At 41.2% G+C, this 72,089-nt stretch overlaps 2 protein-coding genes across 2 annotated transcripts; one reads left to right on the plus strand and one right to left on the minus strand.

Annotated features, from left to right (window-relative positions):
* Window positions 1-13,209: 13,209 nt before the first annotated feature.
* EXOC5 (exocyst complex component 5) lies at window positions 13,210-43,018 on the minus strand. The gene is made up of 18 exons (XM_056345976.1): window positions 42,886-43,018; window positions 37,880-37,971; window positions 33,434-33,581; window positions 32,836-33,030; window positions 28,674-28,738; window positions 28,221-28,249; window positions 27,958-28,067; window positions 27,433-27,477; window positions 27,193-27,333; window positions 26,039-26,121; window positions 25,382-25,591; window positions 24,045-24,192; window positions 21,758-21,866; window positions 20,874-20,994; window positions 20,019-20,105; window positions 17,187-17,295; window positions 15,945-16,160; window positions 13,210-15,495 (listed from the first exon to the last, which is right to left on the minus strand). The coding sequence occupies exons 1-18, from the start codon at window positions 42,910-42,912 to the stop codon at window positions 15,307-15,309; spliced, it is 2,124 nt and encodes a 707-aa protein (XP_056201951.1). The 5' UTR covers window positions 42,913-43,018; the 3' UTR covers window positions 13,210-15,306.
* A 54-nt stretch (window positions 43,019-43,072) lies between these two features.
* Window positions 43,073-52,646, plus strand: AP5M1 (adaptor related protein complex 5 subunit mu 1). The gene is made up of 8 exons (XM_056345977.1): window positions 43,073-43,205; window positions 46,964-47,609; window positions 49,133-49,360; window positions 49,804-49,943; window positions 50,699-50,784; window positions 50,888-51,003; window positions 51,270-51,366; window positions 52,473-52,646. The coding sequence occupies exons 1-8, from the start codon at window positions 43,138-43,140 to the stop codon at window positions 52,553-52,555; spliced, it is 1,464 nt and encodes a 487-aa protein (XP_056201952.1). The 5' UTR covers window positions 43,073-43,137; the 3' UTR covers window positions 52,556-52,646.
* Window positions 52,647-72,089: the final 19,443 nt, after the last annotated feature.

Below are 72,089 nucleotides of genomic sequence, written 5' to 3' on the forward strand. Positions count from 1 at the left end.
TTCACCAACCAGTGTTAGTGTTGAATGTGTATGCCAGTTCAGTGAACTGAGCTCAGGACTGGGTCATAAACTGGGAATAATTTATGGAAACAGTTAACAGACTGGCTGCTCTGTTTGGCTCCTAACTCATCACTTAGTACCTGATTTTCCAGTCAAACAGGTATGTGGTTTTCCGTATTTGATGTAAAGTTGAGGTCATTCTTGGGCTTTTGGTTATTTCTGCTCAACAACTGTCACGTTGTAGAGAATGTACCACTGAGGTACCTGCACGTGCAAGTTATAGGGACAGCTGGACACAGATGAGCAGCTGTGGGACTCAAGCGTGCCTGAATCCATGTAGAAGAGAAGGTACACAAGGAGTTGGGCAGAGGGAGTAGATGCCTACACAAACAGGACCCATCTGCTCTGTTTGAAGGCATTTTCATCTGTGGTTCTGTGCTCCCCTTTCTTTGGCTACTACCAGAGACAACAATATACACCCCGTCATTCACATCCATCCTCATGGACTCAGCTAATGCTTGCGGAGCACTAAGTTATGAGACCCATTACAGTTATTCAGGCACGTAAAGCCTCTTCAAAACCGTGGGATTTAGATACCTCAAAGCTTTTATGGATCTGAGCTTCTAAACTGGACACTGTAGTGTTGAGTCTACTCAGCTTCCCATTGCAGATACCCCAAACATCCTAGGAGGTGAAAATCCACAAGCAAAGGTTTCTTGCTGCATCTGTTTATGAGTGTGTGTGTCTCCCCTTCTCTCTCTGTACATATGATATGTTTAAAAGTGTTATACACACATGTACATATAAATTTATAAATATATGTAATATAGTCGTTATAAGAAAAAGACAAACTAAAAGAGAATAAAGGATCATCGCTGCTACCCTATTCCATAAAAATAGGATTAGATCAACTTCCACAGCTAATCAAAATCTTTTCAAAAATCAATACTTTTGGAATATCTTTAAAATTAAGATGCTCACCAGAATCTGGGGACAAGGGTCATATCCTCAGATGGTATAAACTGTCACAGCTGCACTGACTTCATCTGTACTTCCACAATCTAAATGAGTCAATGATCTTACCCCTAAGGTACAGCTTATGGCTGCATACTGATTAAAGAAAATATACACTGGTTCTTTAAGCATGAAGGGAAAAAAATACTCAGCTAAGGCTAATCTTATCAACATATAACCTTTTAATCAGATTATTGAAACATGTTAATTTATGAAAAGTTCAGCGTTCTATTAAATTGCAAACAACACAGAGAATTGCAACCCAACAGGCTGCTTCATTGAATTCATGCAGCCACTCCTGGCAAAGGCATTCCGAATTTGAACTTAATTAATATTCCTACTCCTGGTTTCCATAGTTTCTTTTTAAACATGAGTACCAGCAGAAACTGGCAGTAACTTTACCCATATTCTCAATAATAACCCCCCTATGGCTGTCAATATGTATGAAAGGAAAAATTTTTTGCATACCCCAAACTGCCTGTCATTTTCCTGTCTTTTTTCAAAAATACGTTAGCAACTTTTTGCCTACCCCCCCCTCTATTTTGCTTACACAGCTTAAGATACTTAACTGTTTCTCTCCTTGGGTTACGAGCAAGGTACCTTCCCTCCTTTTCTGTATTGGAAAAAGAGATCAGTAGCCACATTCCTCCAACCTCAGATGACAGCCACACTGCAAAAAAACGTATTTCACAGAGGTATGGAGCGGGGTGGGGGGAAGGTTTCCTTAAAGAATCAGGAACTGAAGTGGCTAAAATGCTTGGGGAAGTGTTTCGTATTTTCCTTCCTTGCCTAGGAACTTCAAAAATAACGAGTGTCCATCTTGGACCAAGAACTTACTATTCCAAATATGCCTTAAAGCTATTTTTCTATTCCTATATAAAAGGGCACCGCCCTTCCTACAAGCAATACCTGAGCTAGCCTGAATACCAGAAACACAGACCAGCAAAGTGCCTGTCTCACCACCTGGACTGAAAGCAGGACAGAAACTCAGCACTGGACCACACTTGCGCAAAGAGGAGGAGGGAATAGACATTTCCACCAGTGCCCCACTCCCATGGGAATCATCCTAGAGGCACAACTACTCTGCAGCTTAACAACAATTCCCCTTCTGCATGATGTGGCCCCAAAACGCATCTTTCACTGTCACGTGAGCCTGTTCACCAAGCAAACCCAGTATCCCCTGACTTTTGGGAGTATTGTTTATCTTCTGTGCTAGGACATGAAGAACATAAATACCACTGGGAAGGTACCCATAGAGCAGAAGGGCCCCATGAAGAATTTCAGGTAAAAATCTGCATAACAAATCCACCCTGAGCTCTATGCTGCTAAAGGACACCACAATAAAGATTAAGATCTCAAGCCTGGGAACCGGTTACTTCAGATTTATGCCTTTGGACTGCTGCACAGGAATAACGCCATTTCACTTGCCATGGGGAGTTCAGAGTCTCTGTTTTATCCGGCCAAGAAACCCCCAATTATTTCAGTCACTGTCTGACTGAACCTACTTACAAACGGAGCTGACCAACTAAGCTTTAAACCAGGTGCAACTGAGGTGATGTTAGCGGGCAGGTGAAAAACCTGGAGAGAACTGGGGATGGGTTGTTACCTTAGGATTCGCGATTTATTCCAGCTCATAAACCAATAGCCCTACAGACTGTGTTTTTTCTAGACTGCTTAATGGCAGCAGTTAACGCACTTTTCAGCAGTTACCTGCTAAAGGTGTAGTGGTTTGCTTAAATATACCTAAAGCTTTGTCCTAAATGGAAACTGGCATGTAAGCACAGGGTCCCACCATGGATATATCCAAACTAATTCTTCTCTCTGATTTTCTAGGGGTGGGGTTTTTTTAGCTCATTGGTCCATTTCAACCAAATGTGGCGGAGGCATAGAAGATTAAAAAAAATTATGCCCCAATAAATTTTGTGCAAAACATTCAATGCAAAGCTCAGAAATACAAATTAGTGCCTCACTATAACAAAGGCTACAGAGCAAGCTCAGCAGTAGTTTGCTGTTTATCCCATCTGTTGACTGGTCAAAATGTGTGAATTGGAGTCAGGTTCACACGTATGTCAGTATCTGAGAAATGTGTGAGATGTTAATGTATATCTCATAAGGATCCACAACACAAATGGCCACTCACCCACCCAGAAGCTGGGGGACACAGCACAGCACTGAAGGTACTCCATAGTGATTTAAGGGAGTCTTAGGAGTCTTTTGGGGGAGGAACCTGCTGGACATCATTCCCCAGGAAACCAGACTTGGTTTATTCTGCTGTTCAAAGAGCAACCCTTACATTAAAAAAAAACAATTAACATCCCCCTGACAAAAGAGGACTTAGATACACACAATACAGCAGATCAAGCTTCTGCACCTCCTTTCCAACAATGCTGCTAAAACCATCATTCTTTATGGCCCAAATTCAATGATGACCCTACTTTAAAAGCAGGGGGGGTAGACCAGATGACCTTCTGAGATCTCTTTCAACCTGAATTATCCCATGTCTGTCATACACCTAGGAATACAAGCAGTGAGACCTATACTTGCCATGCAGCTAAGTACAGCCATAGTTGAATTGGCCAGCTGTAAAGTTTAGACTACAGAAAATCCACGTTAACAAAGATTAAGCTCATATATGATAAACTGGCACAACGAGTCTATGGCATACTCTCAATGAGTACAGGAGACAGATAGTGATGCCATGAACCAACTAATCAAACATTAAACACAACAAGGCAACCTTGGGCTGGATGGGACCCATATTTCATTCCATCAAGGCCGATGACAACCACAATTTCCAAGATTTTGCAAAATATGAAGTCTGCCTTCAGGGTACCACAATGCAAAAATGTGATCTTTCATCCTGTCATTCCAAATTCTTCTGTTTTATTGAGTTGAATTGACTAGGTTCTGTTAGCAGTTGCCTCCTGTGTTGCCAGACGGGGAAGCTCAAAGCCACCTGTGAATCAGGAGGGGACAAGATGACAAGCAACTGCTTGACTGATAAAGATCCTATTCTTGGAATAGTTCCTGTCTATTCTGCCAAATATGCCTTGGCTGAAGAGTGCGTGGTGGCTTGGGAGGAGGGATGAAGAGAAGGGAGGGAGTGCTGAGGATCAAAACTGCCTCCAGGTAAGGTAGGCCCAAGGCAGAGTCATAAGAGAACGGCAGGTCAGATGGAAGCACCCTAGGAGAGACTGGGCATCTGAGAGGATGTCCAGCCAAACCCAGGATTTTCTTCAGAAGGAGATAAAAAATTTCTCCTTGATGTTGGTGGTAGCCTTCAGCTTTAGGGACTTTCAAAGTCCTCATCTGAAAAAACTGGTTTAAAAAAAAAAAAAAAAAAAGAAATAAATTGACCAGGAAGCCCAAGTGGTCCTTTGAGGAGACAAAAAGATGATTTGTGGTTCACAGTTCGTAACAGAGAAGGGCAAATATGATGGCTATAAAATACCATTCATTGTTACACATGAAAAAAATTCTCTAATTCTTCAGCTCCTGGGAAGGACAGCAGACATTGTTTCCGGTTACAACCGGACAAGCGTTAGCTAGAAGATGGATCCTGGAAAACAAGGTGAAAATAGTGAGGACATATGAGGGCAGCTCATAAACAGAGCCCTGCAGGAAGCAGACAGACATGAGGTGCACCCCAACAGACTGTCAGAGTAGCTCTGAAATGTCAAAAAGCCTGAAAGTCACTCAGACCTGGACCAGCACTGCAGCACTCCACCTATGAAGGAAAGTTCAGTGTGTTCAGTGTGGAAGAACAGATCCAGAAAAACCTTCGAGGACAACAGAAGAAAGTCCAAAAGTCCATTTCTATAAGAAGCCATTGATGGAACAGATGGATGGCATCTGTAAATTGTCTAACTTACATTGTACCTCATTGTGCCATCTTAGACAAATGCACAATCATCAGTCGACCAAACAGTCAGACAGCAGCTGTCACTCATGCAGGCAGAGCTGGGATCCAAGGGGGAGCAAAATGAGAGGGCCTGTTCTTCTCTGCCAAGGACCAGCAGGTGTGGAAGGAGAGAGATGCCAAGCAGAAGGGAACCAAGCTAGAAGAAAACTCATTTTGTTTGAAGTTAGCCAGTGTCAGATTAAAGAAATCAAAGACTTGTTTAGAGTAAAGCAAAGAGAAATAAAGGAAGCATTCTTCAGATTTCAGTCCAAGCCTTTTGTCCAGTTTAACCTCTTTTCTCTTGTTACTTCATTTGCTTGTTTTCTTCATCAGTCACAACAGAATGGCTCCTCCAGAAGAGACTCATCTCTTGGCTTTGAGATCACCAAAGAGACCAATATCAAAGCAATTCATGAAGCAGTTTTCATGCCTGCATTGTCATGTATACTAATGTCCTTCTTCACACAACACTGTCACTGGAGATAAATCCATATACAGTGCTGTGCCATAGCAGCCAGAGTTACTGTGCAGCCTTCATACTAGACACTGAAAGGCAGTATTTGCCCGCTATCAAATTCTCTGTAGTCTACCACTAGACTTCTAAATGAAAGTCAGCTCCAGATTCTTCTGTTTCCCAGTGAAACTGAAATCCAATGAGCCAAGCAAGCTGAAAGGGCTGAAATTACAGTCAGCCTTCAGTGGTCAAAATAAGAAGTATCAGTGGGCTTGCTTGGCCTCTACAAATAGGTGAGGCCATCTTACTCTTTAGGCATCTCAATTTAGCTAGTCTAAACAAGTGGCTTGCGCCCCTTCAAAACTGACGAAGCAACCGAGACTCTTCTTGGAAGCACATAATCTGTCCTACTTTAGTTCTATGCCAAGATGAATCAGACTTTGGAATAGCTCCCTTCCCTCTTAGTCCACGATATAGGAAGCCTACACAACTAGCACAGTACATATTTAAATTCACAGAATGGGAATTTGGTGCTATCAGTCCCCCACGATGTTACCATGCCTTAAGAACTGCTCTACTTTTGCCTCTTTTGGCTCCAGTTACATCTTGCCTGGCAGTCCAGAGTGTTGTGTTGCCTTCTACAATCTTGTTTCATTGCAGAATTGGCTCTGCTCCATTTCCCCCTTGGAATGCACATAGTTTTGACATCCAAGAATAACATCCCACTAAATTAAAATAAAAAAAAATTAAAAAAAATTACGTCACTCTCCCCTAGCTTCCTTGGCACATCTAGTTCTTAGTTCTTTCTACATCTATTATATATAGAGCAAGTTCTGCTCAAGAATGAGTGCCATTTCTCATCTTCTATGGCATGAAGCAATTTGCTGGCACTTAATTAAAGGAAAGTACACTTCACTTCAAAGTTCGAGACAAGTGTAAGACTGTATCTGACAGCACACTATATAACTCATGCAATTTTTAAAACCAAGTTGACAGATTCTTGCAAGTTTCTAAGAGTAAAGGGCAGGCATTTCCTGAGCCCGATTACCACCTTATTCAATCCTGGAAATAAAGAATCAAGATGAACTCTCTTCTTTAACTGATATTGCTGTTGATTTCTGCCCTCGCAACATGACTGAACAGTTGAACACTAAGCACTCCCATTGAATCATTATTTTCTGCCTTCTCTTTTTAAGCTAGGCCCCTAACGTTGCTAAATGTACCATTTTTACACGAAACAAAACAGAAAACTGCCCACCTTCCCGTTCGTTACCTCATACAGTGGGTCTGAATTAAAAACACCAACATGGAGAGAATTACGCGTTGCACAAAGAATAGCTTGGGTTTTCTCAACGCGCGCAGTGTCTTAAATGGGAAACAAACCACGTTTTGGATCATATCACTGCCACACGAGGCATTCTCCCTCTGGTGGTCTGATCTGAGGGTACATTTTGGAATAATTTCCTAGAGGGAAGCTGACAGCTCTTTCACACCCTTCCCCTGCTCCCTGCACACAAGCGGCAGTATTATTCTTACAAGATTGTTATTTATCAAGATCAAATAAAGCAGTTTCCTTTAAAGCAAAGTGCCTTCATAGTGTAAAGGCTTCAAAGGGATCTTTGCCCATCTTTGTAGGGACTACCACCACCTTGGACATACGTATTTTTGTCCCCCAAAAGCCACTTTAATCTACTTTTCAATTTTTAGAAAAAAAACATTCTTTGTTGCTACCAAAAGCACCACCTTCGCACCTTACTCACCAAAAAATGAAGTGCTATCAGCTAAACACGCTCCACTGTCTGCTCCGAGTTATACACCAGTCATGGTAGGTTTTAATTTGATTAGTGACTGGGCTAAAAGCAGCTAAATAAAAATTATAATGCCCAAGAGCCACTTAGACTTGTTCAGACACTTTAAATACCAAATCCCTTCAGCAATATAATACTATCTTTATAGACAAAACTGAGTTTAAAAGTACAAATCTAATTGATCTCAAGTGCATTGGAATTACTATATTTAGGCACTGAATTATGTACTACAGAAAGCCTCATGCTATGTAAGCAACAAAACTAATTGTGGAAAGACAAAGGTGTGCGTCTAACGTGCTTATGGACTTTTAAAAATTTGTATTTTCATTGAAGCTGGCAAAGTTACAGCTGCTCACACCAGCAGTGAATTTGGCACAGTGCCCTGTATGTAGAATGAACATAAGCTGGATTTCTGGTCTCCTCCAGAAGACCTGCACTTCGAGCCCTACCTCAAAATTATATTTAAGGCTCTCACTGTTGCAGGAAGAAAAAGGTAAATTAAAAATCAGCAAGTTGATTCTCAACAGCTAAGCAAGACTTTCTTTTCTTTAGTCTCAACTGTTCATGCAGGCATTTACGGCAGCTGCTCAGACACCACAGAAGGATGCCAATGCACTTTTAAAGAAGCTTTATATATGTAAAATGCTATTTCAGAATAAACAAGTTACCTAGACGAGAGGAAGGAGCAATCCATCCCCACAGCCACTTCTGCATGTCCTGAAAAAAGGACACAAAAATGGAGAGATTCACTAGTTGAACTGAACTTGTGTCTGGCTGGACAGGGAAGTACTTTTAAAGTCTTCAGATGGATGCAAGGATTCGGGCTGCTTTGAACTCTGCTGCTGCATGCAACTCGGTCGCCTGCCTGCAGACAGACGTGCCTGGGAGGGAAAAGCAAAAAAATCCATTTTTTCCTGGAGTACAAACCCATACTTGCACCTCAGAACAAAACAACCATCAAGAAAGACTCGCAGACAACATGATTCAAAACATCCCTCTAAAACTTAGTGGCACACCCGACGCTGTGCTTTCTGCTTAACACAGGATTTTCCAGCAACAAGGCCCAGAAAGGAGTCTTCTCTCTTGATCCTCTTTTATAAGAGGAGATACATTCACTGGTTAAACAGACTAATTCGACTGTCAGAGGCTTCCAGAAAAATGCATTAAGAGGGGAAGAGCCAACATAGCAGAAGCTAAAATAGGTCTTAAAAATAAATAAAATAACAGTGATCATCAATTAATTCAGAAAAATCTATAGAAGGAATCCACCTACTAAGCAACTAAACCAAGGCTCTAACCTAGGTATTAATACAAGGGGCTGGGCTGGGTCTTGGAGGTCTTGTTTCAAGAAGTTTCCTAACAGGCTAGGAAGAGCAGGAGTGGATTTGGATCAGAAATTCCACAGAAGAGCAAAAATCTTTCTAGATTGAAGGGTGTTGTTATTTTTAGTTTTAATGAGAAGTTAGAACACACACACTGGGAAACAAAGTTAAGTTAAATCTAGCTCAGCTTTACACATTTTAACAATTCACTCTGCTGTCTGTAGAACACAGCAATATAAATATTGCTATCTCTGTTAAAATGAATTATTGACAATTTTAATACATGTTGCACAGTACATATTAATATAGAAAAATACATGTTATCAGCAGTGCAATGTTGACCATGTACTAATCCATTCCACCTGCTCAAATATTAGTGCAAATAATTATATATTTGTAATGCATCATTGCTGTCTAGTTTGAATCTCTGTCTCCAGAATAAATGTCTCTTCTGTGAAGTTGTTTGCTATTATGAGTAAAATGTTATATATTCATACTCAAATTGACTTTGGGTGGATAAGTAAAATGAGCAACCTTCAAAAATCCACTTGTCTAAGACTTAGCAAGTCATTTTAATGAATTGTTTACAGTAAAATGAATGTTATAAAAATGTTTCAAACACAAGCTCATGTTAGCTGGCTTCTCTACAACACTCAATACCACACATCAAAACAGCGTAGAGTTCAAAATGACCATCTTCAACTGGCAGCATCAACTGAGGTGCACCTTAACCATGTCTTTTAGCAGGAGCTGTCTACCCCGATACCATACAGTTTATCTACCTATGAATTGATTCTGGGGACATCTCTCCACAATCTCACCTATCTCTTCAAGGAAAGAGGTGGCCTTGATGAGGCTGGACACTTGGTAGAACAACAGCTTCTGTCTCCCACAGACTGGTGATCAAAGTGGGAAAAGCAAATGTACAACCAAGACATCGCAAGGGCTCGTTTGTGCCAGGATATATTCTTGGCTCAAAGTGACATTGGGATGAGGTTGAGAAGGACATGGGCAGCCCTGAGAACAGACGAGGTGGGGTTAAGGTGGATAAATTGCACGGGAAGACTGTGGTGCAACAGCCAGCTGACAAAGAGGCGGGGGTCAAAAACAGTCCCAAAAACTGACAGAGCCCCGTTTTACATGCAAAGGAGAGGGATAAGAAGGACTGACATCTTAGTCCATTCTCTCCTCCATTCTTTCCAAATCCAGGTTTGAGAACAACAAAACACAGTGTGCAGAAGCTTTCAGCAACAGCTGCCGCTGCCATGATGCCTGTTTCCCAAAAAAGCGTTTATTTCTTCACATTCTGGCTCCAGCAGCCTTATGGACAATTTTGGGTTTCAGTGAAAGAAGAGAAACTTTAATACTTCAAGAAGAAAAATTTTAAAATACCAACTTTCAAAGAATAGCGCATATTAGAAGATCAGCTGAACAAGCCAGCACTTGACAGCTACGGGTCTCATGAAACATCACACACGCTCCAAAATTACATGACTAGGGTGGAACAGTTCTGCCCCTCCCAGGATGACAAACTGTAGCTCAGAACTACTGGACCCTTTTGGGCAGACCACACATGACAAGCAAAGACATCCTCTGCAGCTCAAAGGTGATGCAAAAGCCTCACGCTATCCTATGTGGAGGCTACACAACCACGGGAGAGTAAGTGAGAGAACACGTATGCTGACCCCTCACAGCAGCCGGAGGCAGCTGCTCAGCTGGAACCAGGGTAGGAACTGCCACAGCCTGCAGCTCAGCCAGCACTGCTGCCTCAGCTCCAAGGTTCCCTCGCTTCACAGAGGGGAAACAGCAGCGCAGATGAGCAGGATTTGGGACCACTATAAGGAAATCTCAAGTTTATTTTCATCCCATACGATGAGGATAAACTTAAGTTACAGGCAAATAAAATTTCAAGATATCTTGACCCTCAAGTGTCAAAACAATTCATTTTGGTTTGTTAAGCTGTTCTCAAAGATACTATTCAGAGATGGCTCCACTTTACATTTCACGTTACTATCCTGGCACATCACCCAAAGGATGCTGAAGCTGAGAGAACTGACGCTCTTCCCCCCATGGCTGGTCCCTTGTATGAAGTTGCAACAATGTACCTTACAGTCAGGTCACGGGAGAGTGTGTGGAAACAGACCTACAAAGATTAGACAATATGGGGAAAGTAGAGGAATAAAGGGGAAGGGAGCTAAACTCCTCCTCCTACCAGGCTACATGTGGATGAAGAACTACTAGATAATATGTAAAGCTCTCATAGAAGCCATGCTGCAAAGTTAAAGGTTTCTTTCTCTGGTAGTGTGGTAACAGAGGGGAAGGGATAGTGCAATCCTGAGATTTGGAAAGGACAACAGGGCATAGGGATGTAAAGCTAATAGAATAAAAGTAGAAACCAAGGCTTCCCCATGCACTAAGGGTTGTATTGACACAGAGTAAGCAGTGCCCCACACAAGAGAAAAGACGACAGGCAAACACAGCTGCTTCCCCACTCTAAGATAAGCAGAAGACATGGTATAGAAATCTCCTACCACCAAAAGAAATTAGAATGGAGGAAAAAAAAGGCAAGCAAAGCAGTGAACACGACTGGGCAGATCTGGCTCCCTCCGTGCCTTAAAACAGGTGTGGAAACACCAGGAAAGAATAAAAAAGTGCCAGCCTTGATGTCCAGAATGAAAACACCCCAATTGCAGATAGATTTCTGTTTTGCTATCTCTACTTTCAACTAGCACAGAAGTGCTGGAAATAATGCCTGGAAGCCAATATCCAGCAGAACATCAGGACAGGAAAGGTGCTCCTACCTTTCGGTTGTCTTCTAAAAAAAGAGTAAATTTTGGTGCTGATGGCTGACTTACCCTCCCTACAGCTCCTGGGACAAGAAGCGTAAAGAAGAGCTCCTACCTGCATCTAAAATTAGACAAGCAATTATTTAGGTATCTACTTTCTTAATAAAGGAAAAATCATCGCTTCAGCCCGGTTTCCCTATCTGCAACTGGTTCAGCTCAAGTGCTAATCCAAACTAAGATAGTTATTGCCATGGAAATTTAATACAAAGAGCACCCCTCTGGTTTGGAATTTGTCATGACATCTAAAACTGAGTACATCAGGCTTACTGTCACACACACACTGGATTGAGAAACCTGGAGCAACAGGCTTCTGAAGAACAGGCCAACACATACCCAGCCTGTGAAGGAACCCAGCAGGCCTCACCCTCTTCAGGGCACTTTGTAAAATGCAGCATTTTTGCCACATTTCCTAGAGAAATGGAGCAATCTATTCAAACAACACTCAATCACAACACTGCAGCACCAGCTATATGGTGGAGGATTCCTCCTCAGGCAACTGAAATTGTGAGTTATCTGTGGCAGTTACACGCTGAAGCAACCAGTGATTTAAAATGACTGTGAAAGCTAAGAGGGGAAAAAAACCCCCAAACCCCAACCCAAATTTTCTTATTGTGATATAAACTGACCGGCCGCCTGTCAATACCATGCCATTCTCAAATCAAGCAGTCACTTACCATTATCCAGATCACTGCAGGCTTAAAAATAAATAAATAAATAAATAAATCAACTCAGCTCTGGTAAATTCTCCTTCCCTCCGATCAGACTGCATATTGTTGATGCACTTCTACTCCTCACAGTGGAAATAAGCAGCGGTCACATCCACAGCATTGCTACCTATCCTTCACAGCAGACATACTCATGTACGGATAGTCTCTTCCTGTTGAATCCAACGGTTTCAAGATGAATAAACAGCTCCATGGAAAAGTATTTTAGCCAGCTCCCCTTCTCTAGAGCTCACTTCATTTCAGGGTGGGAGACGTAGCTGTGGAGATTTTAATTCCTATCCTGCTGTGATGTGTACGTCGGGTTTCTATTAATCACATTTTAACCTCCTTCTATGTGTTATGCTACTTGAAAACTGCTTGTTCTCCATATCCTTTTAGTTCATGTCTTTACTCCTTACCCTCTATTTCTAAATATCTAGATTTAGTTTTTCCAAGCACTTCCATTTCCCAATTTTTTATATTTTTGTGTTGAGAGAAGTATTCTTACAGAACACCGACTCCTTCCTGCCCTCTGTGCAGATGCAAACAGAATACAATACCAAATCACGTTAATAAATTATAGGACTTGTAAAAACACAGCTTATTTTCCAGCCTACAGCAGTTTACTGCAAAGCCATTTTCAACAATTGTAGACAACATAATTACACACACATATATACACCTCCTCTCAGGCATTCATTTGGCTGCCAGCCTGTTAAATGCCTATGTTCTAGGAGTGAACATTAGAAAAGCAATACTTTAACTCAGTACATGAACATTAAAAGGTGTATTTGTATTTTGGATAGTACTCTATTGTACTCAAAAGCCACTGGAAGTATTTTCCCAGATTACATGCTATAAGAACTCTAAACTTACAAATGTATGAAAATTATAGTTCCCCAGCCCATCCCATTCCAACTTGCAAAGTAAAGTTATGACAACATAGTCTTCTCTAGAAATAGTAACTATTTCAGTGTGCACATGGGGAGGTTTTGTAAAGGAAAGGGAAAGCTCACACCAGTTATAAATTTGGTCAGTAAAATTACATTTTATTCTTTTTTCTTCCCCCACCCCCCACCCGCCACCCCCCCCAGAAGGGCTTATACAATTGAGTATAAAGGTATTTGAAAAACATGGAAATGAAATAAAAAAAAAGTGTCTAGAGGGAATTCTTTTTATTGAGGAAGAGTTTACATATCTAAGTTTAAGTATTCACCTACTTTTTGCTGCCTCCTGTTAACAGGCATAATGAAAATATTGCACTGAGCATATGCATGGAAAACACAGCTAATAAAGCAAGAAATATGGTAAATACACATTTCATACAACCTTAAAAAATTCCAGCAATCATACAACAAGTTCTGAAGCACTTTTGTGATCTGCAATCTTAAGACGATGTTCACTGTTCTGAAGTGTTTACAAATTGACACTTTTTTGTAGAAAGATTTTGTATTAATAAAACCACAGCCTTAAAATTGTTGGCTTTCAGTTACAGAGGTAACAGAGAGGTATCATCTGAATTCACACCAGAGCTTTTGAAAAACAATGGCAGCAGTACAGCCATGTGCCTCCTCCAGTGTCCAAAACTCTTTGTGGCTTTGCCATGGCCAAGGCATAGAGCTACGCAGCTCAGCAAAGCAGCCAGTCTTCCCAAATACTTTGAGACAGTCTGGCATCTGTTCTCTTTGTTTGCTGATGTAATGCTCTGCTAAATATAAAATGAAGCAGAAGAACATCAACTAACCAAGAGAAGTTCTGCACAAGCCTGTCAATATTGACTACACCTGTGAATTGATTTTAACAAAAGCAGAAAGTAGTTTGATTTGATCAACCCATAAAGTAAATTTATAGAAATGCTGCTCTGAAGATGGGAGTGAAAGAAGTTTCCATAACATATGCTGAGCTCAGAGTAGAAATAAAGTGGTACAGATGATTTGTTCAGGCATGATGTAAGTCAGATTGAAGACACAAACCACAGCAGTTCCAACCTGTTTTCCACAACAGCTCACCCTGAACAAAAGTCTATTTACAGAAATTTCCAACTGCTTGTGGAAAAGCTACCCCAAATATTTCAAACATCACTGTTGCTTCAATTCACTATATGCACACTATGGGTCCATCTCAGAAACACCTTGAAAAAACACTGGAGCGTAATGGACAAAAATAGCCTGTCTCCAATATTAAAATTATGATCGGTCAAAGAGCAGCATTTGCACACTTCAACATTTTATATTGCTCAGGCACTGAGGATCAATTATCTTCAGCACAGGAATTTTCAGCTCTAGGTTTTGGCTAGAGCTGCTGTCCATTCCTTTCATATATGAAACACTGGGCTGCATTTTATCCTTTCACTTTGTTATAATTTGAATTTATTTACATACAAAACAGAGACAGAAGAAAGTTCTCATATTAATCCAACAATGGGCACCTTCACCTTGTTATACAAATGCCTTAGGCAAGGCCGCTGCATTTACTTTAGGAGTATATATAAAATTCAGTGTGCCAGTATCAAACAGAAACAATAATGTCAAGTCATACAATGCCAGTATGTTCTGGTAGGCCCTTGACTATTAGGTACGAAAAAAACCCCAAAGCCAAAAGAACCAAAAAAACCCCAAAACTTTTCACCACTTAGTCCTGTTTAGAATGCTACACAATGAATAAATTACATCTTTCTGGGATAATGTTGCTTTTACTCCTACATCTGAAAGAAATTCCAAGCTAATTAATTAGAGCAAGAAATTACATTGAGCAGGATAATGTTTTAAATGAAAGAAATTACTTAGAAACACCAATCAAAGATAATTTGATTATGATTAGCTGTGCTGAAGTCTAAGTCATTGAAATTGATGAAGAATGTTTCTACGCCGGTCTATTCTACGTAATCCATTACCTATGCTATGCTCTGTAGTTCAAGTCTAACAAATGGTATCTGATAATTCAATATTGAAGACTAAAATAATTTCGATGCACCACTTGCTTTCCTATGCCGACATGGTTCCAATAAAAAAAGGAAAAAAAATCAGTAGCAAGTAGACTTGCAAAATTCTTCACTTTGAGAACTTCAGCTTACATGAAATATCATCCAGATTTTTACCTGCTTGCCTTCTACGTAGTCATGTTTAAATATGGCTGCTGCTTTATTCTGAACAGTCATTATCCCATGAAAGTTACAACCACAGTTTGTTAAGAAATCATTCCCTGTGCTTTCCAACAACTGAGGCCTACCCAAAGGTACAACATTTCTTTCCATGCTCTCAACTGAAGTGACGAGCAAGACGAGCAGACCTATAATCAACACGCAGCTGAACAAAGGAGTGAAGGATGTTCTTGTCCAGATTAGCAAGTTGTTCTCCTGAGCAAACCTGCTTTAAATTATCCGGGGCTACAACCAAAAGATTGCAAAGTGCATGCAAGGTATCAAAGAGTTGTAACACCAGCGCAATCTGTGGTTAAGAGAAAAGAAAGAAAAAAACCCAAATATTAAAGAGTTAAGAGTTGCTTGAAGTCTTAATAACACAATGTCAATCTAGATCTTCAAAATACTTCCCGACAGAGGATTCACATCCATCATTCTCTCCTTGTGTGCATAACTATACACACATATAGACACACGCACATATGCATCTGTTGGGAGATATGCACGCACACACACACAGTGCTACATAGAACACATAATAACGCAAACTCAACACTTCTTCAGTATACGTACCTGGCAGGAAACTGCTCTTTAGGACATGATAAAGAACTGCTGGTATAGTAACAGATTATATAACAAAGGTATACAAAATGGTGATGTTAAAACAGAAACAAGAAGAAAAGACATCCAATTAAAAATAAGAGTCTGGCTACCAATTTCAACATGGCTGTACACTACCAACCTGTACAAGCTTACCTTGAAGTCTTTGGCACACTTCCTATACTCAGCCACATCACAAATAGCTAACATGCCTCCCATGCAACTATAGGAGTATTGCTGTAGGTGTTCATAGATAAGTCGATGAAAACGAACTCCAAGCTCCATCAAAACTGTGTCCACGTTTTTGCCATCCATAGAACTTCTAATCTTCTCCACCTGCTTTCTAACATAGCCACAGACCTTAACACAAGCCTAAATAAAATTAAGAAAAGTAATTATGTAACTTACTTTCTAGAAATCTGTTCTCAAAGTGACTTCCACATCAGTCACTGTCTTTAAAATTCTCACATCACTGAAATTATTCATCCTCCAATTTATTAATTTTCCAACAGGTTTTTTATTTGCTATATAAAGATTCAAAAACATGAGTAGAAAGATGGATTCGAGACAATATTCGATTAAGTTATAGTTCTTATCAGTTCAGAATAGAACAGTTTAATTCTGGCTTTTAATTCAAACAACAATCAACCAAGGGGAGGGAGTGGGGGGACAACGATGACACACAGTGTTTAAAAGCCTCTTGTGAGCTGCAGTTATAAACCCAAATTAACAGCTATACAGGCACCTTCACCCTTCCCACATAGTACCAGAGTGTACATGCTACTGCACCAACTCTCCCATTCCCACCCGGCTGTAGGCATTCAGGCAATGCTCTCACTTCTTCCCATTGACTGTAGTTCTCCGCTCCTCTCTGCATTTTTCCCTGACAAGAGCCTAATGTAACCCAGCACTACAGCTTCTCAGCAGCCACTAAGGCTGGGATTTGGACAGATGTGGTGGTAGAGACAATGTTCTGCAGCAAAGAACGTTCATGCCAAACCTGTGATGCTTCGTCGTGCTCCTGCCATTCCAAGGGGGAAAAGCACCCAGCAACTAGACAGTACCTGATAATTGGTTTTCTGAAACTGATAGCTTAAACCTAATTGTCAGCTAAAACCCCTGTTTCAACTCTGGACCTCCTAGCAAGAACGTGACAGTTCGTCCAGCACCTACTGATTTGTGTCTGACACTAGATACTAAACTGCTAATGTTCCTTTTCAGCTTGAGAAAACACGCCACAACAGAGTTTGGAGGTGCTTAGTGCAAAATGGAATAGCTAAAGTAAATTAATCAGATACACATGTTGTCTAACACAAGTCTGGTAAGGAACATCTTGAACCTGAAAAGACTCATGAGCATTTGAACCTATACTGATGAGCTGGGACTCAGTTTACTTACATTAGTATACTGAATCAAAACATTGTTTTCATCTTCTGGTTTAAAATCTGTCTTCTTTTGCTCTGCAGTCAAGATGTGCTTCATCTGTCCAATCATACAATTCAGCGTCCTTTAAAGTTACAAATACAGATTGGGTTTTGAAGCAAACATTTTAATTTCCTTCATTTTTATATTTCCATATACTAATTGATTCTCTACAAAAGCAAGCAGCATAAAGCAGTGAGGAAAACCCCTGCTACCTAACACTCGAGTAATCTATGAAGATGCACTAAAAGCAAACATTTATTACAAGAAGCAAGCAGTGCTAGGACATGTCAAAGGCAGTACTTCATTTAACAGACATGCACACTCTTTGGAAGTTGCAATGCAATTCTATAGAGAAGATATGCTTGATTTTACATAGTCAGTTAGAAAAAGAACAATCAGTGAAAAAAAAAAAAAAAAAAAAGACAACCAACAACCCTAAAAACTCTTTCCTCCAAGTTCCGTGTCCTGGGGCACAGCACACAGCATGCTGGCCAGCTAGTTTTAAAGGGGACACATTAATTGTAAGGTAACCCATTCAAATCCAGCTATTCAAGAGAAACTGGATAGCATTCCTCAATGCAGAGGGAACTGGATAGCTGAAGGAAGCATTTCAAAGAGTTTAGTAGCATAGAGCACGTTACTCACGAGGAAGCATCAGAAAACACTCAAACTGAAGGGGTGAGGGGGGAAAAAAAAAAAAAAAAAAAGGAAAACCCTCTTCCTCTGCCAAAGCTTGGTATTTCTCTTGTTCTCAGAAATCTAATAGTGTTTTACAGTGTCATTTACTTCTCCTTTACAGGATTTATCTTTTCAGAACACTATCTAAGGTCAAGGCCCTGCTTTGCTTCAAGTCCAAACTAAAGGTCAAACAGCAAAGTAGCAGAGAGAGGCTGCACAGCTCTCTCAATGCCTACCTTCACCAGGAACCTCCCTATCTCTCTTTTTTTTTCCGCCCCCCCCCCCCCTTCCCCTCCTGTTTTCTTTACTTCCCTCACCTCTCCAACCTCCCTGAAGAAAACATGGTCAAGGCAATTACAGGCCTTGAAGGATTCAAGCTGGGGTGAAGGGGAGAAGAAAGTATGTATCCGAAGAGGGAATAAACTCTTTTTCTACACATAGAGCTCAGACTTCCATTTTAGTTGTACTTCATTCAACAATCCACATACCAATAGAAATTTAAAGAAATTCTATCTTGCATTCTCCTGCATTTCCATTTTCAATAAATACTCCTAGAAGGCTGTTTACACATAATACATACTGAAAGAAAACCAGTTGAACTAATTTGTTTGACTAATACTGCCTTCTGCAGAGGTAGACAACTGCTATGAATGGCATTCAAGAAACTGCTATCGGACTTTCTCAGATCTGATAACTGTCAACAGTTAGACATTTGCTTTTTTTTTTTAAAAAAAAAAAAAACCTCAATCATTCCTTTAAGCAAGACAAGTGATGCTCAGCAGCACCAGTGGCACCACAAAGCAGCATGGAATCAGGCACACAAACACATTTAACATGTAACATTTATCTCAAAACTCATCTCTTATTTGTGCCAAAGCACAAATTTGTTTGAAGTCTCCATTCACAAACCTTTGAACATTCCATTTTCCAACAGGGACATGCTCTCTTATGTCTTACTGTCATTTTTAAGGTATTATTTACAAAAACAAACTATTCTGATGCTGATAACTGATCTGTGTCTGTCTAGATCTGAGCTTATGGCCTTTATGGTTCAAGTATTTCAAACTTTGTGTTTAAACCTCTATGGTCACTTCCAGCACAAGCAGCTAAAATCTCAGTTGCCACCTACACATCCCCTACCTCCACCTTTCTTTTTGCACCTACCGAAAACACAGGTGCAAAACAATATAGCAAATCTCTTCCCCTCCCTCTCTCTGCAGAAAATGCTCACTAGGACACAATTGCAATGCCACCTTTTCCTACACAGTGCTCTCTTCATCCCTCTCCAGTACGGTGTGATCCTTACAAAAACCTCAATAATAGTTTAGAGTAGCTCCCATTACTTGCAGGATGGCTTATTTCCGTTACTGCAGAGAGAAACAGGCACAGAATGCTTAGGTAACATGTGCTTGGTTGAATAATGCCACCTTGAAGTACAGGAACACTACATGCTTCCTGGTTCAATGTCAAGCATTGCACAACAGATCAATTTCCTAATATTAAGCATATTAGTTTGTTATTTTCCTCTACTGCAAACCAGTTATGATTTTAATTTATAATCTTTGTAGCTATCGCCTCATTTTTATTTGGAGAAACAGAGGAAAAAAATAAGATTAAATGAGTTAGTCAACCTCAAAGCAAGTAAATGTCAGAATCAAAATTATTCCAGGTCTACAGATTTCTATGGCTAGGTCTAATCCATAGCACTGCAGAGATTCAAGCAAATCACCTAACCTATTTTTGTCAAACTTTGCTCCTAATGGAAATCCTGCAAGTTTTCCATCTATTTCAATCATCATTCCTCCCTCCTTTACAGTAGAAAAAAGTAGTTTGAGACAATAAGGTAACACTGAATTATTGCACTCTTTCAATGTAACCAAATCCTTTTATGTCCTTCCAGAAGTATTTATGGGTCAGAAATCTGCCATGAAAAATACGACCCTCTAAACAAACAAAATCTACATTTCCTATGCACCACAATGTGTATTTATGGGTTAAAAAAAAGTTAAAAAATATAATCAATTTTGTGTTCAGAAATAATTAATCCTTAAAAGAAAGAGCTAACATACATCACAAAGGAGTTTTGAAAGAATTTGTGATTAACAGAAAGTTTAAATCTCTACTTGCCTATCAATGCCCATATCCAGCTTCACTTCCATTTGTTCTATGATATCCTTTTTCTTCTGAAGGCATTCAGATAATTTAGGAGAAGAACTGCAACAGTATAGAGGGTTGGGTGTGTGACAGAGTGTTAATACAGCAGAACAAATCTGTCTACAGGGTCTGCTTCTTACACCAGGAGTGTGTGAAGATTTCCCATCCCATCAGAAAGGACTAGTTTAGGTGGAGTTCAGCCAACTCGAGAACAACAAATCAACAGCCATCTGGCCCTGAGGAGGACACACCGCGCGCTGATGGGCAGTGCTGTGATGCACTCCGGGCAGCACTGTGCCCACTAAGCAGTGCCTCTCAGCTGCTGCCAGCCCCTGGGCGTGAGCGAGCAAACTCAGCTTTTCACGCACACTAACACACAGCACAGCAGTGTGCTCTGCTTCGCACGTATCCAACCTGTGGCTCCCAACAACATGCAGCTTTCGCGTAGTTCATGTGTGGCTCCCAAGGCATGGCCAGCTGCTCCCTCTGCAGAACCTGTGGGGTCCTCCCAGGAGTCTCAGCAGCCCTGATATTGCCAGCTCACCCCAAGGAGCAGCCGCAACCCCCTCTAGTCCTGGCCTGTAATGCAGCAGTGAGGCCTCTAAGGACCGATACCCTTGGAACTCCCTCTCTCCCCTAAGTTCTCCAAGGAAACAATTTGTTTAACAGCCCTTCTCCTGTCCATTACAGTGTTCTGTCTTCCCACAAGATCAAACTGAACCACTCCAAGAATAAACTCCTCTTAATAGAGATGAGGAATGAAAAAAATTGCTTTCTTCACCAAAAGTGACCATTCACAAAAGGAAATGCTACTCAAAATAAAGGTACCTGATCAATGGCATCAGATGATCATTGAACTGCTTGTCAAATAAATGGAAAATAGTATTGGCCTGGTGGACAACATCCAAGAAATAAAGATTTGCATTCTTTGAATCAGAAGAGGGAATGCCTAAAGCAAAGAAGGTTTCATTAGGATTCTAACGATATGCAGTTCCTATAATTAGCATGATTTTTTTTAAATATGCAGAGTTTTTCCATGAATGCTTAAATCACAGGCTTAGAGTTTCAAAAATTTACCATGGTGCCACATATAGAATAGTTCTCATAGCTTAAATCACAGGCTTAGAGTTTCAAAAATTTACTATGGTGCCACATATAGAAGACTTCTCATAGCTATATCAAATAACCATAAGCACAGAAATATATTGCTTTTAAAATTTCTAAAAGCAAAATGGAACAGCCAATTTAAGTATTTCTTCAGAGCATGAGTTTTATGCTTTCATGTAAGAAACATAGGTTCTCACTGTCAAGATTTCAACTTCTTTAATACAAGCAGTTTTATTTACTGTCTAAAATGCATGAGTATACAAACACACACAGAATTCTCATAAAATGTAAGACACTAAACCTCAATATATGAATATTCTCCTGCTATGGCACAGAGAACAATTAAAAGAGCCTGGGAGCACTAATGGCCCAATTTCTGTGATACAGTTTTTGAAGACAGTAGTGTCCATCTGTGCATCAATTCCCCAAATAGAAAGTACTCTTTAGAAGACATTAAATGCCACCCCCCATATACACAAAACAAATTTCATTTAACCAATACATTCTGAACAAGGCCAATCAATAAGACACAGCAAGGACCTGCAAAGATCATCTGCACAAAAAGGCCAATGGGATGAAACGCTCAGAAAAAAAACTATACTCACCAGCAAGGCCTGTTTCTAATGCATAATCGATGTGTTCAGTACATAAGAACTCTACAAGCATAGAAAAAATTCTGAAAGCATTCTTTGGTAAGTCAGATGGATCAGAGAGCTTTAAAGAAAAAGAAAAAAACACCTATCTTAAAGGTCAGTTCTACATACAGTTGAAAGTTTATCCAATATTGCATAGGGAATAGCTTAAAATGCAACAAGTGTTCCAGAATAACTGGAATTTTATTCTAAATGAAAAGTATCCATAGAGAAAACTATCCAGGAACAGCCTTTAGTATCAATAAACCCTTCAGCATTAATGAGTAAACTGAAGCTAGCGTGCCAAAGGATGCTACAAAAAGCAAAAATATAAACAGTTTATAGTAATAATAAAGATATTAATTAGTAGTCCTTAAAACACAGTTGTCCAGATGTAACCCCACAAATTACCTAAATTGCATACCACTGGATCCTGGGAAAACATATACAGAAAAGGTGACTCTACCCATACCCTGCCTTTTTTCCTCTTTTACTAAGCTTCTGCCCCTGGCCACTGTGAGAGACAGGACATTGGGTTTGATGGACCTTCACTTTCACCCAGTGCACTGTTCTTTTAGCACTGCCACAGTACTGCAGAAAAAAATAACACAGACTGAACCTCAGCTACATTTATCACAGTTCAGCTGGAGTCAATGGAGCATGAAAATTTTTATTAAGTGAAGTAATGCCCACATATACACACAGCATCTGTACTTTTATGAGCTGTAAGCAACATGGGATTTTGGACAGCAACCTGTCAGTAAATCCCTTTGCTAAAGAAAAACGTGACAGTGCTTTTGTATATAAGAAATGCAGCTTTGGTTTTTAAGGAATTATGTGAAGACTTTATGAAGCTAGGACTAAGAAAGATTACTATGGCAATTCAAATTTTATGCAACGATGTTCCCAAAGATTTCTGCTGTATTCCAAAAAAACCCCAAAACAACCAACCCCAAATAAAAAAATCCAACAATAAAACACCTTTACAGAGATTTCCAAACACCAAAATGCTTCAGTATATGGTTACATTCAGAATTATTTTATATTATCAGAAATATTTTTCCTAAAGTAGTCACAGTTGGGACAGAGTGTATCTGCACACATCTGTCATCTGACATAAGTATTACCATTAGCCAGGGACACATGTAGCTTCTCTATTGTATAATGAGTTGCCTTAACCACAAACAAAACCCTAACAGCATATATGATACTGCAGAAGTCATACACCTTTAATTCTAAAAATCTCCTTGCACACCAAGATCCATTTAGCAATGGTTTCCATCCCAATATCTACAATTGTTTTTAGACAGAGTATGAAAAAATTGTGCATAATTGAAAAGTTAGTTTATATCATGAATTAATTTAACAACCATTTCTAGCAACTACCATACTGAAAAAAAGAATGATCTATCTGCTCGCCTTGCAGTCACTGACTTTCACCACTAGGAAGGTGGTCATTCCCAATGCATACAGCTAACAGTGCCATATGAGTATTTCATTATATCTTTGATCCCTCTAAGTTTATAAAATGTTAAAATTTCTAAACATCTGAAATGTTATTTTTTGCACTAAGCTAATATAGAATTAGAGGTATTAAAATTTGTTAAAAAATCAAGTGTGTTTAGCTAGTACAAAATCTCTAGCATTTAAGTTTGCAAATCAATTTCAAGGGTTTTCATTTACACTAAAGTACCAGACAAACAGTAATTGAAAGGCAGAAAAAACAGCAATTTAATCAGAAGGAAAACATATCTTTTTGGTTAGACTAAAAAATTTAAAGAACAGCAGATGGTTACCAAGGTAAACAACGTTAAAGATTATTCTTCTCAGTGTTTTATTGGTGATAATTCTTCAATGCAAGAAGAAATGGCACTAGACACAGGAAAACAACTGTTGAACTATTCTCTGTACTTTAAAGTAGCAAAAAAAATACACTAAAGGCTTCTCAGGTTTTCAGTCTAATTTACTAAGAAAAGCAGCGCAGACAGTAGGTCTTCCAAAAATAGACGGTATTAAACCCCACAAAATACAAACTAGATCCACATTTAAAAATCAATTCCTTAGCCTCCATCATGACCCTGCTCCAGTGAAAAATACAAAGTTATTTATAATATAAATATTTTATAATATACATGTTTATTATTCTTTTAATAATGTCCTTCCTTTCTTTCTATCACACTTCAATCAGAAATTGAACCACAAAATGTGATTTCATGCACAAAATTATATCACTAATGGAGACGACAGACAGCAAACTTACCCTGTGACATCTTTCAAAAGCTTGCTTAGTTTCTTGCAAAAGGTTAACTACCACTTCTTGTGACAGAAACGTTTCTCCATGTGTGTCAATACTTGGCCCCAACGGTAAGTTTGTACGTTGCCTTATTCTCTCTTTGAGATCTTGAATACTAGAATAAAAATACACCAAAAGAAGATTTCACTGGATGGAAATTTTGATGCTCAAATTCAACAATGATTTAGGGTAATTTAGTTGTTAACTTAAAAAACAGAACCCAAGACACAGTTTAGGATATGCAAGCATTAAGACAGTCTTGCAAGCTCAAAAAAACATCGCCAGTAAATGCAAAACTACCACCTCTGATTCCATAGTCAACTGTGCTCTACCATGGCACATTCACACCATAGGACCAGCTATTCCCCATTGTGGAATAAATAATTTCAATTGAATCCTATGGCACTTATGCTCTGTGGACAAGGTTTAGCCTCCATACATTCTGTCACATTGTACTTTCAAAACACTAATGAGAGCTTTCTATCTCATCCACGCCCACAAATCCTCTCATCCTCCTCCACTATCTCAGCAGTCCTGATTTACTCAAGCATGCTCTAACACATTTCCATGCATAAAACAACCCATAAAGTTACTCACTACCATAAATTTAATTTTCCCCAAGAAAATTAAATTTTCATCTTTGTTTTTTAATTCATTTAATTACTTTGCTGCTGCTCTCTTTAAATAACTTTCACATTCTTGACACACTGAACCCAGTAGCTCTTTGAAAGGCACAGTAGTCTTATCACCTCTGCTTCACACAAGTCTTAATTCTTCCTTTCCCACTTCTCACTAGTCCTTTATTAGTTCTCTGCCCTGAGGATAATGAAGTCTTGTTTTACCTTTCTCTAAGTCCATTGCATCTTCTGGGCTCATTAAGAGCTTTCTCACTGACATTGCTATGGTCTTTTCCCCTTCCTAGGTCTTGGGAGGGGACCACAAGACCTGGGCAGGTGAAAAAAAATGTATGCTTTTAGATACACACATACACATGCTTTAGGTACCTTAGTTTTGCTTCAGTCCTTTTGTGGATCTGGATCCTAAGTTGAAACATAGGTTTAACTGGTATTTTTCATTTCCCATGAGCGCATAAATACCATGCATCACCTTTCACATGTACCAAGATCAATACACTTTTTAACAGAACATAAACTGATAGCAAATTATAAAAAGCTGCAGGTTATTTTAGAAGCCTGCACTTTCACAGTTCATCACTGTACATCGAACATAGCAAATACTACGTTTTTTCCCTTTACCACCTCCCTTCCATTTTAAAAGTATGAAACTTCACAGAAGAAACTTACCCTCCAGTGCCAATGGACCTCTTCTGGTGGTTTTTGGAATCATAATAGCGTTGCAGAATCATAGCACTCCTACTTTTCAAATAACCAATTTCGACCTCAATGTAATTCTCCAAGTAGGAAATGAAAATGGATTTGATAAGCTTAGACAAGAAAGTCTGCTTATCAGTACCCAAGTTAAATTCCATCAATTTGCTTGACAGATTAGTAGTTCTTTATGCAAAAGAAACAAAGAAGGGGAGAGGAGGAAAAGGTTGAATTTGTATGAATTACAGCATTACATGTTTGTAAAGTACACAGCACAACAGAATCCTGATTGCGATTAAGACTTCTAGCAGCTTTACATTTAAGTAAAAAATTTTGCATAATTCATGCTTAATTACATACAAGCAAGTAAGTTGCCAGTGAGATACAGAGAACTGGCTTTTACACAGTTTTAAAATTACTCTCAAAGATCACTATAAAAAATACTTCACATTAAAAGTAATAACAATAGGAATTTAAAATTTTCTTTAGGAAAGCAATCATTGTAAGGACAATGGCCATAAAATATTTTCAGTTTTTGAGAAGTTTAAAATTTTGGTTCCTCTTCCTACACCTTGATAATACAACTATTACAAGAGTATCTACACAATAATTTCATCATCAATATGTAAATACCTTGTATATAGATCATAGAGGTTCTTAAGATACTGTTCTGCATCTGATTTCCTGTGTTCTTCTAGCTGGTCCTTTACATAACTCTGTAAAATTTTGATACATCTGTTAGAAGATTAACTAGCATCCACAGGTGATACTATGTGCCAGATTATATGTCGTTTACTGCAAAGTATATATATTACTTAAGGTAATTCATGTTGGGTTTTTTCAAAATCTCTCATTTACATACAGATCCTGCATTTCTTTTAGAAGAAAATTATTTAGTAATAGAAAGCAGTAGAGCATGAAGCAAAGACAAAAGACAGATTGCTTTGAAAATATGCTTGACCAACACACACAAAACTCCCTCTTTTTAAGAATCAAAAGCACTGGAAGCCTAGGGGCATTTACAGTTGACAGTAAGCAAAGGAAATGCTTACATATTTGCTTATCATAATACATACACAAAGCAGATACAAGCTTAGAGCCTTCCTGTCATTGAATACTTGGACAAAAATATTATTTACCATAAAACACTAAGTCAAAACTGACACACAAATTTGAGGCTGAAACACAAGCTCCATCTCTACGCTACAAGAACAACATCTACAGAGAAATTGGTTTTTGTAGCCAATAGTCATGTTGTTGACTTCACACACTTAAGCAAGTGTACTTGCAGGACAGAAAACATAGTATTTTCAACTGTTCTAGACCTTCATATAAATATTGGATGAGCTGTGAGACAGTACGCACAACTTTGTTATTTTCACTTACTCAGTGCTAACCTTACACATTAAACCCAATTCCAAGAATGAACAGATTAAAGATACTTATTAAATGTGAAACTGACATATTTTTCCTGACATATTCTTGGTAGGGGGCACTCAGAAGAAATCAAATATGCGAATGACATCTTATGAATTACCCAATGAACATACTGATTCCTGTATAATTTCACATACTGGAATATTTTCAGTCATACTGTATTCACAGCACAGACAGTTTTATTCGATATAGGCTTGATTATCTGAATTGTTACAGAGCTATCAGCTATGATTCTACATCCTTATACAAGATTACAAATAATATAAATTCTCATTAATTGTTATCACTAGATACTATGTTTTTGGATGAAAAGTTTCCTCAATAAACTTCAACGTTAAATTTTGAAATACCTGGAGTTTAACTTCAAAGATATTTTGAATGAGTTTGGCTAGCACAGTCTCTGGATTACTAAAGACTTCTCCAACTTGCTTATTCACTCGCTGGCAGAGAATGGCTGCATCTTCGAAGACATCATTCCTCAAGAATGCACCCTAGGGTTTTAGAAGCACATTTCATAATATATTTACAACAACCTATACAACTAAATAAATCAATACCCAAAGAAATACATGTAAAACAAAATGCATTACCTCTTGACACTGTTTTATGTACACATCAACGCAGTGGGAATAGCCCTATGGAAGGAGCAAAACAACTCGGTGTTAAAGCAGGTTGCCCATGCTTTCAGTATAGAATGAAATCAAGGAAATACAATGCCTGTGAAAACGTTATTGCAAAAAACCCAGAAACATTGAAAGTGTAGACTCTTTCAAACCCATTTCCGTCACACACCTAACATAACTACACTTATTACCACTCTACTTGGATATACACCACAGGTTTCAACACTTTCTCAAGCATGAAGGTCAGTTCATACACATACAAGAAAAGATTATCTTAGAATGGTCTCTACTGACACAACCTCCAGCCCATCACCTGCCTCCTTTATTCCCCTGCATTTGATTTCAGATGGAACAACTCAATATTTTTAAAAAGTCATACATGTTATCTGACATGGAGGTTGTGCCCATGCAAATATGTTCACTTAAAACAGGTACTTATTGTATTTTCAGTTGTTTTATTTATGTATTTAAATTTAAACCCTCAGTTTTTACCTTAAAATGAAGCAAAACTGCTGCTACTTCTCTCATTCTGGAGATTTCACCTCTCCGCTGTGCACTGGTAAACTCTTGAATTAGCTGGCACTCTAAATCATGGTACTTACCTGGAAAGGAAAGGGGATAACAACAAAAATCCATCAGGCCACGTAATACAAGCACTGACAAAAAAATGTAATCCTGACAGTATTGCATACTTTTTTAATCATCTTTAACAATTCAAATACAGGAATATGGATTGAACTGGATAGATAACTTACTTGCTATCTTTGATTTTACTTCAGAAAACCTGTAACAACAAAATATGCCATGATTAAATTCAAATCCACATCACAAGAAATCACAGACATCCTAGATCATGACTAAGAAGCACTTTACTTAAAAATGAAAACACGTAACACAAAGACGACAGAAAAGTTATACACTTTACATCCATAAAAACCTACAAGCATCTAATTCAAATCTAGCATTAAGTCAGCACAGCAAAATTATCCCATTAAAAATCTGTTAAGCAGTTTAGGATGTGTATGTAAAGATGATCCTACAACATGAGTGCGTGAACACAAATTTGAGAATAGAGGAGAGAGAATTAAGTACACAATCCGTCTCAAAAGCTACATGAATCACTAAGTAAAGTACCAAAAAAGTAGAGAAGCATCAGAAAATTATAGCTATAGAAGATCTTTCTTTTTTTAAAAAAGATAGATTTTTACCTGTCAAAAGGTAGCTCCTGTGCAATCAAATGTAGTTTCTGAATAATATCAGCTGCCTCTTTAATCTGTTAAGAGTAAAACAAGACAGAATTAGTAGAGGTTTGTGAGCTACTCCTTTCTTCCCCCTCCATTGTTCAGTTTTTATACACGTAGTTCCTATTCCTAAAGGTGGTTGACTTGATATACCCACAGAGGAAAGCATCCCCTTAAAGTTCCTGTAATGCACTTTCATGATGCTGAAAGTATTTTTTAAAACAAAGTTATATAGGTCACAACATGATAAAAAAAATCTTGTTATATGTTCACATTGGGCATGTATGTGTGTGCACTATACCAACATAGCTATACAGCTTGCAGACCAAAGATTCCTCAGGGCTGATTAGATCAGAACATGGCTAGAGCAGTCTCATGAAAATCTGTATCGTTCCATTTGGGAATAAAATATGTAACTGTAACACAAAGCTCGCTGAAGTGCAACCTTATACTTCACAAGTGATTAGGATAAAAGTGTCGATGACTTGCACCCAACCAGAGGAGATCCCTGTTGAACTCACAAGTGAAATGGCTAGCAACGCTTTCAGCCATGTCAGGAAAAGCATGAGGGAATTCTTTGCAATTGATGAAACCAAATGTATAGCTGTATCCAATAAGAGCCATGTCAGTGCTTGGCATGGAGATGAGGAAGAGGGGAAAAAAGGGGATGAAAGCAGAGCGTAGTTGGAGTAGCTCACATTCTCCCAAGGAAAGAGAAATGGAAACTGTACTAGAAATTATAAACTCCGAAGACCAACGCAAAGATCAAGATGAGTCAGTTAGCCGTGCATCTACAAAACAGGAATACTTGCATGAATAAAGAAGTTAACACAGTTAATGCAGCATGCAAATTTCTGCTCCATCCTCGACAGCAAAACCTTTTATCATTTATTTTTCCGCAATCAATCAGCGTGAGAAGGTGCACCTACACACTGCTTAGTGACTGTTTCACTAGGCTAACTATAGAAAACACCCATTTGAAAACGTGGGTAACACAACTGATTGCAACTGAAGTTCAGTAGATTTAAGGACACAGTGTCAACTGGCCCAAAGCGGACACAGCTCTGGGATGGTTTTACAGGCTTTGTTACGCTGTCCTGGTGACTGGAAGGCACCTTGAAGGGGGCGATGAAAGCTCTAGCTACTACATTGAATCAAAACCTTTATAAGCTGACACAACTGACAACATGGAGAACACGCAGTTTATCTTGTTCTTCCTGTTAGTCATGTTCTAGGGAGCTGGAGTAGAGAGGAAAGAAAGTAATGAAATCCTATTCTCCCACCACTTAAAACAGATTGGGATTAAAACTTTTCAAGAACGTAACAAAACACACAGGTAAGAATACAGAGCACAGGCAACATGAGGTTGGTTGTTCAGCAAGAAACGAGGCTCTCAAAGTATATCCATTCTGCTTGTTAAGAGCGGCTTATGTTTTGAACTGTCAGCTTACAATAGCCTGTTAAGTCAAAAGCAGCTACGCTCCTCAAATCCAATGAAACAGCAGTTATTTCTATTAGCTTACAGCAACCTTAATACTTCACAATTGTGATCAATACTGATGTCATCAGATTAGTCTCTATATTAGCAATTATTCACCAATGTTACAAAAAAACCCCAAAACACCCTCACAAACACAACATTTTATTTGTCTCCTCTTCAAATGGTAAGCATTAACTAGATTTTATTGAATTCCAGGCCTTTACTTATGCACAACAGAAGCCACGATAAATCAGTTCTCTGTGGTTTCTGCTTAAACATGGACATATTTCATTTTGAATTGGATCACACTTCTGTAGACTATTAAATCAAGCATAGATTCTGTAAAATACAACTTCATGGCTGTAACGTATCTGGAACAAAAAAATCTGAAAAACCATGGACAAAATGGCAAGAGAGGATTTTAACCAAAGTATTTTTATGAACAATTAAAAGGCATAATGGAATAACATTGAAAACAAAACATAAGTGAAGGAAAGGGTGTAAGAATAACAGGAAATACATTACACACAAGACCATGCTACTGCATGATAAGCAAGTGAGCTGCTAGATCATTTTGATAGTTTGTTTTAACTGGAGCAATTTTCTCACCTCAAGACCCTTCAGTGCAGCAGAGGGTTAGCTGGCAGTGCAATGGAAATTGTAAGAATTCAGAGGATGAAGACCAAAAATACATAGCATGGGACAAGACAGCAATGAAAAACCTTCACAGAGACAGTAAGTCAGAAATTGCTCAGTATGGCTAGGAGAAACTGATGTAAGAATTGACACTACTGAGAGCATATGAATTCCCTAGGAAATAACTGCATTATAACTATTTTCTTGCCTCTCCTTTCACAGCATCCCCTTCCCTCAGTGTCTCAGAAAACCCCACACTTGTGCGGGATGGCATAGTACAAAAAATTGTAATACCCTCCAAAACACTATCTAAAAGCCACATCAGTTTGAAGATCAGAAGACAGTGACAAAGCATTAAGGTTTTACATTTAAGAATAGCTGTTACTATCTCATACTTTAAAACTATTTTTAGTTCAAAGATGCGTTAAGATGCGATAGCACATGTCTAGGCAGGTTCTTTTATAAACACTATTTCTACTTACTATTGAAACTAGAAGGCAAAAAGTTACAGAACAGTACTAACCCACCTTGACTGAAATTTGTCTCAGTAAGACAACTTTTACCCAGAAAATCTTGTGTCCTCACACACTTCCTCTGCAGACCAGCACAAGACTTCTGGCCTTTACTACATTTATCTTCCTCCAGATTTGCTGAATATCTGATTATTCTTTGGGGTGTATAAAGATTAATTTGTTTACAGAATTCCAGGTTTACCCTATTTATCCACCATTTTTTTCAGATCCTTCCTCCAACAGAAAGTATTACAAAACTTTAAGTTACAAGTAAAAGTTGAATTCTATATGAGACTCTTCAGCAGACAACACATAATTCTCTTAAATTTATGCTTTGCTATTTACCATGTTGCCATTAAATAAGTTTTCAAATGCATGTTTTATTTCTACTTAGGAAAAAAAGAAAAACTTACATAGAAGAGCTTTTGTTATGTTGAAACCTTTCTGTTTTTCTTGGAAGTCAGATGATGTGCTCCCTCTTTGCTTAGGGCAAACTATCAACTGGAAATTAACATATATCCATAGACCATGAATCAAAAGCCACTATGCAACTGACTTCTTGGGTATACAACTGTATGAAACTATTAGTTTCTCATTTCCCTGAGAGATACCTTCAGATCAGTAGATAGGGTATGACTATTAACCTATTCCCAGGTGCTTCAAGCACATGGTTTTTGCAGAGTGTGCAAACTGAGGTTTTGCTGTTCTCACATACTGTAATTTTTTCCTGACTACAATCATACCACTGCACAGAATTCAAGGAATATGGGAAGATTCTTCAGGACACACCTCAAAAAAAACCCACCAAAAAACCAAAAAAACCCAACAACCCAACCAACAACTTTACTTGTCTTTCAAACTGCTTAGGGAAATCTAGTATGTGTTGTTTTGCTTACAGCTGGACACTTTTCCTTCAGTTTATTTCTATTAGCCACACCACTCAGATTAGATTTGCTTCATGAACATACTCTTGAAGCATAAGAAAAACAACATGCTTTAACATTTCTTTGAAGTTTTCCTGCCTGGTTCCTCTAAATTCAAAGGGTGGAGACATAACCACAGGACTATACAAAGCCCAAAGGCATGCTGTGACAAAAAGGTATCCAAGGCCAGTGGACTGACCCAACAGAGTAAAGTTTCACAAAGAAGTTGTATTCAGAAACGTTCTGCATTACGGGGTGGATCTGAGGCAAGGGGTTCAAAGGAAAAAGGCAGATATTGTATGCACTCTAAAGTTGCCCTCCCAGCGTTCCTCAAATCTCTGATAATTTCATAAAATGAAAAATGCCAACATTGCCACATTAAGCATCACTGAATACAAATGCTTTATCAGCAATCTGCAGCCTAGTGTTGTTAATTTACATTTCAGAACAATGAAACTTTAACAAGTCAGTCACTCACTGGTTTGAAGTCTGACCATGGTAAGTCATGGTAGCAGCTTGTAATTAGGGCAGTACTGCTTATTGCTTTGAACTGCTTTCATCCCGCTGACAGCTCTTACCTTTTCAGAGTTTGTAAAAACATCAGACTTCAGCTCTCCATCCAGAAACTCATTAAAGTATTTCATCAGCTTCTGAGCCTCCACAGCCCGTTGCCGTGGCGTGTTTACCCCCTCCAGTTGGTCGCCAAGGTGACAGACCTTAGTTGCTACATAGCTGATGTGCTCATCTAGTTCTTGGAAATGTTGGAAGGCAACCTGGGAGAACATAGACACAGACACAAAACTCATTATTTCCATTTACTGTACTTTAGGAAACACTAGATTTACTTCAGTAGGAAGCATAGCAAATGCAGGCATCAGCTCTCCAGGTGCTGGAACTACAGTAGAACTACTCAGAACTGCTAATTAAGTACACACAACTGCTTAAAGTTTAGTGTCTTCCTTTAAACTATTGTGAAGACTGGCTACTTTCAGAATAGCTAATATTCATTAAGGGAACATGCAGATAAGCCCCCTTTCACAGGGGAAATTGTTTTCTGTCAAACCCTCTTTATTCTTATCTCAAAGAGTAGCAAGCTTTACCAAGAAATGTTAATGGAGCATCTGATGTTTTTAAAGCTTGAACAGCATACCACTGACTATAGTACTCAGATTTTACCTGGTTGCTTTTCTGCAGCTCTTGTACTTTCTTGGCAAATTCCTTTGCTTCCTTCTGGCATTGTTGTTCTAGTTTCTCCACCTTCCTCTGAATCCTTTCATCCATTACCTGTAATTCTTGGATATGATTTACAAATTCTTCCAATAATCTGATTTAAAATAAAACACAAGAAAGCAGAGTTTAGTCTGAAAGGCATTGTCTTCTGCAGAGCCCCTAAAAAACATCAAAGAACTTGTCTACAAAGCTGATATAGCCATGCCTAACTTACAAATGTTCTTTTGTTTTAAACTACATTGCCCTAGTTGTGTAGAACTCCATGCCTGCATAAAAACTATCTGATCACATAAAAGGTAGGACAGGGAAAAGGCGAATACCTAAATACCCATCACTCAAGAACATGACTCTGCCACAGGTACAAAAATCCTTATATCCCCATCTTCCCTAAATAAGTCTCATACGGACAAAGAGAGCTAAGGCCACTACATTCCTTCAGCGTAAGGGCTATACTGCACCTATTACTGTTAAGGTTGTAAACCAGCATCCTATTAACAGGCAATGAATATAATCATATAGTCTCATAATGTTATTTTGTTTATAACCATGTCACTTTCTGACTTCAGTTCTTTTCCTCCTCTAACATACACCATTTTAAGGGGTTTTTTCCCTGCCCTTTCCAATCACTCCAATTTTTGTTTTAGACTCACATTTTACTCTTCCCAAACAATGTACACCTGACTGCATTCATAAAGTTTCCTCTATTCTTTTTCATTCCATTCTCAATGTCTCTCTTTCTCATTCCTGTTTTTGTCCATTCTGTCCCATTCCAGTCATCTTTTCAGCTTATAATTTTCTAAACATCCCAGTCACTGATGCTCAGGAAATAGATTATTCCCAGGTCCTCCACAGCCATAAAACTTGTGCTAGTAACTGAAAACATATGAAGGATTTGAGAACTCTGCTGTCCAAAGCAGAAGAGGAGAGGAAATGTGAATCCCTTCCAGGGAGCTATTTCTAGACTACTCTGGAATCTGCATTTTCACATATACTCTGTTCAGAAAGTATACTGTGAATGTGAAGCCAGAATGAGCACAGAGTGTGAATAAGCCAGAATGTGAACGAAAGGCAGAGTGAGCACACTCTTCCTCTCCTGGCTTCCCATGCAGGGGCTAGAGACTCTCAGCAACCAGAAGGGAAAAGCAGAACGTATTATTCTACCCTCACGTAACTCCTTCCCAGCAATAACTACAGAACCTCTCTTAGAGAATCATAGAATTGTTTACATTGGAAAAGACCCTTAAGATCATCAAGTCCAACCGTTAACCCAGCACTGCCAAGCCCACCGCTAAACCCTGTCCCCAAGGGCAACATCCACATGGCTTTTAAATACCTCCAGGGATGGTGCCTCAACCACCTCCCTGGGCAGCCTGTGCCAGTGCTTAACAACCAACCCTTTTGATGAATAAATTTTTCCTCATATCCAACCTAGACCTCCCCTGGTGCAACTTGAGGCCATTTGCTCTCATCCTATTGCTTGTTACTTGGGAGAAGAGACTGACACCCACCTCGCCACAACCTCCTTTCAGGTAGCTGTAGAGATCAATTAGGTCTCCCCTCAGCCTCCTTTTCTCCAAGCTAAACACCACCAGTTTCCTCAGCTGCTCCTCATCAGACTTGTTCTCTAGACCCTTCACCAGCTTTGTTGCCCTTCCCTGGACATGCTTTAGCACCCCAATGTCTGTCTTGCAGTGAGTGGGCCCAAAACAACACAATTCAAGCTGTAGAGCGAACATCTAGAGCTTTCTCCAAGCAACACCTAAATGATACTAGTGTGGTTCTCTTTAGTTGCATGAAATGTCACAGCATTTTCAGTCTTAACCTCTGCTGCTGAGATGACTGGCTTTTAGCCTACTGCTTGGAGCATGCAAACTGCCTTTTTGCTCACTGTATTGGTCTAAAACCTGTTAAAGTGATATCTTTACAACACTAAGTGACTTCAAGTCACAATTTATTAAAGAAAACTGGATTGGCACAGATGTTCATGACTACTTCTACTTCCTGCTTGCCAGAAGCTCAAGAGTAAGCATGTTGCGTCAGATTCCACAGAAAACCACAAGGAACAGACTTAAGTTTACAGAAGTATATTTAAAATAAAATTTAAACAACAGTAAGTGACATACAACATACTTTCAAACAAAAGTCTAGAGAAGTGCAGATAGTTTCTATTCATTTTAACAAGCTGATTCAGTTCAGTTCAGGGTTTGTTTTTAAACAGATATAGTACCAACTCAGCTCTTATTCAGCAATAGTACTCAATACAGTGAGACACGAAAGAATGCTCAAGTAGAAGAGGTAGCTGCTCACGAGGTTTCTCAGAACAGAAATAAAAGACTCCAACACTCTTTCTACCAAACAAAAGCATAACATTCTAAAAACAGAAAAGTAAAAAGATACAACCAAAGACCTGTTTCTTTTTGATATTAGTTTTGGCTCCCTGCCCCTTACTAGCAGATCCCAAAAGAAAAATATTTAATGCTGCAGGATTCTTCCACTTGTCCTGAAAATTATGAAAGTGCATCACAGAAGTTAACACAAGCCAACTAGCAGAAATATGGAATATAGGTTAAACTAAGTTGGTATTGATACAAACCATTAGCTACCCTAAAGTACATATTAGGCACAACTGCGGAGAAAGAGCTACAGGAAGAAGTGTTGTGTATTTCCAGATTTATTCCTGCTTAAATCACATGTAAAGCTCTGCATAGGATACAGGCCCAGACTGAACGTCAAGGGTTCGCATCTTGCTAGAACTCCAACAATATCCTTCCTCTCCTTGCACACCTCCGAAGAGCCAGACTGCTCCAGAAGGAATGTCCTTTGACTGTGCTAATGAAGCGTTCTAACTAACAACAGCTTGTCTATGAAGTTAGCAAACCCTAAACTTCTTAAGAGTTCTCTCTTAGGTTACTATAAACAATGTCAATCTGGACTAAGATTGCGTGGATAAATCACTAAGGAACAGCTATTGCACTTGCACATCTCCCAAGTTATAATCATGTGAAAAATGAAAACACATAGATGCAGCGTATGAAAGCATAGACTCCAGTTGTGGTGCAACTAGAGACACTTTATTATACAGAGAAGCTCATATTTATATCTCTGAGCCCAAATACAAATTCCAGCTGTATGTACCACCAGGCTCAGGGCAGAAACCATTCATGCAGTTACATATCACTACAAGCACGCAGACACCTATTTGCTACTAGATAACCATGTTTATCTTTCTTACTTTCCTTCAGAATACCCAGCTGTTCTCTCATCTCCTGCTAAGTCAGACATTCTTTATCCTCCTCTCCCACACATAGAGACGTAAGTTATTTATGTCTCTAGAAAGGCTAACAATACTGATACAAGAGCTAAAAAGTAGCACTATTTGAAAGAATCACTTTTGTCAAAACAAAAGAAGGTCCATAGGTGTGGAGTAAAGAAGCTTAGATGTTGAACACTGCTGTATAAAACTGTGCATCTGCATTACCAATGCACTACCAAATGCTGGGCCAGTAACCAGAGAGCTGTCTTCTTCAGGTGAAGTTTCTCAACAGAGCCAAGCCAGCTCACCACAAACAAGAGAAGGTCCTGCACTACCTCCTCCTTCCCCACTTTCCCTACCTTAGCCTTGTTCCCTTTCCACACCCACATTCTTTCTCACTACCAGCTCATAGACACACCACCTCTTCCCTTTGCATCTGCTCCCAGGCTTTCCCAGTCCTCCAAACTTGCTAACCCAACTAGGAAAAAAAAAAAAAAGTTTTTTTTTCCTGTCAGGTTAGTTTTCTTACATTTTAGTAAATTAGATTAGTTTACCATGCTAGCTCAAGATAAGCCATCACAGTGTGTAACTAAGAGCAAGGAAGGGGGGCACACACCCATCTCCATTCAGCACCAGCAAGCCATTCAATTGATTTAGACTATCCAAATTCACACAAATTCAGTTCAAAACAATCTAAGTCAATATTGCCATATTCCTACCTTTCTTCCCAATACCTGTTCATGCCTTTTATTTGCACCAGAACTATAAATGACTGGGTTTTACAAGAAGACAGCTCAGGGAGCTAAGTTAGCAAGAAACTCATTAAACTGACTTAACTATCATAGCAGTGAAGCCTCATATTACGCTTTAATCTGGCAACTCTAGTGCTTTGGAACATTCATGTCTGACAAGGACAAACAACATCAATTCTCCTACATTCAAAAGGTCTAAACAGCAAGTGATTTTCCCTACTCTTGTTACTGAATAATTGGCTCATGGTCACAAATTCTAGCAATTCTCCCAAATGAAAACCTCCTTGGACACACACCAACACTACATACAGGCTTTTTGTTACATATGTAATAAAACAGTACAATTAGAGATATATTCACTTTGCCCATTATGCAAGTTTATTTTACCTTTTTGGATCAAAAGCTTCTCCACCTCTGGAACCTCCTCCAGGTGTTCTCCATGCCAGGCGTTCAATGTATTCATCTGCCACAAAAGGCTCCTAGCCACAGAATAAAAACTCCTTACAATGTGCCACAGCAGGGTGTCCCTTAAGCAGCTGCTTACACAACATTTTGAAAGTGTTTAGAAGCTTTACTACAATCAAGAGCAAGTACAGTGTTGACAATTACCCCATCACCTCTTATCTTTACATATTTAATATAGGGAACACTGTTCTTAATATGGTGGGTTTGAACATCTAGTCTAGAGATTGCCAAACTACTAGCAAAGAACTGCTGCAGGTCTGAAGAGCTGGCTCTAAATTACTTGTTCTTATTTCCAGCTGAACTTACAGCTTGTCATTACAAAGCATCTGAGCCATGCAGCAACTACACTGATTTGAGATACTACATCATGAGACCCAGCCATCAGCTGTGCAGCAAATTAGACAGGATTTATCTGTCCAAAAAATTATGTGGCAAAGTAAGTTTCCTCTGCAGTTGTTCAACTCTGATGTAGTTCACAATACAGCATCACAAGCCGAACCGACCAAGGCACTGCCCCCGTGGCAAAACAGTGAAAGTCTGTCACTGGACACTATGCAACATCAAACTGCAGCTGCAAAACCAAAGCCGATAAGAAGAAAAAAAAAAACCCCAAAGTAAACACAAAACCAGATGATGGACTTGACTTTCCCAGGGAGGAAAAACAAGGCATAAGTGATGCTAAAAACACAGTTACTCAAATTTCTTTCACAGTATTTGCTGGATCATCCATAAAAATACTGCACAGTGGTGAAGAGTTAAGATGTTTCTCCATCCAACAATGTTTTCTGAAGGCAGAGACCTCATTATAAAACCAAGACCTCTTAGTTTGTCTAATATTTAGATTAGCTCAAATATTTCTTCACATAGTTAACATTAAATATAACAAAACACAGGCCAACACCTATCCTTTTAAAAACCTAGTATTTATCAGCTTCATTGGTACTCTAGGAGCATTGTTTAGGTACTAACATCATCACATCTAAGATCACTAAGCAAAGAATTCTCACAACTGTCAGGATTTCATGGAAAGCTTTTAAATTACATGTGGTAATGGTTCTAAAACTGTGAAACACAATGAAACACAACCCAACACGGAGCTGGGAGTGGCTCTGGTTAACAGTGGTGTTTGCAACAACTCATTTCTGATAGCAAAACACTGGAACATGCCACTGGTGCCTTCGATAAAGCTTGGTTTAAAAAAAATAAAAATAAAAACAAACAGCTGTCCACAGGTATCAAATTGGTTCCTGTATCAATAGGTCTAAAAACTTGTCAGAAGTAATAGGGAGGGAAAATCAGCATTATAGTGTTATCATAGTAACTAAAAACATGGGTTGAGAAGCAAATACTGCCACTTCAAGGTTTGTCATTCCTCAGAAACACATTATATGCCCTATCCAGTCAGGCCCAGCTATTAAACTGAAAGATAACAAGCTTTTTAAATATACTTTGCAACATGCTGAATCTTGCCAGACAGGTTCACCCTTTCAACAGATCACCCAGTAATACCACATTCAAACACTGACCAGAGTAACTCTGTTTTGCTCAGCCTCCTCAGTTAACCTTCAAAAATAACTGGATGATACCACATACAAACAATTTCTCTACAAGTCACTTGTCTCGTTAACTCAGTTCTTCCTGATACAGAATGTTGTTTCCTTTACGTGAATCCTTTCCATCAGAAGTTATAATTCAGTGTTTTCATATCAAGTGAAAATTCTCTCCTTATGTCATTTTTACATCTAAATGTTTGGGAACATTTTTGCAATTTTAGTTATAGGTGAAATGAGCCATTCAATACAGTAACATTCCCTTCAGGGGACTCCTCCAGCTTCCTAATTACCTTATGGCTCTTTGTATGAAAATAACAACCACAGTCTTTCCATTGAAGATCCTGTAATTCAGCTGGAGTACCACTCTAGCTACAAGGATACCAATACAGCACTATGGAATAACCCTGTATAAAGGGTGCACTGCTTGCTGATGCTCTGTGGGTGCATATAACATCTTCTATATTTCTCCCTTCAGATGTTTGCACTAAAAAGATAACTCACACACACATAATGACCTTGATTATTCCTTCTTTTTCTTTTTGCAAAACAACATTTACAGTATTTTTCTGCAAGCCTATCAAAGCCTTCGCTCCTAAGAAAACCTGACATATATGTTCGTAGACCCTCTTGCTCTATCCATTACGGCTCGATACTCCTCTAAAGTTCCCTCAAGTGCATGTGTACTCTAGAGCACCTGTAGCTCCCTCTCCTGCATCCCAAAAACTAGCCAGGCACATGGCAACAAATGCTGTGGTTGACCCCAAACTCTGTGCCACCTGATCAGCCAGGAGGCCAAACTGAACCTGCAGCAGCCCAGTACTGCCTGCGCCCCCGCCCCCCAGTGCGGGAACTCACGTGTGTCCCCCTCCTCCACAATCCTCAGCTTGTTGCCCGATCTGTCTCTCTCCTTCTGCAACATCTGCTATTCTGCAAAAATTACAAACTCGTATTTTGTTTTAACAAATGATACATCAGCACAGAGCATAAATTAATTTAGTCAGAATCACTGTTACATGCAGGTGTAGTAATATTTTAAAGGGATGCAATCTGGAAAAAAAACCCTGTTTTTCAAGAACACTTACATAGGAGACCTGTCCTTCAGTTTTGTAGCAATATAAGCACTGTTCCGTATTATTTAAGAAACAGTAACAGCAGGGGATACTATTATGTGCAGAATACTGACCAACTGAGAAACAAAATGAGCTTTTTCTTCCAAATTTTCACAAAGAGTGTGCTAAAAATAATCTACTCCATTTATAAATGAAGTTCAACGGTGTCTTTTTAAGACATGATTTCACAAGTCCCATTGCAAATTCAAAACTTTTCCATTTTGTTTATATATTGTATCTTCCATATACATTTGCTCTTTTTAATGCTGTCTTGATAATAGGGTTACCTATAGCTGACAGGCTAATTCCTATTTTGAGTCTCCTATCCTGTTCTGCAGAAACTGCTGAAAGTCAGCTATTACAAATGTCATTTGCAAGTCCTTTGCCCGTTATCAGATGAGCCCCAACAGTCAATTTTTTCACAGCTTTGAACTTCCCTCTAGCTCTAGATGAATTAATATGATCCTATCCATTCAGCCAATACTACTGATTTAATAAGAGATATGCCTGAAGTGGATGATAACCTGGTTTGATCTGGTCTGTATAAATGAAACTACACCGGCCACATTAAAAAACAGTTTAGAAGTAATAATTGTTAAATTACACTTTGAGTTACATGAGGGAGAGTTGAGTTCATGTTGTGTCCATTTTCAGCACAGATCCTTCTACACAATGTCACGTATTTATATTGAAAATTACTTTCAAACACACATTCATGAAAAAACAGCAGTCAAACACCAACATTCAGTATGCAGCTAAGGGTTATTCCCATAATAAGCACACTGTCATGTTCTAACCTACATAGCAGTCACTTCAAACTAACATATTCAAACTTCCATATTGGAAAAAATAATTTCAAGCCCTTTCTCTAGGTAAAGGCCTCGCCCACTGCAATTTCACCCCCATTGCTATATGCAAAATTGTTGCATGACCCAAAGCAGCCAAAACACACAGTCGTCTTTCCACATCCAGGTTATCTCACATTCATCATCTCACAAAGAACAGAACTACATTGTCATCACGTTGATAAGTCAATGGGCTCCTATGACAGTTAGAGAGGTGTAAAGAGGGTATATAACCTAGCATCTAGCTACTTAGAACACGGTATATTAGTCTTGTCATTTTTTTTTTTAGACCATGCAAGCCAAAAGATGTGAGTCATAACAGTGATTCATAAATACAAGTGCACACAATGTACCTATAAAACCCACAGATATAGGATCTTCCAAAGAAACAGGAAGACCCTTCCTGAACCCTGGGCAAAGCACGTCCCAGTGTTAACACATCAAATGAACGACAGACTGGCTCTTGATTGACTCAGAAAGCATATACAGGATTACAGAATCACAGAATGGTTCAAGTTAGAAGGAACCTTAAAGACCATCCAGTTCCAACCCCCTGCAGGGGCAGGGACACCTTCCACCAGCCCAGGTTGCTCCCAGCCCCATCCAGCCTGGGTTTGGACACTGCCAGGGATGGGGCATCCACAGCTGCTCTGGGCAGCCTGTTCCAGTGCCTCACAGTGTACCTGGTAATGCTACCACATCCCCATGCACTAGCAAGTGGGGACAAACGCTTTCCGCTAATCACAGGTCACACCACAAGACCCTGGGGTCCAGGTGAGGAGAGAATGTGCCAGACTCCTGCTACGTTCTTGTCCTGCTTGTGCACAGCTTTGGGCAAGCTACTTGGTTTCTCACGCCTCAGCGCCACAGCGGCTTAAAAGACAGCAAAGTTATTTCCTTATTTCAGAAAAGTAAATACCGCGCTAACATGCCATGGTGCTAGGAGCAACCGAGCATGTGCCTTAGGGAGAAAGAGAGCGTCGGTCGGGCCTAGCATGGCCTGTCACCCTGCGGAAAGCGGCACCCCCTCTGCTGCAAAGCCCTGGGAGCCCCAGGCGCAAGGGGCGCCGCAAGCGCTGGCCTCGGGTAGGGCGAGGGGCTGTATCCTCCCGAGGCATCGCCCGCGCTCCGCCCCGCTCCCTCAGCCCCCCGCGGCGACACGCCGCTCCCCCAGGCTCCGGCATCGCGCCGCTCGCCCCCTGCACACGCCCTCACGCCGGGCCCCGGCCGGGAGGGCCCTTTGCCTCCCCACCCGAGCAGGAGCTCGCCCGGGGGGCTGCGCCCCGGCCGCGGCGGGGGGAAGGCCGCCGCATCCCCTCGGAGAGCCGGCCGGCCTCGCCGCCGCCTCCCACCCGCGGGCCCGGCGCGGCCCCCTCCACCCGGGGAAGCCCGCGGGGAGCCCCAGCGCTGCCCGCACCCACCTCGAAGAGCTCGGCCGTGGTAGCCATGGCCGAAGGGAGGGCGGCGGGACTGCTCAGCGGCCCGCCGCCACCCCGCCGCTGCCGCCCATTGTGCCCCGCCGGCCCGGCAGCAGCAGCCGCCGCGGCGCCGCCTCCGCCCGCCGGAAATGGGCCTGCGCCGGGCGGCCGCCGCCGCGCGCAGCTCCCAGCCCCTCCCCGGCCGCGGCCGCCCCTCGGCACCGCTGTGGCCGCGCTCAGCGCCGCGCCGCCGCCATGGCCCTGCGGGCGCTGTGGCTCCTCAGGCACGATCCCGGCACCGGCGGCACCGTGCTCTTCTCCAGGTAACGGCGGCGCGCCGGGCGTGTGGAGAGCGAGGGGGCGGGCGCGGCGAGCCGGGCCGGGGGCGCTGCGGGGGCCGGGGCGCGGCGGGGCGGGCGGCAGGCAGCGCTCGCCGGGCGCGCAGCCGGCGCCGGGGTTCCTGGGGGGCCGGGGCTGCCGCGGGACCCCGGCGGGTGCGGAACCACCCGCAGCCCGACGCCGGGTAAGTCCCTCCGAGGGGCCGCTGCGCGTTTCTGAGCCCGGGTCTGCAAATTTTGGGGTTCAGATGTTGTGCTTTTAAATAAATCCGGTTGTTGGTTTTTTTACAACTTCTGCATTTTGCACGTGACTTTTTCTCTGTTCCTCCTTTAGTTACTGCAAAGGTTTTGCCTACCTCTTCTCAATCCTAGGGTGGAAAAGGACAAGGCAGTGATTATGAAATACTCGCAAATTAACAAAATGGGCAAAGTGGAAAGCATGCAATTTTTCATGTATCTTGCTTATGTTCTCTTTGTGGTGTTCTGTGACTGTTCAAAAAGTACGGTATATTCAGGCAGAAAATTAACTTCCCATTTTATTTTATTTTTGCATACAAAGACAGGTTTTTCAAATTCGTGGAGGAGCCCACTGATCAGCCTTCCGAAGGAGGGCTTTTTATTCAGAACTCTTGCGGAGTTTTAAGTAAGACTCCGGGCTAGGCAGGCTGCTTTTGTTGGTCTGGCAAAATTTGTTGCCATTTCTGCGTACGCTTGTGTGATTCCAGAGGACTTGGTCTGGAGAGTAAGAGATAAAACAACCAGGGCTAGGGAGCGGAAAAGTCCTGAGACCTGGGGGTAGGGACAGGACCTACAAGTCTGAGTCTGAATTCAGTAAAACTGGAGAGAGAACACGGGGCTGGGGGTGGGGGGAGCGTACGTAGACTATCTTCCATCTTCAGGTGCAGACAGATCTCTACATTGGACATTCCTCTGATTGTTTTAGGATTAGTATTATGGTCCTTGTATTACCTACAAGACTAGAGATGAGGCCTCCCCTCTACAAACACAGAGAAAGAGCCTTGTCCCAAAAAAACGGAGAGTGTAATCGCAGTGGAGGAAGGGGGGGCTGGTGACAGGGATATGTGAAGTAACTTGTCACACAGTAAGCGGCAGAGACAAGGAATAGTGCTCCTTTGAAAAGGGCAAACTATACTTGATACTTCAAGTGATTTCCAGACTTAGATCTTTCACATTCCCAGAGGAAATAATAGGGCTGTAGAAACCCCATGTTTATCCTCCTAACTGACCTTAAATTCAACAAAGCGCACAGACAATATAAAGAATGCCAGATCACATGGAAACTGTTGGTTTCGGGACTTACGCACTCAGCTGGAGATACGTGAGCCCTGATCTTTAACCTCAGAGGAGACATCTGGGACATCAAAGCATTCCTCTTTTTTTGAGCTGGTCATAACTTAATTCAGGCAACAAATATGGTCTGCCTCTTGCATCACCAAAGCTCATTCATCCCTGGAAACTTTTTTTTTTCTTCTTTTTTTTAAAAAAAAAATTTCATCACTTTCTAGAAGGGAATACTGAAAAACTGAGATCTGAAAGGCTGACTAATTGTCTAATGATTCAGCTAAAGCTGTGAAGATTCTTTGGGAGGAGGAGAAGATTGCTGTGGTGTGGGGACAGCTTCAGCAAATGGAGCAGACAGATTAGGACATAAGACAAAACTAGACTGAAATATCTCTGCTTCCTTTGTTTTGGAAATGTTGACCAAAAATAAGAGGTGCTTACCAAGGTTACATGTAGCCACTTACCAACAGCCTTGCTCTGGAAGTCCACGTAAATTTTCGAGCTGCAAAACCACTGTTTGTTCACTCTTCAAAGTAGACTTGAGACTGCAGGGAGGCATTTTACTGTCATCTGTATCCTGTTTACGGATCTCGTAGCTCTAGCTTCTCTCTGCCTATGCTTGCTTTTTCCTTGTTGGGGGGTGTGTGGGGTGGGGGGAAAGCCCTTGGTGCCTGATTAGGAATCAAACAAAAAAGCACAGTCACTGAAAATAAGCCTGAGGAAGCGTAGTTGCCTCCAGCAAGAGACTCTGCTACTCAGTAAAGAAAAGATGGTGTAGGTGGGACTTCAAGACAACAGGGTAAGAACCATGCAAGTGTTGGGGAACAGAAAGGGAGTGTTACACGTGGAGGTCATGGATACAACAAAGTACCACGTTGCTGTGATTACAAGTTCCATAGCAATTTAAGAAACAGACTGTCCATGTGTCCTTAAAAAGATGGTATAAAAAGGAGAATAAATGAAGGCATTTATATATCTGTGCATTTTTTTCTCCCATGGTTATAAGTGTGGCTCTGAGTGCAAACATCCAGCCTGGGAACAGATCTGCTACTAGATGATTCATAAAGTGATTTAACTAGTTGCCTGGTGTGTAACCTGTGAGATGTGCACTTTGAGGGTCCGTGGATAAAGGGAATCCACAAAAGATAATGTAGAAAAGCTAGCCTGTTATCAAACTTAACGTAAGAGAGACTCAGGGGAGTCTGCAGTTCCAAAACAGGATGAAGACCAATGCATTAGTGAAAGTAATAATTTTCCTTTTCTCGGCTATTTATTAAAAGACAGCTCATCAGTTTGTCTTGATAGATTTAGGTTAGCTTGAGAAGGAATTCATCCCTCTCTCCTTTAAAAAAATAATACTACTTCAGAAGAAAAAAATGCCAGATGTAGCATTAAACAGTTAGTATGATTTTTCTCAAATATTATCTCTAGGAAATTTGAAATGAAATATATATGTTAATGCAGTCAAACAATTTTAAAATATACAAAACCTTCCATCTCCATTATATCTTAAATACTTGAAAAAATGAAATGATGAAACAGTCATAAAAGCTTAAAATCACATATATTGAACATGCAGTGTGGAATCCATTTTGCTCCCTCTCCCCACACAGTCCGTGCAGCCTTTTCTGCAAAAATTTGACTGACTTACACTGAAATCTTTTTGGATTTATAATACTGTCAAGATTTTTAATTAATCTTGTTAATCAATTAAAGCAACTGCTGCAGATCAATTGTGTAAGCTCAGAACAGCAATGAAAAACCTGTATACAAATAACTTCCATTACTGTCTTCTAAACATGGTATCTAGTAGAGTAGCAAAGCTGTAGCAATAGCATACTGTATCTCGGCAAAAAGCTGTTGCAGTTGGATTTTATTATGTGGGACATCTGTTTTTTTAAATGTCTGAAAACTTGTCTTCAGTGTGATCTCACCTCTTAGAAATGTTTCACTGTTGAAGTTTCACTGTGCTGGTGTGAGTCATGCTTGGGTTCATTAGTGCCATTTAAATGTCCTATACCTTTGTGCAACTGGAAGGGTAGAGACAGATTCACATTTTGTTAAAAAACCTGAGTGAATGTGTTTGCTCAAAGTGCCCAGTAAAAATCCACCTGCTAGAATGAAGCCTAATTACTCATTAAATAGTTTTATTGACAGTGATTTGGATGCTGATCCTGTCTCTGTTTCTGTCAGGATGCTGCTGGTGTCCACTTACACAAGGTTACTTTTAGGACCAGAGGGGCCTTTGGGAGTTACTTGAATACCTAAGAGAATCCCATCCTTGATTATATCAGTATTCCAAAGATTTTTATAATGCTTTTGCATTTTCCAACAGCCAGAAAAGGCATTGTGCGGTTCTGCTTCTAGGAACATCTGTTGGTATGATATTTTGGGTGGGAAAAGATCCACAGCATTAAGATGTTCTCATTTCCGTATCACAGACGTTACCCCACCGTTGAAATGCGCGCGGAGACCTTCAACGGGTCAACACATGTGCCTGTACCATCTGACAACGCTTTTCTTAAAGCCTTGCTTTTTGAACTGAGACTCATAGATGACGATATTTTTGTGGAGCACCGAGATACTTGTACTCAAATCAATCACTCATCAGTATATTCAGTTTGCACCGAAGGAGGAGATCTCTGGCCCGTGCTTGCTTTTCAGAAGAGTGGTCTGATATACGCGTGTCTTCCACTAGTTGAGGAGACCTTGGAGCCACGGCCACCCCTCCTCACCGTCCGTGGGCTCTCACAAGGACTGGCTCTTTTGTTAGGCATTGTGGACTACATCTCTCCAAGTCGGAAGAACAAAGCTGAGATGAGTGCAAAAATAGGCCAGCTTCGAAATTTGCTTATACAGGCCTGTCCACTTGGCACCCCCTTAAACACAAACATACGCAGCTTGAACAGCTCATTTGATGACATTCAGGAAATGCCCACAGATGAGCATCAGCCAGCCTGGAGATCCAACACATATAAAGGCAAACCTCAGGTTAATGTCTGTATCACTGAAAAAGTCAAGTGTATGCAGTATGACAAAAGAGATGTTGCGGACGTGTGGCAAGTTTATGGAGCTGTAAATTGCAAGGTGAGAGCAAATCTGTGCAAATCTGACCCAAAGTATTTTTCATGCAAGCATGCTGGGGAAGAAAATACTCATGCCATTTTACTTTGGTATGTGATCAGTGAATTTCTAATACCGTAATATTTCAAAGTGTAAGGTACTACTACATATTGGGCTGACAGGTTAGTGTTTTTTGTTTTGACCTTTAATGTTTCTTACCTGCAGGCTTCATGCATTTTTTCATTATTTATGGGAATTATATTTCCAGAAATAGCTACATTGCATGTATCTTCCCAATTTTTTCTTACTTTAAATGAAATAGAGAAAAATAATGTCATACAGACTTTGTGTATAGAGACTAAGAAATGGTAGTGCTAACACCAAGTGTATTTCCAGCTATATGATAAGCAATGTGTTAAATAATGATTAGAAACAGAATTTCTGAATGAGGCTTCTACAAGTTTCTGTATATGAGCTTTTTAAATTAATTTTTCTACCAAACAAAAGTTTAATCTTCTATCCTACTTTATTCCATTACAACAAGAATCCACAAATATTGTTTGTTTGGCTGACATAAAAACAGTTGATAAAAAATCTAGTAAAATAAATAGTTGTCTAATTAATTTTGAATGTTTTTGCGTGCAATGATGGTTTTCATTGTTTAAAATTAAAAATTGGGGAATATTGACTCAATAATAATTATGAAATACATTGAAAATTGTGTTTTCTCTAATGAATGCATTTAACATTCTTTGTTCTGAATTATGCTTAGGAAGCACATATATTATCACAGTACACTGTATTTGTAACTGCCAGTGTTTTAAGAGGAGAAAGACCTTCCAATAAAGTAGATCATGGTAATGTAATTATTTGCAAGATGTGGGACACTCATCTCTGAAGGAAGCCAACCTAAGTACTGTGCTTCTGAAGACTGGGTTATATCCCACCAGCTATGCTGGCAGGGATTATGGGGGTGAACAGCTTCCTCTCTCAGAGGGACAAGTTTGTAGGTCATCTTGCAGAGTGGATGGCCTTACATAAGAAGAAAGCCCTGGTGTAATTGTGCACTGCTGAGCTGGCACACGGAGGGACGAGACAATGGATGCACTGCACATGGTTGCTGTGAGAAAGCTGACATGGGACCACAGTGGCCATTAATAGCGTACTTGAATCCATTAAGCGGATGTTGTAAAAGTAACTGAATTAATTAGACTATCACCAAGTGCATTTATGTAAAATTCGTAATGATGTAGCTATACAGTAAGTCCTTGGCTTGCTTATCTGCTGTTTTCTTGCTGAAGAGTACTTGTCAATTAAGAGACATTTAGCTAAGACTGCATCACTAACCATACCATGGAAAAGGCTACAGAAATGGGAAAGGGATTTTGTTTTCAAAGTACTTGTCAATATTACTGTTTGAAGCCAGCTGATGATTTTTAGTGTGATTTTTTTTAAAAAAAAAAAAATCCTTATATTCAAATTTTGAACGTCTGATGCTGACTTGAGGGAGATATTCTAGAATAACTTCTTGACTTCATTTTTTCAAGTGTGACATAGAGGGATCTGCACCAAATGTAACCCTCAGTTTGAATCTCCCGACTAACGGTCCTCCGCTCCAAGATATCGTGGTCCATCATTGTGTGACTTCTGTTGACCCTGCCATGCTGATGTCCAATAGTGCTGAGCCACTGGATGATTCTGTGTATAGTGGACCTTACAAATTTCCTTTCATTCCTCCTTCAGATTCCTTCAACTTGTGTTACTACACTTCCCAGGTAATAACATCCCTGACCTTTGTTATTTTCAGGTCTTCAAACAGGAATAAAAATACCTGTGGCGTTGAATGTGTCTGAATGAGTTTCAGTCTGATACAGGTCGTAAAATGCTTTTTATAATATAAACTGCTTGGATGGCGCTTTAGGACCTGAGTTATCTGAATCATATTCAGGAGGTGCCAGTACCTTTGATTGTTTGGCATCACTGCTCTTACTTCAAATGAACCACTTAGATGCCTGAATTCTACAAAAGATGTTCAGGCTGAGATGTCAAGTGCATATACCACAAATCTATTTATTGCAAGCAGCCTAAAGAGTTTGGTACAGTCGGCAATTAATATGTATTTGTTATTTTTTAAAGTACTTTAGCAATTAAATAGTATATAACTGATCTTATGGTGATGGTATTAATTTTTCTTGAGAATGAATATAGTTTTTTCCAGGTTCCTCTTCCACCAATTCTGGGACGTTATCAACTCATTGAAGAGGGATCACAGTTAAAAATAACAGTGAACTTAAAGCTTCATGAAAGCATAAGGAATTCTTTTGACTACTGCGAAGCTCGTATCCCTTTTTTCAACAGGTAAGAATAAAGAATTCCTAAACAAATTTCTTCCATTTCTCTGTGATCTTCCTGAAATGAACCTATCAGGATGGCAATGTAACAGATTATGCTCCGTCAAAGTACTACCAGTGGACACTGACCTTGCAAATGTTGGGAAGCCTCCTTGAAATTCTAGTAATTTCTATAATACAGAATTTTACTGGAATATTTGGTTCTGAATACTTCTGTTGTGCATCCTGTTTCCCTGTGGTATTTTTTCATGTGAAACGCTACCACAGTCCTCCAGGTGGATTAAGTCCCAAGATCATTTCCAACCTAGGGTTACCTGTTCCTTAAGACTGCTAAGACTGCTAATCCTAGCTACAGATCAGCTTATCAAAAATACAGTTATTTAAAATTAAAATGATAGTTTTCATTTAAGCCTCTCGGACAACTGCCATGACTATGCTGTCACATAATTATCATGAAAATTTAAAGATGAAATGATACAAAGTTGCTGGTGCTGATCATAGTGTTAGTGAAACGCTATCAGTGAACTAAGACAGTAAAATATCAACAGCTCTTTTATGATTACTAGGTTGAGACCATGGTGATTTCCTTCTGCTCTGTAATTTTGATTTATAAATTAGCAGTGTGCTCAGATATGTGTGATTTGTCTATATGCGCATAAATAATGTCTTTCAGCATGTTGTTGCTTTCTTTAACAAAATGGGTGTTAAATACTGAACGATACTAATTCCAATGGTTTTATTTCTCCTCTGTCAACACTGTAGGGGCCCAATTGCTCAATTAGAGTACAAAGTTAGTTATGGCCAGCTGGATTTGTCACAAGAGAAGAGCCTGCTGGTTTGGGTCATTGGTGAGCAGAATACCCCTGCGCCCTCTCACTTCCTCCCCTGGGCAGTTTCGTGCAGTGTAGGCACAGCTGTACAATTTCTCACAGATGCTGTTTCTGGCTTTAGGACAGAAGTTCCCTAAATCTTTGGAAGTTTCCCTGACTGGAACTGTGTCTTTTGGCACTGCAGGCAAAGAGCACCCAACTGATTATGTTTGCACTGGGAACACTGCTTATGTAAAAGTAAGTTGCAGGCTCTGTGAAAAGATGCCTTAGTAGTCATTTTTTTATCTTACATTGGCTATGAAGATACGTTGATTTTAAATCAGATATAATTATTAGCCTCTTTGTTCTCAGCATGAAGTTTTCTGTTTTCTTGCTTACAGGATTTGACATCCTGTCAGTTTGGAGTATGCTTGCACACCAAGAGCATGTAACACAGATTGCCAGTATTTGCACAGCAAGCATGACAATACACATCTGATCATGTTTTCCCTCTCTTTCTGTAGCTGTATTTTAGGATCCCAGACTTTACACTTACTGGATGTTATGTAGACCAGCATTCTGTTCAGATCTTCGTACCAGGAAAACCCAAAGTTACTGCATGTGAGTTGCTAAAAATGTCATTTGTTTAACTGAAACGGCGTATTGAAGTTATGGACTGGATGTCAATGACTAAAATTATGTAGCTAAACTTGGACAAAGCTTTTTGTTGGTTTGCTTGGGACATCCTGGAAATTTTGTTCTCTACTTTGATGTTTGGGGTTTTTTTGTTGTTGTTTTGTTTTGTGATTAAAGCATCCCTGGAGTAGGAACTGGCATCTCCCTTTCAGATGAAAGCTCTTATTACGCAGTTACAAAGTCAGTCTCTCTATTGGGCTCTCTCCCCTTTGCTCTGTGATGTTTTACTATGCATAATAGCAGAACTTTTACTGGGGGGGTAGAAAATGCTTCTCTATTCTGGCCCCTTGTTTAGGACACTTTTGTCAAAGATGTAATATGTGGATTGGCAATACCCAGGAGCAGAACTCAGCTCCTGCCTTCAAGGCGAGACTGTTGCTGTCAGTGTCATCACACCAATAGCCCTTGGTGGATGTGGCTGTATATTGAATCTCTGGAGCAGAAACCAAATCTGCTTATTCGTCAGTCAACACAGGAGTACTTCCAAGTCTGCACCAAAAATACACTAATTGGGAACACAGCAGTCACTCGTTAAATCCGAGCAGTACTGTTGAATGGAAGCAATTTTTATTTGTAGCTGTCTATCTCTTGCAGCTTCTGTCAGTTGTGTTAGCAGAAGTCTGTAAATGCCTTTTGAAAACTGTTTAATTTTGTGACAGGTCACATTCAGTCCTAAATTGTAACACAAAAAAGCAAGAGTTTAATACTGTATATTTTATATAGAGTATGCAATTTATATTCATTGAACAAAATCAAAGTCATCCACCTGCTTTTGACTTAACCTATGTTTGAATTTTAAGCTTATGACTGATACATTAGTAAAGATAATTGAAACTGAGACTTTAAATGTCTCATTATCAGAAACGATTTTCAAATAATAAGCCTTACAGTTTAAAGATGCCATTATACCTTCTCTGTAAACTAGTAAGGATGGATTAGTAGTCTCTTAACTTGAATGAAGGAATGTCTGATGGTAAGGCACCCTGTAATGCTTGTTTTTCTTCCCTTTTTTTTCATTTTTTTTTATTTAGCCCGGAAACTCATTTCTACCGATTATTACATCTGGAATTCCAAAGCACCAGCACCTATGGTCTATAAACCCTCACTTGCCTAATCTTCTTGTGAATTATTTTTGTATTTAAACAGAACAGCTAATGAGACCAATGTCATGATAGAGTAAAAATAAATATTCTCCAGCACTTGTACTTTGTATGTTTTCTTAAAAATTTGTCTTGAGGGGAAAAAAAAAAGAGGTAATTTCTCTTAATAACATAGTTGGTTTAAAATTGTTTAGTCCTGATTTTGCTTACAGAAGACAATTTGAAATGTACTTGCTGTGGCCATTTTTACTTTCCCTTCTAACATTAACTGGTACAAAGTAAGTAATAGTGACACAGATACAGACTGGCATGATTGGACGTGTCTTCCAGGAGGACTACCAGTTACTTCACTGGTTTTATAAACCATAAGGCTCATGGAGTGGGAAAGCTTTCAGTGTCTTATTCCAGTCCTGGAGTCACAAGGATCTGATTTAGACCCCAGATTTACAGGCCAGTTAAAAGCAAGAGTTCTGTTATTTTCACGAGATGCCTACAAAATACATACAAGTCAATAATTTACAAGAATTTTAAGAGAGGGAGAATGGCATGAGCGGCACTTGTAAAAACAAAGACGATGCAGGAGTCTTGTATGGCCTCTGTCAGCAGAAGTGGTGAGTTCCCTTTCACACATGCCTGTGAACTGCATTGCTCTGAAAGCCAGCAGTAGGATCCAGAGGTGTGAACCTGGTTTTTCAAATCAAAAGGCTAGCTTTGAGCAGGCAGAACCAGCTAAGTTTGCTGGAGGTTCCAAAAAACATCACTGAGCTGTTTTCCCTGGAAAAGTAGGCAGAGGAGGAAAGGACTCAGTTTATAGAGGCAGACCTCTAATTTTGAGAAGAAAATTGGTATCTGCAGGAACACAGGAAATGGACTTTAAGAGAGTTATCAGGAAATGTGCAAATTCTGAAAGGCAGGTGAAAAACTGAGAGAACCTGGAGAGCAGCACAAAAGAAGAGAAGAATGCCATCTAATAACGGAGCATGCCAGCTGCTCCTGCTGTACCTCTTGTTTAACTACGCTGTGTGATAAATAAGATTAGTGATTATGTAAGGAGAAAAATTTTAAGCTATAATTTAAAAAATGCTTAGATTGAGATAGTAATCTAATTGGTTGGTTAAATGTTCTAAAGGGTGGATTAATTCATGTGAAACATGCCGTTCAGCTGAAGCTGTTATGCAAACTTATAAAACAGAGCTATCCTAAGAATCATTTCACGCAAGTGGTTTGTCCATTGTAATTAGCAGGCAAAAGGTGAATTAACGATTTTACCCAGAATCCAGCCTCTACCTGTTACAGACGTCCACATGCCTGGACGCCATAGTGTGAGTGGAGAGAGTCTCTCTGTTGGAAGGGTTTATATCATGTTCTGTACACCAGGCACCCACCCACCACAGGATTTTTGTGTGCTGGTGTTTGTGTCCCACCTTCCTGTGAGAAATATGGGAGCTGTCTATTCACAGCAGCACTGTGGAGGCTAGCTTTTCTTGTTCACAGGTGTTCAACAAGTACTCCCCAATAAATGGTATCTAGCAATGGAACTCAAAATTCACAGTGAATTAGACGAGGAGACACCTTGCACTTAATAGCAGGAGGTCCTTCCCACATCATGTTCCTTGTTGTTTCCCTCTAGTCTGGAAAAAAGGAGGCTCAGAGGAGACCCTACCACTCCCTGCAACTACCTGAAAGGAGGTTGTAGTGAGTTGGTGGGTGTCAGTCTCTTCTCCCAAGTAACAAGCAATAGAATGAGAGCAAATGGCCTCAAGTTGCACCAGGGGAGGTTTAGGTTGGATATGAGGAAAAATTTATTCACCAAAAGGGTTGGTTGTTAAGCACTGGCACAGGCTGCCCAGGGAGGTGGTTGAGGCACCATCCCTGGAGTTATTTAAAAGCCATGTGGATGTTGCCCTTGGGGACAGGGTTTAGCAGTGGGCTTGGCAGTGCTGGGTTAACGGTTGGACTTGATGATCTTAAAGGTCTTTTTCAACTTCAGCAATTCTATGATTCTGTGTCTCCAACCCTGTCAAGGTTAGGAGAGCTGCAGTACTCAGGAATGGAGGGCTCCTGCTTTAGATTACTTCGTGCATGCATACCGCTGTAGGTTTGGGTGGAGGAAGGGAGTGAGTGGTGTTTCTTTTCTACCCCTGAGCAGTCTTCTACAACTTCATGCAAGCCATCACCTGTTTTATTATAAGGGTTTGCTCCTAAACCTCTGGATTATAACTCTAGCATGCTCCCGCGTCATGATTGTGCCCCTGCTGAGGGACAGCTCTGTAGTAAGGGAAGTGGGGAAAGGAGGTGCTCTCTGCTTTTTTTTAGAAGTCTGGCTGAGGTCTCTCTGGCAGGCTTGACTGCGCAGCATGCCTTGTTCTTCAGAAAGCACCCACGAACGGATCAGACAGCAAACTAGATCAGGTTAAATTGGCACATGCCTAATCCAACGGTCTTGTGCAACAACTGTGAGACCTCCCTACGGGTGGAGAAAAAGTCAGATGAAGCCTTTCTCCTGGCCTGATGGGCTACGCTTTGCTTTGCAGAAGGGGAAGGGCACATTCTCATGGGTGCTTCAAAAATCTTAGTAAGCCAGTAAACTAGTAAAGTAAGCTTAGTAGTAAACTTGGCAAACTAGATGGCTAGCAGCTCAGGCCTATCACAGCTGAGGTACCTTTGGGCATGACAGACTGAACACAAGGCAGGGAGAGAAACGAGTGATGTGTGGCTTCAGGTGCCTCCAGGGCTGGGCAGCAAATGGGAACACTGGGGAGACTGGGGAGATGACACTGGAAGCCAGAGTTCAAGGAGTTATAAATGACTAAACTTTCCTGTGCATCTCTGTGTGTTCCCTGGTAGTTCCCCAGACAATTTAACTGCTTCTCTGCCTGCTTTGACCATTTTTCCTGTTTTAAGAGGGAGAAAAAACACTTTGAAAACTAAATCAGGAAGACATGATTGAGAGCTAATGTGAGCCTGGACACTCCACGGCAGAGATGGTATCTAACAGTAGTTCTGGTAGGCTCTAGAGGTGATTAAGCCCTGTGTCAGTGGTATTCTTTTAGCTCTTTAAAAAAACCCCCAAGTTTTTAAAATTAAAGGAAGTATTAAAGGGAAAAAGCAAGAATTCTCTTCTGGTACAGAGTGTTCTTTCTTCTACGAGAAGTGCTTGCTACTTGAAGTGCTTACAATTTTGTCACGGGTATAGACTGTATGAAAATGTAGCAGATAACTTTGCAGAAAGACTTTCAAGACTTTCACAAGAGGAGGCCAAAGCATTCTGCAGTCTTAGTATTGCATTTCAGAGGGCTAGAAGAAAACTAACATGCAAATACTTGAAAAGAATAAACATAAGGACCTAAGTAAATATTGGGTTGTCAACCTGACATTTTCCCAAACAAAATAATGGGTATAAATAAGCAAGAAGTTAATATAGAACTCACTTCATTAATAAAATGAATTTGTTTCATTTCATTAAAATTTTGGGTTAATGCCAATTAACATGAATTTAAAGCAAATATACACTGTCAAACTTTTTAGATGAGACTACACATTTCATTGGCAAAGAGAATTGATGTAACAGACCTCTAAAAAATTAAAGTAATGCAAAATCCATGTATAACCCACTAAACAGTAGAAACTGGCTGACCTTTCCAAATGCAGTGGCAATGGGGAACGATCACCAAATGTGTTTTGGAGCCCAACTGTGTTATTTAACACTTTGTGGAAGGTGTGGAAGGAAATGAGGAATTTGCATTGATGAAGTTCACAGAGGGTGCGATGGCTGAGAAGCAGCAGTTACTGGGGGTGCTGAAGCCCTCATTCAAACTCTGATGGTTTGAATGTCTTGGGGAGAAAAAAAAAGTAGATGTTCCAGCACAAGCAGGTGCAAAGGTGTGGATCTGAGAACAGATGCCATCGATACAGGGTGAGAGGAAAAGCAAACCATGGAGTGTCAGAGACCTAATGTGTAGCTTAGGTGGCCGGAAGGACCAGTGCAATCACCAAATGCACAAGGAGCAAAAATGCGGGAGTAGCTGGCACTGGTGTGATTCTCACCAACCCACATATCCCCATTTCTTGGAGAATGTCCAGACCCTGAAGCTTCTTAGAACTCCTGAGCTTCTCAGCAAAATCTCCCGTATTCTTCACCCCTACCGCCTTGCAACCTCCAGCATAGCCTGCCTCTCTCCAAGTGTTGTGTCCAAAGGCTTATACCAAGGTGCCATGGTGAGGAGAGATCTCTCTTCAGGTGTCTTAAGTGCATTCCTCCCACTCCAAATCCTGAATTGTACCAGGAGTAAGACAGGACCAGGAAGCCCACCTTTTCTTGGCTGGTAACTACTGCTGGAGAACAGCTGCTCAGGACCCCAGGAACACCTTCCCACCATGGTCACCTTAACTTACCTCCTGAGCTTGCTAGTCATATTGGGAGACAGAGTCAAAAGCATCACCAGTGTCCATGTGTGAGACAAATGTCGCCCTCCAAATTCACAAGGCCTGTTCCTCTCACCATAGAAGGGAATTAGTCCACCTAACATGGTTCGGTGTTGTCTCATCTGCTGCCTGTTACTTACCACTACTCAGTAATGTGGTGCTTCTCTAGTTTTCGGGAAGCCCTTTCCTCCTGCCAGGGTCCAAAGGTGACAGCTCCAAGATGGTATATTCCAGTTCCTCAAGTACTTTGGGGTAAACCTGTTACTTCAGATAATTTGTAAGCAGCTGCTTTTTCTACATAATCCAGCCCTTCCCTCCTCTGAATTTTTATCCTATTTTTACCAGCGTTAACTACTTTGGCCATTTGTTAAGAAGCAAACACTGGAACAACAGGGCATTAAACATTCAGTGGCAGTTGTTCTCTACTGAAGCTATCGTAGAAATTTGCTGCACTTGGTCCTATTTGTAGAAGCCCTGCTGAGTTTTAAGTTATAACAGAGCTTGTGAGTAAGTCCATGTTTGTCCTTCATTACTTTTGCTGTATCCTTCACCACCACCTTGTTCTCATCCTTTAGAGGATGGTAACACTTTAGAAAACACCTGCTCGTCTGGGCAGCCTTGTTTCTTTGACTTATCGCCCATAGGCTCCAACTTTCTGAATATACTGAGATTTGGTCCTATTCCCCCTCTTTCCCATGGCTGGAGTTCTGCTGGCTTTATTTTGCTGTCACCATCTCCCACATTGCCTTCTGCTGTCCCATCATCTGTTGGCTCAGTCCCCAGACTGGGATCTGAACCTGCACCACGTTCTATCTGCAGCAAGAATTTACTGAACAGTGAGCATGGACAAAATACAAGGTATTACCAACAGCATCTTTTAGGGTGGTGACAACCAAACCCATCTGAAGCAGTGTCCATCCTGAGCGCACCATGGCAGGGAACGCCTGCAGCCCTCAAACCTGAAGGAGCCGTTAGATGAGAGTTTTGTGGATCCCAGTTTGGGAAGCGCAAGCTTCCTTGGAGGAGCTGCTATAGCACCATATGGCTGCCAGTGGGAATCCCAGAAGCACACCTGGGAGTTGTTCCTAAACTCTGTTCCCTTCATGCCATGTGTGGTGGGCTGACCCTGGCTGGGTGCTGGGTGCCCACCCCAGCCACTCCATCACTCCCCTCCCAGAGAGAAAATATAATTAAAGGCTCATGGGTGGAGATAAGAGCAGGGAGAGATTGCTCACCAGTTACCATCATGGGCAAAACAGACGCCACTTGGGGAAACCAGTTTGATTTCCTACCAAACCAGAGTAGGATAATGAGAAATAAAAACTAAATCTTAAGACACCTTGCCCCTGCCTCTCCCTGCTTCCTGGGGTCAGTCCCATGCCCGGGGTCTGTCTCCGAGTGGTGCAGGGCCTGGGGCAGCTCATCTCACGCTGTCGCTGTCGCTCTGCTCCTTCCCCCTCACACCCTGCCCTGCTCCAGCCTGGCACCCTCCCCCACAGGAGACAGGCCTCCACGAGCTTCTCCCACGGGAGCCCTTCCCACAGGCTTCAGGGGGGAATCTGCTCCCCCATGGACCTCCCCGGGCTGCAGGTGGGGGTTTGCTCCCCCACGGACCTCCCCAGGCTGCAGGTGGGGGTCTGCTCCCCCATGGACCTCCCCGGGCTGCAGGTGGGGGTCTGCTCCACCATTAACCTCCCTGGGCTGCAGGTGGGTGTCTGGTCCCCTGTGGACCTTCCTAGGCTGCAAGGGGGGATCTCCACCGTTAACCTCCATGGGCTGCAGGTGAGGACCTGCTCCACCGTGGTCCGGCCTGAGCTAAGGGGCACAGCCGGCCTCACCATGGGCTTCACCACCATGTTGTTGCTCTTACATATTCTTGCTCATCTCTCCAACAGCAATTGCTGTAGTGCAGCAACTTTTTCACCTTCTTAAACGTGTTATCCCAGAGGCGCTGCCACCGTCACTGATGGGCTCGGTGCTGGCCAGCAGTGGGTCCATCTGGAAGCCGCTGGCGGGCTCTATCTAGTATTGGGGAAGCTTCTGGAAGCTGCTCACAGAAGCCACCCCTGTAGCCCCCCACTACCAAAACCTTGCCATGCAAACCCAATACACCCACCAACACACCCAAGTTATTCAGGTGCAGGGAACAGGGAATAGTTTTAACTCTCAGTCTGACTCCCCTGTCGACAACAATGCTAAAAAACCCTTGGGACCCTGTATGGGCTCAGCACAGGCCACCTGGATAGGCGCATCTCCTTGATTATCTGGAATTTTTCTTTCTTATTTCCACAAATCTCATGTTGCCATAAGATATGCCAATCTACAGATTTTTGCAGGAATAAGATCGTGATTCATGCAGGGGAGCAGGATCTGAGAGAAAAAAGGCTCCGTTCTCCTAAAACCATGAATCCTCTCTTGTGAGCAGACTGGCAATAAAGTAACTGGCTCTCTCCACCGAGACCCAGATCCAAAGGACCACAAGTTCATTGCCTTCCAGGAGACAGGACAACTACCAGTGTGTTCCCAAGAGGCTCCCAGAAGAAACCAGCATCCTTGGAACTTTAGTATTGGTCCTTAAGGAGCTGCTGCATGTGCAGGATGTCTGGAAGGACAGCAGTCCCACCAGTCTATCCTACATCAATAGGGCCAGAGAGAAGCTGGAAAACATAGGAGCTGTGCTTCTCCCAGAGGAAGGGAGGGCCCACTGCACCCCGAACCAAACCTCACTGCCCGCAAAGGGGCTGTAGGGCTCTCCCAGGAGGCTTCCCATCCAAGATGTGCCTGCTCACCTAGATGGCTCATCCTCAACAAATCATACCAAATACTGATTGAGAGGTGTGAACCCTCATGGAGTTTTTTTTCAAGGACTCACAACCTGGAATGCAACTACAAAAAGGCTGATCCCTTTTCCCCTTCTTGCTTTCACGAGCCTCTGAGAAATCTGGCTGAGCTCTAGATAATATTTTGAAAGCCTGATGCCATATGTAGTGACACATAACAGCAAAGAATTAAATCCAACCCATTTTCTTCCCACCATTTTCTTCCCAATGAGATCAGCTGGTTGCTTTTCATTTTCTCTAGAAAACTATCTCTTCAAGATCTCTTTTTTTCCTTTTTTTTTTTTTTTAAGTCAAATCTGTTTCCCGTTTGGTAGGTGACCCGTTTAATGTTTTCCCTGCGTCTGGGAACTCCTTAGTGTAATTAGCGACCTTTGAACTCCACAACTAATCCTGAGCTATTTTGTATTCCTTACTCATCTTTAAGGCTGGACCTTTCTTTTCTTTTGAGTCCGCTGCCACAATTAAAGAAGAAACAGCTGCATTTCAAAGGGATTCCAATTCCAGAAGCTTAATCGTGATTGACATGTTCTTATTCTAAGCTATAAGAAACTCTAAGAGTCCTTTCTTGGGTTAAAACTTCAATCATTTTCTAAAAAATTATCTCAATATGGATTTTATTCATTTTCTTTGATAACCATTCTTTGCAATTTTTTTAACTTGAAAGATGCTTTGAGTTTGTGATGAATATGAACTGCACCCACCAAAAGAATGGATGGTGTCAGGCGCAGGCTAGATGCAGAAGTGGCTAAATTCCATTTATTGTCAAAATCTGATTATGAAATCTGACGTCCACCATGTAGCTTGACATTCTTCCATATACCCGACAGGTAGGAGAGGTGGAAGCACTTGCAAATGAACCCCAGGATGGCTGGGAAGGAAGGTGGCGTGAAGCATTTTCCAGAAATCTACATTTGTAACTATTTTTCCCAATTTTTATAGAGCAGATGAAAAAGCCATTGCCTTCCAGCCCTGGAAGAGCCCTTCGCTCTTCGAGAAATGAATTCTCCATGAAAACTCAAAGCAACTGCCATAAACCAGGAATAATTCATATGGTTTAAAATCATTGCCACAACAGCACAACGAACCCTGAACAAGGCTGCGGTGCTTAAATCTCTTCTGAGGGCTGATCCTAGAAAATGATGGCAGCCTGTTGGGTCCCGTTATTTAATTAGCTCCATCTCACTTCGAATTCAGCGTGACCTCCGAAAGACAGGCTTAAAAAGAAAAAAAAAAAAAAAAAGCCTGAAAATCCATTTGTGTGCATGTGTTTGCACAGATCCACACGTGCGGTGGGCACACCGATCCTGCGGGCATCGCTTGCAGCCGCTGGTATAAACCTGTATGAAATGATCCCAAAAAGCCCCGGGTAAGGCGACAGGCAAGACCCAGTGTTTCTAAGACAAAGGTCAAATAAAAAAAGGATGTTAATAAACAGCCCTCCGGTTTAAAGGGACTTTTTTTTAAGGATTACATCTTAAATTCCAACAAATCAGATTTAGGAGTTACTGAAAGTGAAATTGATCCATCCCTCAGCCAAACTTTGCAATACTTTCCTGTTCTGACATCATTTAGATAGTTAGCTGTATTATCAGATTAAAAACCATTGTACAGGGCCGCTGAAAGGAAAAGGAGCCAAAAAGCTAAACACTGCCTGAATTCTGAACCTTTTAACCTGGCTGAAGTACGTTGGTCCCTGTTATGCAAATACCTTCAATCCTCTGCTAAGTTCAGTGGAAATAATTTTCTTGAATGACAGGTTTATTCAGCAAGGATTCAGTTGGCGATTAATCCCCCTTTGATCTAAGGTATTTCACTTAACTACCAGTTACCTCGTCCTGACAAAGTGCAACCGAGATTAGGGAGATCACTAGAACACGACCAGGGTGTGCGTTTATTCTCCCCAACCGTTCAAAGCGAAGGGCCAAGAATGCAATCTATTTTCAGTATTTGAAGATGGAAAGTCCTGTCTCCTAAGTTAGAAAGTCAATTGAATACCAAATGGTGTTTGGTCCTGACAGAAGGGGACAAACGGCTGAGACATCGTCTTCAAACCCAGGATATTCCCACTAACTGTGATTTTTGCTATGACCTACCCCCAAACCCTGTTTTGCAGCCAGGTTTTCCCTCGCTCTCACAAAGCTGCCTCTTTATTTCAGATTAGCGCGTGGCACGTGTAAAAGATCTTTGCTTTTGAAAAAGCGGATAAGGCACGACATTTTCCAGTTTTGATCTGTTCAATATTATTCCTTAGGATTCACCTTGCTTTTTGCTGAAGAATCCTTTTTCTAATTCTCCAGTGAGTACAGGCATGGTGCAATATTTTTGTGCCAAAACCTGTTCATGAAGGAAAATACATCACAACAGATTACAGAAGTCATTCCCTAAAATAAAAAAAATCAGGCAACGGATCTGTGGCTGCTGACATCTGAAATGATGTATTTTTTTTCCTTTGCTTGTTCATTCACCAATATGTTGTCTTTTTGCTGAATTACGACATCATTTTGTAGAAGTGTAAACTGCAAAAACAGTGCAGCAACCCAGACAGCACCACAGGAGCATGGTCCTGATCCAGGGCTTAGCTGGGTCAGCCCATGAGAAGCTGATTACAGGACTGGGCGTAAAGCTGTATTTTCTTATTGCAAGTGGAAAGGTGGAACAATATAATTTGCGGGATTTTTTTTTGCGGGGGGGGGTGGGGTGGGGGGTGTGTTTATTTGGTTTTTTTTTTGTTAAAGTGGCTGCCAGGATTTTCACTTCAAACTCTCTGATTTTAGGGGTGTTCTTTGTATGTAAATATGCCTGAGAGAGGGGAAAAAAAAATTATTCCACTTCTAGGACTTTACCCATCCTGAGATATTAGGCAGTAACTTAAACAAATTCCTTGTCCATAGAATCTGTATAAATCAACCTTCTAAAGCGAAACAGTGTACTTATGCCTTTGCAGAATCAGGGCTGTATTTGGCCATTTCTATGTTCCACAGGCAATCTTTAAGCTATCCTTCAGATATGTTGTTGGATTTTTTATTCCCTGATGTTAAATACTTTTGAGTTTTTAAAAGCTGCTTTGCAGGGTGAGTACTTTGACCTGAAGTGGCTGTAACCTGCACTGGGGTCCCCCCACCCTGGTTACATCCCCTCCTTGTTTACTTCCATTTCCAGTGAAAATTTCCCAAGCGTTTCCTTGCAGGGCTCCTTGCCTGTAACAGCCGCAAAATCCCCCCAAAGGCTCATCGAAGGCCCCCATCACACTTGATCAGGTCAATAATACACAAACTAAGAAGGATTTGCACTCAAGACAGTAACAGCTTCTTAAGAGCCATTACAGTGGAGTGGGTTTAAGAAAGAAATCCCTTTTAAGAAATGCCAAAATCTGGACTAACGTGATAGTCTGTAAAGCTTTAGGGTCCTTCTGGTAAATATAATGTTACATGTACTTATGATTCGGTAAAAATAAAAAAGGAGGATTGTAAAATTTTTTCTACATTTACTATATTGACTATATGAGCTCTATAACGAGCCAGTGACGGAGAGAAATTAAGCTCTGAAAATAAGCCCAAACTTGTCTGCCTAATGTTATAGCATAACAAATACAACACGGTGACCACAAGCAATCAAAGCAAAGACCTGCGAGCCCCATGCTGATCTCTGTACTGCCTCATTGGTGATAGATAACTGATGACTCGATTTAGCTAATGACTAGATTAGATTATTTTTAGAAGCCCTGGGAAGATGGGGTTTATTCATATGATATATAGAAAATGCCTCAACTGCATCACTCGTGTTTTAAGCAAAAAGAAAAATGTGAAGGGGGAGTCCTTTCTTTGCAATGGTTGTGTGAGTCTGTGTTCAAGTATATACAATATATACATATATAAGTATATAGTATAAATAAGACGGGAAATATCTTAAGCCAAAATATCTGAACGGCACTTACCAGTTCCATTGGTTATTTTTCCCAAATAGAGCAACAACAAACTGTCATCAAATACATAGCATAGAATGATACTGTATTCTGATTAAATTAAAAGCTATTTCCTAATTAATCATGGTAATCTGTTGCTTAATTTCTTAAGAAACGGGGTTATTAAAAAAACAGAAGGCATCTCCAACATGCCTAGAGAGTGGATAATTTCTCTTTTCAGCCCGCAGCAGCATTTCTGGAGGACAAATACCTTAAAACACTGCACAGAGCTCTGTCTCAAATGTAACGTACAATAGGTCAACCTGCTCATTTCAATAAAGGGCAGGGATCTATTAATAAAGGAAGAACTTGGCTTCAGCAATGCCAGTTTTCACGGGAAAGGCTGATGCTCTTCACAGGCCTTTTCTGCCCCCCGGTGGTGGCACAAAACCAGCTCCCCAGCTGCAAATCCAGCCTGGCAGGAGGGCTGCCTTCTTAGCTGTCATTTATTTATGTTGCATTTATATGTTGCACTGGCTATCCGGCAGGTCACTGGTTCACTGGTGCAACTGGTTTGCTGCACCCATATATCGTGCAGAGCATTGCAAACTCCTTTGCTCTGCTACCTTGGATTCAGCCAACCTGGTATTCACTTTTTTATTTCATTCTTTCATTTATTGCTCCTCTAGGTAGATGTTTCCTCAGAGTATGATTAGGGGTAGCTTGATTTGGGGGATGGAGTGGGCACTGGTTGTGACTTTATTACCAAAGTTTGGTCTTTGAAAATACTGAGGGTTAACGCCACAGCAGCTCCCATCCCCTCCAGGCCCAGAGCAGTCCTGTCTTCAGCTCAGGCCACAGTAGCTCCCTGCGATGGTCCAGCTCAGCAGAGGTACATCGTGCTAGGAAAACCTCCGATTACTATGATAAGCTGTGCAAAGCTTTAAAATGGACTCAGGATTCTACTCGCAAATTGCTATGAAATCACTTTGCCACTTGCAGGACTTCTCCAAGGTTTCTTCCAGTTTTCAGATGCCACATCTGTAAGATTCAGGAATGCAGTATTATGCGTCTTTCACCCCTAAACCTCATTAAAAATGCAATAGTAAGCATGAACTATGATTTTTGTTTCCATTTATCTACTTACTGGCAGAAGAAGCATGTCCATATTTGACCCTGTGCTTAACTGAAAGACAGTAAGATACAAGGTCAGACTCCAGTCGGTATCATCGCTTTTATTGATACCAGTGGGTGAGCTGAGATTGCAGATTACACAATTAGAAAAATAATGCTTCGCCCTGCTAAAACAGACACATTTGGCCTCTAGCCCCAGAAAGAACAAGCAGCACAAAATGACATCAATCTATTCCTACAAAATCACTTTTCAAATTGCTGCACTCCCAATCCTTGCTCTGCTGCATCGATTATGCTTCTCAATCTCATTTGTGTTTGTTCAAGGAGCAGGCTGGAGGATAACTGGTGCCAGATGAAGGGACTTTTATTGTCTGACCAATTTGAGAAGAGAATCAGAGGCTATCACTATGGGAATAAGTCATCTCTAGATATTTCCTCACCTTCTCAACAGGTGCACATATCTGTTTCTGTGGCTGAAGGGAGATGCTTTCCTACATGAAACCGTAGATCCGCAGGCAGCCTCCTGGTGGCACTTCTAATTCAATTAACTTACTCACTGGAACTACCAGAGAAACTAAATATGACGAGAACAAGAGGAGAAGCTGGGCCAAATTAATAGGACGAGATCCTTTTACAGGCTGGCCAGCAATCCTGATCAGCAGCCCTGAAAAGCAAATTGGAACAAGCAAATTGCTGTTGAAAAATTCTTTCAGCACTTGGCTGTTGCTACTCAGCCGGTCATTGCAGGGAGTCAGAGGTTGAAAAATCCTGGGCTGGTGCTGACAATGGAGGCATTATTATGACAAACATTTACATTTTATTTATTGAAGTGTTGGAGGTAGATTAGTCTCATCTTCAACTGCTCTGGATGGACTGCGCCATTCTGAGGGAAGACTAGCGGAAACAAGCATTTTATTGTAGGGAAAAAAAATAATAATCATATTTCCCACTCCCAGTCTAATGAAAAGAAATTCAGGTTTTGAAGATTACACTCGGGAGAAAGCTTGCATTCCCCAGGACTCCTTCTTTATGGGAAAAAGCACAGTACAGGGGATTTTTTTTTCCTGATTCCAAATAAGTTATCTTGAAAAATAATGTCATTTTATGCATATGGCTGACTTGACATGTGCTTTATGCAAAAGTCCTGCCGCTTTCCTTCATGGAGACCAGGGTACACAGCAAACAATCTGTTCAAAGTGTCCAATCAAAGCTTTATACAGATGCAAACTAGTGTGTGGGTATTGTTTAAGCAGTTGTGTAATTGAATATAGTGATCACCTATGCATGGGATATTCGTTAGCTTGTAAAAAGAATAATTGCATGTTCATAGCTGCAATCTCCACTGAACTTTTTGACTTTAAATAAGCAGTGGAGAAGGAGGGGAAGCTGAGCTGGGGGAGCAGAGACGAGTAACAAATCATATGCACATCATGAAACATCCTTCTTCTGACTTACGTCCTGGATTTTATTGTACAGATAATAAAGCACCAGTGCATCTGTAGAATAAAATGTTGGGGGAAAGAAAAGGGAAACATGCCCAGTTAAAGCCCAAGTGAACAGTTTCAACTGGAAGAACAATTACAGCGATTAAGCTGTAAGTTCCTCTCTTTCGTGGCAGTGCTGGCTCCGACGCCGGTAATACACCAGCACTTGTGCTTCTGGGGAGGGCTCTGACCTCAGATGTCCAGGTGGGGGGCACTGTCTGTGGGGGTCTGACCTAAAAAGCTTGGGGCTTGCTGCTACAGAGGAACAATATCCACTGCCACCCTCCTCCTCAGCACTTGTGTGACAGGGCACATAGCAGAGAGCAGGTCTGGTGTGGATGTTTTTTGCAGTAATGACCTCAAATCCAGCTCTGTCCTTGTCATTTATTTGGGAAAGTTAAGCCCCAAATCCTTTTACTCTCTCCTGCCTGCTGGCCCACAGACAAGAGCCAAGGGAGCACTTGTGCACGTGAAGATTTTTTTCAATTTTTCTGTGGTTTCCTTCTCTTCTCCTTGACATCAGTGGAAGGAAAAGCAAGAGAGAGGGCAGCAGCCAGTGCTTGATCCTTGGGTCAGGAGAGTGCTGGCCCCAGCGCTCGGCACAGACTCCAGGGGCAGGATTTGTGTGTTGGGTGCTCTGGGCCAGTGAGGCTGCTGGTGGCCTGCATGCCCAGACACTGCCTTTCTCTAGAAAGCTGTGAGCCTCCACCACTCTTCTTCCCCAACAGTAGAAGCCACACTTGTCCAGTCTGCCTTGGAGTGCAGTCATGGCACTAGGCAGGGGCTGTGGCAACAGCGTCATGAAGGGCAAGAGCATTTTGGAGATGATGTTTTGCCTTTAAATCCGAAAGTGAAGGCACTTCATGGGCCACAACATCTTCTGACCCACACTCCAGAAGCAGTAGGAAAGTGAGTCCCAAAGCAACCCAGCAAGGTGCATCTTGCACCAAACACATGCCGGTTCACTCTGGCTCTTCCTACACTGCAAAGGCTAGAACAAGCCATAACAACTCCAACCTACACTGGAGGTTTGATGCCATGCTCAGCCAGCCTAAGATCTTGGATGATGGCCAGCATCCATCCTGATCTCCAAAGCTGCACCAGACTGAATTGCAATGAGAGCACTCTGGCCAGTAAAGCTTCTGCTGCCTGACTTGGGTGCCTACAATGGGGCATTGCTTTGTTTTCCTTCCAATGGCCCAAAACTGGCATAAAACATCCTTTGTCACTGCCCCTCCATGTTCGCTCTTCCCCTCCTGTGTCTGGGAGATGGTGCACCCCCAAAGCAAGGACCGCCTTTGCTTTGTCTTGCACAGCACTGCCAGCAAGTTTCTTAAAAGCACAACCTAAACAACTTGCTCAAGCAATAATCTGCAGGTGCTCCTGTCCATGCCCAGCTGAACTGTATTCTTCAGCGCAACTTGGAGCATCACCATGCACTAAAGAAGGATGGAGAGGAAAGCTGTCCACTGGTTTTCTTCTGCAAAAGCATGATCATGTACGGAAGGAACTGTTCCACCTATTTTAGATGGGATTAGCAACAAATCTTTATTTATCCCCAGAGAAGGGGTGTAGGATCCTTTTACACACCCTTGTAAGCCCTAAAGCAACCCTAGCAGTGTGACTAGTCAGACTACAGACACCTGGTCCAAAGAGTAAGGTCACTGTATTAAATTCTTTGCACCTTTTTAATTCCAGTGGCTTTATTTAAAGCATTCAATATTTTCTATCATTTTTGTTTCAACTTATTTTTAGCCTTTTTTTCACTCTCAAATGTATTGAAGCTGACATAATTATCACTCTGACTTCCCCAAAGGCATGTATTTACCTACTTGTTAAAAGGCTTTTTCCATGCTGCCATGCTGTTGCTGTGACAAGATGACTTTGAAGGCACAGTAGGTAAAATAATATTGTATATTGCACAGCAACCCCAACAACAAAATGTTAATTTAACCAATAAAGTAACCACATCATAATTATAATAATCACTATTCCTTATCTCTTAACGGGGCTAAAAGTGGAATTCAGATTTGCCATGTAGTGCTTGTCAGCTCTGAAATTACTACACAAATCACTCAAAGCAATGAAGTTTTCAGCCTCACTACCCCTAACTCGTGGAAAGTGAGAAAAGGATTATCTGGAGGAGATCAATGTGGTCTCATAGCCATCATGTTCCTCCTCCAGCTCCCTTCTGCTCCACCTTCCCATCCTGTTATGATTTACCTTGTCAGTGAATGGGATATTTGGTTGGATTTTTGAGATTTTTCCATTTTAGTACGTCTCCAGCTGCTGTTAATTCATCCCTCTGCTCCATAGTACCAGGAGTTAAGCAAAAGAGCCTTCTCTAAAGTAACCAGATTCAACAAATTAACCCTGAGGAGCAGGTGAAGGGCACCACCATCACCCATGGAGCCAGGAGAGCTCTCAGTTTGGCCAAGCCCACCTGATTTCACAGGTTGGACCTACACTTCCCCATGTTCTGTACTGTGCCATGCTGTGCTAGCATGGTCAACCTCACCGTCCAGACTGGGCCAAATTTGGGGAGCATGTGGCTCCCATCTCTTTTACAGGATTTCATCTTCCATCAGAACTGAGGTTCAAGAGCAGCAGTGCTCAGGCAGCTCTCACTCTGGTAGCAAGTCATCCAGGGGGTGTGCCAGGACATACTCTCTGATCGGGTATTTGAAATCAGCCATAGGATTTAGCTATCATTCTTTTGTGCTTCTAAACCTCTCTGATGGCTTTGGAAGTCCCATCCTGATTCTCATTCCCAATGTCACATAAATAAATGGATGCCAAGTTCTCTTTTAGACTCAGAAATGTGTTACTGAAAATACAGTAAATCTGTAGCAATGATGGACATTTAGGAAGGCAGAGAGCTTACAGTGGGAAAGAAAGGGAAAGAGAGAGATGGAGAGTCTTTTTGTCTTTGTAGGCATGGCAAAGAGAGATGACAAAGCTGCAAAAACTCTGTGCTTGCCCTTTTGCTGAACAGCAAGTTAGAAAAACTGTGGTTCAGTGTAGCTTGAGGGAGGATGATCTAAAGCTGTACAAGGGAATTAGCATGTCTTAATCCATGGCTGCTCCCCAAAATGACAAGGCAGGAGCCATCTCAGGGTGGTTGAGGAATAGTCTGGCACTGCAAATCTCACTGCTTGGACTGGCAGCAAAAGGGCGATTAGCCCCAGCCTGTGCCCAGGGTCCCACACGTGGTATGGGAAGACCCACAAGCAGACTCAGGAGGTCCAGGGACCGGGATGTGCTTGGGAACCATGTCCACCTCAAGCAAAAGGGGCTTGTTTTCCTGCCCTTACAACCCCCTTCCATGGCAGAGATGGGTTGTCCAGCTGAGCACTATCTCAGACCTCAGCAAGGGCCAGCTCAAAAGCCTGTGCTGGGCAAGTGCCACAAACCTTCCTGAGATGTGGGGCAAGACTTTTAGTGCAAATACACCTGTGCAGGCTGGACAGGAGGAAGCTGCATGCAGAAGACCCCATAGATCTATCAACACAGTCTTAAGCCTGGACTAATATCTGCTCCTGCTCCAGGACATGGCTTCCGGACCAAAGATACCCAGGGTCCCACTGTGGGACAGGGGTGGCTGTTGTCCCCCGAAGGGATAGATCTGTAGGTGATCACAGGAAGGTCTCGGCATCCTCTACAGAGGGGCTTTATGAGGATAATTATGTTACAGGCTGAGCAGCGTTGTGATACTCTAGCACCACGAGCCTGTGTGAGGTCCGAAAACAGATTTTTCCCTTCTCACATTTTATGGGGTGTGGAAATAAAGCCAATCCACATCCCAGGCCAAATCCCTCAGCCAGATGCCAGTCTGGCTCCTGACTGTGATCCTCAAGCTAATATTAACTTGTCACGGAGGCAACAGCAGAAACGCAAAATGTGAAAAGAGGGCCTGGGTCCACACTAGCATAGGTTTTGAAGTTTAGTCCAGAATTTTTGATGTGAAAATTGATTTCTGATTTTGCAACATACTTTAGCAGCCACCATTAAAAACCAGCATACCTAATACTTGCTACAGGCAGGTTTTCAGATTCCATTGACTTAAAAAGCCATGGAAGCAGCATTATTTCAGGTAGCACGGTGCAGTAAACCTTGGTAAATATTGAACTGCAGTCCTTAAACTGCACTGACCAAACCACCCCACCAAGAAATGAAGCAGCTCTTGGAGGGGCCAGTGGATCCTATAAGCCAGGGCTCAAGCTGTCCTTTTGCACTACTAGCCAATATGAATCCAGCAAGGTATTTCCTATATTTCCCATTGCTAATTCAAAAGCTTTCTTCTTTCTTCTCCAAGGATATCGCAGGGACTGGACACCAGAAAATTACCCCCAGCAAACCCATCCTTTCCTCCGGCTAATGAGGAAATGTACTAGTAACTCTTTCCTCTGTGTTAAAAGAGAGGGGGTTTAAGCCATCTCCACATGCCTTCTCGTCACCCCAGTGCTCCCAAGAGCATTTAACACCAAATCTGCAACACGCATGGCATTTCCCAGGTCTCAGTGGTGAGAAACCTTCATTGTCACCGGCAAATGCCACATTGTACGTTCTGGGGACTAATGGTGAGAAAATGTAACTGTGCCTCTTTTTAATTTTCTCATCAGATTAGAGGCATGTACATCGTAGGGGTTAATTGTCAGAAACTTTAATTGTTACCCTATGACTCCTGCTTCCCTTGTGTGTTAGTGGCACGCAGTCAGGGCTAATAGTGAGAAAATTTGACTGTAGCTCTACCACACTCTCTTCATTAGGCTAATGGAACATTTTCCTCTCATTTTCTCCCTAGGGTAGCTGTAGGAGTGCTACCTTATAATTGTTGCTCTTACTGTAATTGGCAGTAGTAGGAGGATGTATAATCTCATTGTCTTTCCTGTGCAGTGGTAGATTTATTTATGACCTATTGATAATTCCCAGCCAGCAGCTGTAGCGCAGTGAGTATTGCATTAGCCTTTCCCCCCAGCAAAGGGAAGACTACACAAAGGCTGTTATTAACTAGAAAGAACATGAACCCAAGATGTCCCACAGGACCAAATATTAACATCAGTAATGGCAAACAAAGGCACTGCTGACCCTGAAGATACATCGGTATCTTATTCCCAGCACTAAGCTCAACCTTTGCGGATTCTCACAGTTTCTGGCATGCCTCATCACAGCAGTAAAACACAGAGGGTTAAATTCATCTCCAGAGCTGCTTCAGCACATTCACACCAAGGCTGGACCAGGCTGTCTTTATGCAGATGCCACCATGCACCATAGTTTTGGCGAGAAAACGGGGTCTTGATTCAGCAGAGCCTGTGAGAGGGGATACTCCAGCCCCACTCGGCAAAGCACATAAAGACATGCTGAATTTTCAGTTACTGCCTTGGGATTTTGCTGAACAGGGACCTCAACTGGTTTGGCATGAATAAACCTGATCCTTTCTCCCAAATGTGACTGTCAGGATCCAGAAGCAGCTTGTAGGTCGCAGCTGCTGTTGCCAGGCTGCTGAAAGGTGCAGCTTTCCCATGGGTGACACCCTGCAAGTGGCTAGTTCCATCCGAGGCTGTCAGCAATCTTATTTATGTCTCCATGTCTTTCCTATCTGGGAGGTGCTGCTCTTCTTGTCCCTGGTTCCAGAAGGCTGTTTGTGATTACTCATGGACCGGTGTTTTCACAGCAGCAGCCTCAGACCTTTAAAAACACTGCAGTCAGTGCAAGCTCTGAAGCTCTCCGGGCTGGAGGAGCATCCTCCTGCAACAGCTTATGG

Source organism: Falco biarmicus, chromosome 7, assembly GCF_023638135.1.
Source record: "Falco biarmicus isolate bFalBia1 chromosome 7, bFalBia1.pri, whole genome shotgun sequence".
Classification (NCBI taxonomy): domain Eukaryota; kingdom Metazoa; phylum Chordata; class Aves; order Falconiformes; family Falconidae; genus Falco; species Falco biarmicus.

Excerpts from the sequence above, each read along its gene's own strand:
- EXOC5 (XM_056345976.1), bottom strand. The coding sequence starts at position 42,912 with ATGGCTACCACGGCCGAGCTCTTCGAG. Across the intron at positions 28,068-28,220 it reads AGTAAAATCAAAGATAGCAA|GTAAGTACCATGATTTAGAG; the intron begins GTAAGTTATCTA and ends TTTCCTTTCCAG. Across the intron at positions 15,496-15,944 it reads AGTGTGCCAAAGACTTCAAG|ATTGCGCTGGTGTTACAACT; the intron begins GTAAGCTTGTAC and ends TCTTAACCACAG.
- AP5M1 (XM_056345977.1), top strand. The coding sequence starts at position 43,138 with ATGGCCCTGCGGGCGCTGTGGCTCCTCAGGCACGATCCCGGCACCGGC. Across the intron at positions 43,206-46,963 it reads GGCACCGTGCTCTTCTCCAG|ACGTTACCCCACCGTTGAAA; the intron begins GTAACGGCGGCG and ends TCCGTATCACAG. Across the intron at positions 49,361-49,803 it reads TGTGTTACTACACTTCCCAG|GTTCCTCTTCCACCAATTCT; the intron begins GTAATAACATCC and ends AGTTTTTTCCAG.